General features: G+C 37.2%; 2 protein-coding genes and 2 long non-coding RNA genes across 4 annotated transcripts; 1 reads left to right on the top strand and 3 right to left on the bottom strand.

Moving 5' to 3' along the window:
* Positions 1 to 2,948: 2,948 nt before the first annotated feature.
* LOC144637991 (L-threonine ammonia-lyase-like) lies at positions 2,949 to 18,383 on the bottom strand. The gene is made up of 11 exons (XM_078497084.1): positions 17,931 to 18,383; positions 16,852 to 16,967; positions 15,990 to 16,175; positions 14,907 to 14,962; positions 13,883 to 14,045; positions 11,956 to 12,052; positions 6,183 to 6,258; positions 5,368 to 5,493; positions 4,170 to 4,337; positions 3,769 to 3,826; positions 2,949 to 3,300 (listed from the first exon to the last, which is right to left on the bottom strand). Exons 1-11 carry the CDS (start codon positions 18,343 to 18,345, stop codon positions 3,187 to 3,189), a joined length of 1,575 nt encoding a protein of 524 aa, XP_078353210.1. The 5' UTR covers positions 18,346 to 18,383; the 3' UTR covers positions 2,949 to 3,186.
* A 76-nt stretch (positions 18,384 to 18,459) lies between these two features.
* On the top strand, positions 18,460 to 30,658 carry LOC144637998 (L-threonine ammonia-lyase-like). Its single transcript, XM_078497095.1, has 12 exons — positions 18,460 to 18,750; positions 21,064 to 21,134; positions 21,220 to 21,265; positions 22,680 to 22,865; positions 23,569 to 23,624; positions 23,862 to 24,024; positions 25,318 to 25,414; positions 25,498 to 25,573; positions 26,500 to 26,625; positions 28,302 to 28,469; positions 29,467 to 29,524; positions 30,215 to 30,658. Exons 1-12 carry the CDS (start codon positions 18,523 to 18,525, stop codon positions 30,353 to 30,355), a joined length of 1,416 nt encoding a protein of 471 aa, XP_078353221.1. The 5' UTR covers positions 18,460 to 18,522; the 3' UTR covers positions 30,356 to 30,658.
* A 231-nt stretch (positions 30,659 to 30,889) lies between these two features.
* On the bottom strand, positions 30,890 to 34,323 carry LOC144638047 (uncharacterized). Its single transcript, XR_013567867.1, has 2 exons — positions 34,113 to 34,323; positions 30,890 to 31,237 (listed from the first exon to the last, which is right to left on the bottom strand). It is a non-coding gene; the product is annotated as an uncharacterized LOC144638047 (long non-coding RNA).
* Positions 34,324 to 38,041: 3,718 nt separating this feature from the next.
* Positions 38,042 to 40,317, bottom strand: LOC144638784 (uncharacterized). Its single transcript, XR_013568008.1, has 2 exons — positions 39,846 to 40,317; positions 38,042 to 38,269 (listed from the first exon to the last, which is right to left on the bottom strand). It is a non-coding gene; the product is annotated as an uncharacterized LOC144638784 (long non-coding RNA).
* Between the last annotated feature and the right edge of the window lie 18,784 nt (positions 40,318 to 59,101).

Raw genomic sequence — 59,101 nt, 5'->3', positions numbered from 1 at the left:
CATTCTTACATTCAAACACAATTTCAAGAGTTATAAATTGCAAGGGATGATTATAAAAAAGACTTGACTTACGAGAAAGATCGCAGTGATGGCTTAAAAGCAATAAGAAGTTCGTTGAGTGCAGCTCAGACTCCTTCGATGTCTCCCTGGATATTAAAATTTACTTATTATTAAACTACTTAAAAGTGTGCGCGAAAGCTCTATTTCTACCGTAGTTGCTGGAAGATGCGAGTGTTCGTCAAACTCAAACTCAAACCTCGGTGTGTTTATGAAATCAGTCTTGTTAAAACCGGGCAGCTAATAAAATAACGGATGTAAAAAAAATTTCGCCCAAAATGGCTGTTAGGTGACGATAAGTATACACGATAAACAAACAAGTGTCCATGAGAGTAGCTAAAGTTGCGCGAGAAATTACTTGTGTAATGTGTCCGTTTAAAATTATCTCACGTTTAATGTTTAATAATTGTAAGTTCAAAATATCAAACAAAGTTGATAACGAAAAGGAAGCACTTATTTTAAAATCTCATTCAGCGTAACAAAACACTTATTGAAACATTCAGTTTACACTTGAAGTAAATAACAAAAATAAGTCTTGTTACAACGCCTTCACAAGTTTCAAGTCATTTTCACGGAATTTCTGTTTGTTTAGAAGTTCAAGCACCACAAGTCTGAGATAAATATTGCACAAAATGTTCGGATTATCTAGTGATGTTCTTCGTCGCTTTACTGCGCCATTTTAATCGCTGTTTGTTCCTGTTTTGTCTTGACCATTCTTGCTTCCTTCCAGATAAATTCCATGACCCTGTTGGTCGTTGTTGAAGCAGTGCGAGTTCTCCATTTCATTCCTGTCTTTAATTTGAAATTCCTCCGATCCTTCTTCACTCACTGTACTCTTCAATTCACCTGGAAGAAAATGTTTTTCGTTTTCTGCCTCGCTGTCAATCGACGAAGCACATGAATAGTAAATAACTGATGTCAACAAGGAGCACGCGAGAACGAAATCGAAGCATTCAAGAATGAAAACCATTTTTATGCCAAACGCGAAGAAACCACTGCTATCAGCTAGGTAAAACGAAGTCGGAAAGCATCTGAGAAAACACCATGTGTCAACGTAGGAAACAATCAATCACGTCCCACGACAAAATAACAAAACAAGTATTTCTCGTAAATTCAAGCTTTTTTTACTTGGTTGCTACAAGAACGCATTTCACAGTAAATTAGGAACTCGTTTCACACTTATCAGGGTATAATTATGGAAGAACACCGCCCACTTAGTGAATCACGTTTCAGGAAAAGAAAAACAGTCATTTCACGTTTCACACTAAAAACTGAACCACGACTCACGAAAATATATATTATATAAAATATATACCCCCTTCTCCTCAACACTATGTAGGGACACGATTCCCTTTTTGGTATCCAACGATAGTATTAGAAGAAATTGTCTTCTACAACAGGCAAGCTACGCCTGTAGACCTACCTTGTCGAAGTCACGTTCACTTGCTCACTTTTAAATAATAAGCACGTGTTCCAGAGTAGTTAAATGTGCTTGTAAAATGACTAATCGCGTAGGCGAGTGAATTGTGACTGCGCGAATAAAGTGCTTTATAGCACATGCATGCAGATTTCTAAAACTTATTATCTGTACACTGAGCAAGATGGATACACAAATCATCTTTAAAATTTTATGACAATTTCTTCTGAAATTGTTTTCTTAAAGTGTGCGGACAAATTCTGTTTAAATTTTGTCGATGATTTGATGAGCGTTTTTTTTTTCATATTCACTCAAAAATTGCTTCTTTTGTTTTCCTGGTACCGTATGACGTCAAAGGTGAATTTTTTTAATCAAAGAAATTGCCCACCATTTCAGTTAACGGAGATACTATTGTCTCATTTTACGAGTCAAAACAAAACTGCATATGCACTTTTTCCACGAATGTGACTGAACATTTTCTTTGTGCCCCGGTATACGTATTGAACAGAGAACAGCTAGGTGTCGGCCTAATGGGCAGTTTAATTATGTTTACTTGTGTTTGTATTTATAGAATTTAAGATCTAGAATGCAGAAGAAAATTTATGAAAATCTTGAAGCCGAGCATTGTAAGCTGCTGAGCCGGGCACTCCAAGAACTTTCAATTCAGATAAACTACTTGTTTAATCTGTTATTCATTTGTTAAGCCATATTAACAAAGTGTATTTCGTGGCTTCTAAGACATGTAAGATGTTTCTTTTTGTATTGCAAAACGGAAGCAAATTTTATTGTCATTTAAATGATTTGCGTTATACGAGCTGTGCAGTGGAAGCATTGTATGTAAACGTTGAAACAGCTCTTGTGGGAAATCGCCTCTAACTTTTACGAATGAGTTGTCTGTCCTGAATCGGATAAAAATAATCCGTCGATTCATGCCCAGTGCGTTTTGTGTTTCATTGCCGGTTAAATTCGAATGTTTTCCAGCATTATCGCTCAAAATCAAAAATTGTTCGACAATGTTATGAGAATTATAACTGTTTCAATTAACTGGGTCTCACGAGGTTTTCTGTCTACAAAAATATATCATTAATCTCATTATAAACTTTAATCCAGGAATTGTAACTGGTAAAAGGACTGCTAAAAGCTGATTGATACGGTTAGGCGTGGTCCCCAAACGATTTCAAAACACCATTAGTTCAAATAACTTAATATTATTTCAACTGAGTCAGCCTGACGATCTTGCCAACTCCCAAGTAAGCGACCATCCAGAGAAGACGGTTCAAATTCATGATAGGATTTACTGTATATTAATTTAAAATTATGAACAGCCTCTAGTGTAACGTAAATAAAAGTGCTGTATTTAGACCCCTGTTCAAAATATTCCATATGAAACGATTAAAACTTGTTTATATGGATGTCTGAAGGAGAAAAGAAAGAGAAGAAAAGAAAAAAGAGTTAAGTATAGCAACCAACAATGTCATGTTTCGTTGTTTTATTACTGTTCAACAAAACCCATGTTTTAAGCACATCAGTTTCTATTTTCTTAACGTTTTTAAGCGGGTAAAATTAAACTAAAATGAAGGTTGTATTCGAGAACTCGTTTTGCACTCCACTTCTTTTTATACGTGACAATTTCACCGGTGACAAATCAGAAGCAGTTTGTCAGCCGTGAAATGGAGCTATATGTCGATATCACTGAATCATTTAGCGACCAATCATGCCATGTTGTTGGTTGCAGAACTCCAAAACGTAACGTGGAAACTCTTATCTAAAAGAGACTTCAACTGACGGGAGTGGTCGCGATCGCTCACTTCCACCATAACTTTTGCCTGTAAGAGAATAGAAAAAGGGCGATGAGAATGAATTGAAAAAATAAAAAACTGAATGAAAATGTGTAAAGGTTTTTAGCTTAAGAACCTCTTTAGGGACACTTTAAATGACTAATGAATTGTCAAAAAATCATCATGGTTTTTGAGGGTCCCATCGGGGTGATCCCATATTCTGAAGGGAATCCCTAAAAGGAACCAGAATGTCGTTTTTGGACTTGGATTGAATTCATTTTCATCCCCAACAGAAAACAATTCTAAAACAAAGTACAGAGAGGACAAATCGATTGTCACATGCAATTTAGATTCCTTCACTCTATGTGGTACCAAACCACGAATTTTTCCTCTGAAAGAGCGGTACATTAATCTCTTCAACTTTTTATGCACAACCCCCCCCCCCCCCCACCCCCTCTCACCCCATCCTTCCTTCCAAGGGATTTGTTTCCAAAACTTACAGAAAAGCGCTGATACCTGTAAACATAATACACTTGGATCATTCCACGCTGGCTCTTGACTGACTTCTTTGACACTGTCGATGCAAAAACGGCGAAATTGAATTCTTAGTATCTAGAACTTGAAGACAATTGACAACTTTCTTTCAATTAATCGGGGAATTCTCCGACGCGACGCTTCCCCTACGAGTGTCTGACTTCGTTACCGGTCGTTTTGGCGTGCTACATATGCTTATTTTGGATTTTTTTATGACTAGTTAGGAATATTGCTACTCTCTCCGGTGCCTTTAGGATGCTAGACCATCTCAGATTACCCCTCCCCCTGGAATTTTGTCAGATTGTCCCGACATTTGCCATTCACAGAAAATTACATCTTTCTTTAAATATATTTTAATTCCAAAACTGAACAGTTTTTCTTACACAGCTCCTGTTGACGTAATCAGCCGCAACAGCGTTGCCATGGTACCTAATCGATCATCGATACGGACCTCAAAACGCACTAGTCTTCCATCCATCGTGAGCCCGCGGGCAATTACCCGTGGAAGAAGCGCGGGTTCCATGTTTCCCTCGCTAAGAACAACTACCACCCTGAAAAAAGTAAAAAGGAGCAACGCATTAACGCCGTGCCGACATTTATGGGGTGAATTATGGGGTGTAACTTATTCTGTGGCAAATAGGAAGGAGGTGGTGTAATAATTAATAAGGATATTTTAACAGGTAGCCCACGTCATAAAAAGGGGTTTACAGTGTCCGGGGCCCTGCATTAAAAAAACAAAAACAAAAAACAGATATGATGAAAATGATTAAAAAGTAAAATATAAAAAAAAATGAAGACTGTAAAAAGTTAAAAATTAAAGAAGTGAACGTGAAAATAAAAACTCACTAAATACTCCTAATATGTCTTTTAAAAGTTAAAATGTCAAAAGTGCTTTTAGCTTCTGAAGTATTTCAGTCATAACAGCTTGATGAATGAATCGGTTTACTATGTAACTGTCACAATGTGGCGCGTCCGTCACAGCTTTTGGTTGCTTCTCGCCTGTTGCAGCTGAGTACCTTGTTTCTCATTTTCTCGCCTTTTGGTGTCACGTGCCTTTATGGCTTGTTATGGCAAGTGTTTGATGATGCGCTCTTGCTGATTGCGAGATGTTTGGTAAAAGTAACGATCAACATTAGAATATTGGGATACCAATTAATCAAAATAAAAGGTCTGTGAACTGAATTTTGGCTCTTACACTACATATTTCTCAGGCAATTTAGAATTATTAGGAAAAATAAGAATTTAAAAATATTTTTTCAGCCTTGATTCACTTTCGCTTCTAAGTCTATTTGCTTAATACTTTAACCTGTTTCAGTGTTATTATGGCACGAAAGAAATCTGATCCATGAGGTGAACAATAAAATAAAAAATATTACACCATAAAAACTATTTTGTACGATTTTCATTTACTCGTTCAGTGAGATGTATCAGAAAACTCAACTCGTGAATAAAATCGTACACGCGTAGTTATCGCGGTAAACCGAAACATTCACTGGAATGATAAAAAATCATTTCACTTGTGGGATATTCACTGTATCCCACGCCAAGAAAAAGCATTGCATATGCAGTATTTATATTTACCGTTTTCCCTTGAGTTCTGGAAGATATCCTCCAACAAGAGCCGCCAGACCAGCTGCCCCATCTGCTTCTAAAATTACTTTCTCGTATTCTAACAATCTGAGCACTGCTAATGCAACATGGTCTTCCCTGAAAAGACAAGACAATTCCAATTTGTTTAAAATAAAGGAGCTATGTCACGTCTCAGAACTGTTCTGAAATAAGTGGTAGGCAAGTTAACAATGGAAAACATAATCTTTAAACATTCAAAGAGAAAAACAATCTTATTTTGTGGATAGAATCAAACTCCGGCTAAAAATATCGATTTTTTTTTTTAAGACGCGTAGAAACAACTAGTACGGTTTAGCCTCAATTTTTCAATTTGCGATCCATTTCCATCCTAGCCATCTGCAGCCAAAGACGCTTGTTAACAGTTTCAGTACTCTAATATAGCAAATTCTCATAAAAATGTGCCATTGTTTTTAGGTTTTGTACGACACAAATGTAAATTTTGGCTTTTGATACATCTGTTAAAATCCGTGACAAAGCCTCTTCCTTAAAGTTACAGTAGAAAAAGAAGACAATGTTCACTGTCAATCTTTTACAGAGTAATTTTGCTAAATGTTTCGTAAACCCGAGCCAAGTCTCCTAGCCAGCTAAAGTGAATCTACGCGGTTGACCACCTATTTATTTGTTTGACCAAGAGGGCATTATCTAAGACCGTCCTCTTTTGGTTGTTTACACGAAACCTTTATTTAGCAAAAACCAAAACAGCGCTCACAAACTACCGACAAAGTAAGTTGAAGGCCGTGTGAAATATGCTGTTTTAGTGGACATACTTTACAGTGACACATTTGTCCATAAGGCTCTCGGCGAGTATCAATGGTGCGTCGCTAATCTCGCTGTATTCCAAATCTACAAGAGAAACAAGTGGACAGTTAGGTTAACGTTAATCGTTGGACTAACCTGTTAAACCGATACAATCCGGTCCAGCACGCACAGTTTTAAGAGTGAGTCCGCACGAGAACCATGCAGGCGAGTCTACAGCGCATCTCACCGATTTCCCTCAAATTTGGCACACTTGTGTAACTTCACTAGTACATTAACCATGTGCAATATTTTGGTTCAATTGTTTATTGTTTTGGAGAAATGTCAATCAAACTGTCAGACAGTGGAAAGTACTTAAATTTGACTTAAAAATATTCACCATGTTTGATCCCCTGCTACATGCTAAATATAAAAAGAAATGATACGAAACTTTTACATAAAACAAATCAAGTCCCGAACAATAGAAAAACGTTCAGTAAACTTGTGTTATTTGCTGCGTTTAGCTGAAAGCAACATTCCAAATCTCCTTATTCAATTCGTATCAAAAAAGTGGGGTTTCAAAAGTCGTTGTTTGTAGACATGCGGCGTTTCTTCAATCGAATTTGAAAGTATCAATAGATTGCCAAGGAAATGGTGTCTCTATTTGTCAAATAAAATCTCTGTTAAGTTTAAGAGGAATTACAGGTTCGCATCAATAAATGGTGTTAACTTCGTGACAATATGCAAATGAGCTCAACACGGAAATCGTGATAAGTTCAGAGTTTGTAAAATATAAACTTAATAGAATGTTGCTATAAGAAGTAAAACATCGTTATGAAGCTTTTTGCATAAAAATACTTTTAAATCGTTAGTAGTTTAAACCACTGGAAGTCGTTGGCTGGTAATAAGCAAATTAAACAAATTCAAACTAACACAAAGGTCATACCGACCTGCTGGTCGTACTGCACCAATTTGAAAGATATCCCCACAAGCAAGCATCATTGCATAAAAGTCATTTCCTTCAAGGGTTTTTGGCATCGCCCTCTTGGTGTGTAAGCTGCATTTTGCCGTATTTGCCAGCACCATAGTAATTTAAGAACAGATGTTATCAAAACAAGTTGGCGGCGATGCATCAAATATAATATCCCCCGATCATGAAAACCGACTTGTTTTAGAATTTGGTCGCGTGTTTTGTTCACATATAAAAAACATGTTTCCACTGCAAAGAAATTATGTAGTCATCGTTTTCATCCAGTAAGAATCTGCGGCACAATTGCAAGTGGTTTTTGGTGCTGTCGTTCTTCGAAGAACACCGACAATAGTTGATTGCGTGACAGACCGACATGTGAATTTTATCTCAAATTTCATGTCTCAAATTTCACTCTGACTCAGATCATATTGCGATTGTCATGGCTTCGTTTATGTGCTTTCAAGAAGGACGTGACATTCAGGGGCCATGGGATATGTATTGAGTCATCTATAAACGATCCAATACGCCACAAATCGCCATGGCTTTAATTTTCCACCTTTTTTAATTTTGAAAATCTGAAATCGAAAAATTAGCCTTTAATACTGACTTACCGTAAATAATCTTATAAACGCCAGGGCTTTTTAATTTAAGGGGTACATGCGGGAGTTTTAAATAAATATGAGGCGTTTAGTAGAAAAGGGGCATTCATTTCACCAGGAGCCCATGATTTCACTCTAACTGTAACGAAACAAATAGACAAACAAGTATGTAAATATGACGCGTAGTTTGCTCCCGGATAAAGATAGGAAACAGATTTCGTGAGTAGGAGACTACTCTAATCTTTTCTAATGCAAAGCCTAAAGATGTCGTTCACAGATTGTTCGATATCGATGTCTTCATCGTCATCGCATCGGGGTAAACCATGTTGGCTAGCTAGCTCCTTTGGTCCCTTCGATGTCCGAGTGAATCAATTAACTAACTAAAGAAAATTGCGTGTTTTTTACTCCATGAAACGTTTACGCGGGGGGGGGGGGGGGAGGGGTGACGGGGGGAACAGGGGTGTCTATTAGACACGGGACGTTTATTAGTAGAGGCCTCCAATACAAATTTTACACCTCAGGGGGAGGCGTTTATTTGAGAGTGGGGCGTTTATTAAATCATTTACAGTATTTCACTCATTAACATTTATTCTAAGGATTGCCTACAGGAAAGATGAAATAGAACAAAAGAGTATGATTATGAGTGTCATTGAAAACGAACTTCCAACAACCTGGTCAAGGCAAAGACGAATCATGAGTTGTAAAAAGGCACGCTGATCTACACTTATACAAACATTTAATTCCGTCGATACGTCGGTCCGTCATTCTAGCTTTAAATTAGGAAATCAGTAGGAGCACTATCAGAGATACAGGTGATTCCAAATTTGTTGAAAATGTTCTGGATCCTTGTTCCCAGGGACTTCGTTCCCCTAAACCAGCGGTTGATAAACGAGTTTAGATATTAAATTTCGTTCCAAGAACTTGCGCATTTTCCGTCAGCCTTGACCGAACTGGGCCGTCCTCTGCCCTCTGGGCCATTTATGGTTCCGGTTTAATTGTGCGCATGCACCGGAGACTTGAGATGGAATGATCCGTTCTCGCTCCCAGAGTCTACGGTCCTTCTGTTCTGCGCCAGGGATCGAGACCTCTGCCGTTAATGTCTGTTAAGGTACGCAACGAATTGAAGGCGGGGTTTGGCTGGGAATGAAAAGGAATGAGGCACCAGCGGAGTGGCCCCGAGGCGAAAGCGGAAACCCGACTGAGAGGTAAGTGCTTGGACGGTTGCTATAGAAAACGGCTCCACATCGAAGCCCTTTGAGTCACACTAGGGCTTTCCACAAGTTGCTCGGCAACTTTTGGCATTTTTTCATGTTTCGAGCAACTTTTTCCCCCTTGGAGCAACTTTTTTCCTCTCGAGCAACTTGTTGCATTTTGAGCAATTTCCAGACCGAAGATTTCCGAAGATTATACGAGTGCTGTTCTAAGGCAAAACGAACGTTTCCGAAGACTTACGACGTTTGCCGAAGATTTTCGAGGGACATCTGAAGACGTTTCAACATTCGGCTCATTCTGTATAAAACATTGCAAAACTCGTCAGCAAACATGACGTCATCAATATCTTCACGATTTTTCCCAGTTAAAGGAATCCTTGTTACTTAACAAATTTTCTCCTTAAGATGTTGTTTAGATACTTCTTTTGCTGTAAAATTGCATAAAACTGCTAACAAATCTTACCATCAAAGGGAAATTTGCATATATTTAGAGAAATTCTCTTGATTAGAAGCAGCGTTTTGAATTTTTTGGAGCAACTTTTGAGCAACTTTTATTATCAGAAGCAACTTTTTTGGATATTTGGAGCAACTTTTTGAGATGTTACGGGCAACTTTTTGGGAAATCTCGAGCAACTTGTGGAAAGCCCTAAGTCGCACTGTCCGAAGCCAGTGGAGAGCACGGATGAAAGAAAGAAGGATATAGTGAAGGCTAGAGCAACGAAAAAGAAACTACTTGCAGCAAGCGAGCAGAATGCAAATATACGCGTCAGCATGACGACATGTCGACAGCGCACGAAAGACATGATCCACGAGGGCGAGGCTGCACCAGACATGAACTAAAACCAGTTTAAATTCGTGCGACTGATCGCAGTGACAAAATGAGTGAAAGCAGCCTTGTCGCAGCGTGTGTGCACTTCTGCGACAAAATATAAACTAACCAATGAGAGAGCTTCATGTATTGAATTCAAAAACTAGTTTACATTCTCCCTCTTCCAAATTTGCTGCAGGTGCACCGAACAAACGCCTTGTTGCAGGGACTTTTTGAAGTAGTACACACGAAGCGATTTGTCGCAGAGAACCTCACTTAAGGTTTATTAGTACTTTATTAGTGTTTTCATTAATTTGAAAGTAATATTGTGTATAAGCTACTTTAAATTTTTCATATATCACATTGATCTGCAATATGGTACGAACAGGAGCTAGAGAGATGGTGGATATAACCCCAGTGTATAAAGATTGAGTAAAGTCCAATTGGGTATGTAATTATACGCGTTATTAACAAAATCGAACTGCGCGGTCGTTCGATTTTGTTAACAAGGCCATTGAAAGACCTTTCAATTGGCATTAATGGTTTTGACATCCACATTATAAATCAAACATTCAGTTAGGGAAGCAACATTATTTTTTGGAGGAGTGGCCAAGTGGGATCAAAAATCCTGAAAAAAAATTGTTTGCAATAGCAAAATGCCCACATAAATTGTTTGAAGACATCAAAAAACATTGTCTGCAGAAAGATGCAGCTGGAAAAATTGTTTGGACAGAGAGCGCCACGGAAAGAAATCGTCTGTACTGTACTATACTACGCTTCGAGTAAAACAATGGTCCATTCCAGCGTTTCGATCGAGCACTGAGGCAAGTCTTGAGAGACTGGGTACTAGTCCAAAACAACATGGCGCCCGGGTGAAAAGTAACTTACCAGGCTTATGAAAATGTGAAGTGCTGAGGCCATCGCTTACGAGAAAAGTGGAAACTAAATCCTTGCAGAATTGTTTGTGAACATTATAACTACCAGGTAGACAGGAGTGAGCGACGTTTTCTCTTTCCAATCTGCACGTGAAGATACGCTTGAATTCGATCGATGATGAACATGTCAAGTGGCTTGTTTACCTTTTCTCACGCTGTAAGTCTGTATTTATGGGCACTAAATAGCCGGATAATTAACATCACGAACCACTTTAGATGCTAAAAGGTTTATTGGATTTATGTAAGCGGTATTTCTCACGTCCTCAGCCGACCTATCCATCATGTTATGAAACTCGTTCTAAAACTTTCAGAACTTTGTTTTTGTTTTGCTCACATGTACCACATTTTTGTACGCTAAAATCATACGTGCCGATTGAACTTAACATACTTTTTTTGACTTTAATTTATTATTTAGTAAATGTTTTACAAAATAATGGCTAATGGAACCATCAGAATAACGCCGCATCGGCGATATTCAAACGTAATTTTACCCTAAAATCTCTATTGTCACGCATTGCCCGAAATACCTTATTTTTAAAATAGGTTTACTACTAAACGTGAGAGCGATGAAAAATCTTGATGATATCATTTAAATTGTACTAGGTGATACTAATTACAGTGGTATTTTTATATGAAAGGCTTCAATTCTTGCAGAGATATTTTGGTCGAAAGATGGGTCAAAATTTAGGTTTTTTTCGGCTCAAAACCGACCATGGGCACGTTGACCACGATATCTTCCACACGTTAAAGAATTTTGCGATAATATTTTACCTACAGCATTATCATCTCAATATGTAGCCCCATGCAAAATATAAAGGAAATCTGAGAGGGTCGATGTAGACTCAAATTTTAATATTGCATGGATTTCATATGGACCCTCTCTTAAAGCAATAAAAAACCCAAAAGGCGACAGCAATGAAAAAGATGCTAAAATACTTGTTAATTGTCTTGCGCAAGGTTTCTAAAAGCAGATTATTCAAACCAGAATTTGCATTAAATTCGAATTCATTTTTATGAGTTATAAAAAAATATTTCTGTACTTAATATTTTTTGCCTTCATTTTATACTTTCGCATCATCGGTACAATTTTCCGTGGAAGTACGAAAATAAGCACTGCATTAATGGACCACTTGCATGGTCTTTACAAGCAAGAATTTTCCGTGTTTTTTTATTGCAAGTGTTTCTAAATAGCACCCGCCTCATCAAAAGAAAAAAGAACAACAGGAAAGGAAAAAAAGAGAAAAAAAAAAACAAACAAGTCAAAGGCTTGTTTATAACTTACCATCCACTGTTGTCAAATCTTTGGATTCCGTTGTCGCCACTGTCTTTCCTTCGTGGATGGTAGCTCTATAATCAAGTTTCTTTTCGCTTCTAACTGCCTGAAAAATTACATTACTAATGGTCACCTCTTTTCTTTGTTTCGATAACTCATTGCTACCTCTATGCTCTTAAAAATTGGGCGCCTGCACCATTTTCATGGGTCTTCAGCATTGGCCAGAAACGATGCCCCTAGCCCTCATAACAATAGAGGGGAAGTTTAAACAAGAACAAATGAAATTAGAGCTTTTAAAATAGTGCAGGTTAACCGTTAAAAATCGGAATAGATATACAGTTTCGTTATCACATCTAAGGTTGCTTATTTATATAGAAGAATCCTGATTTCTCAAACCTGAATAACGATAACTCGAACCTTCAAGGGAGATCGAAAAAGGTTTGAGATATCGGCAGTTCGAGTTAGCGATGGTAATAACTGGAGGGGAATCGGAGAAGGTTCGAGTTTAGCAGGAGGTTTGAGTTATCTGTAATGAAATCGACAACATTATATAAAGTTTTGACTGGAGTCGAGTCTCCACTGCAACTCCGATCCAAGAATCGAAGGCTAAAGCGAATAAAACAAAAACAAATTTTAAGTCAAAAGCAAGCGAAAATTTGTTCGAGAAATCGGAGGTAAAAACTGTAGTGTTTCACTGAGTGGAGCAAATCCAAGGAAAACGACTTTTGGTTTGAGTAATCGGGAGGATCAAAAAAATCGAGGTTTCCAGAAAGCGGGAATCCACTGTATTATATGGGGTCGTAGTTTAGGGATGGACCATTAGAAAAGTGATAGGGTGGGTGGGGAAAATACAAAAAAAAAAATCATGCAAGGGAAAATGCCAAGAAAAAAAATTCGTGCAAAGGGGAAGGCAAAGAAAAAAACTGCAGAAAGAAAGTTCCTATTAATCATTTAAAACATCTGTCATTTTACACTACATACAGACTAGAGTCTCCAGCACTCAACTTCTAGTTTCATTCAAGCAAATTACGTAAAGCCTGGCCTTACGACAAGCAAAACTTTTCTTCCTATACGCCGGTGGTTACAGAAAATTCACTTTCAAGTCTTGCCTTCTGGCTATTGTATAAAAACTTTGACACCAGTAAGACATTCGATATAAATTGCTGTTGACAAGTGTATAGGGTAAAGAAAACAATCAGTATAACATGGCATTTAATAACAGTACGTGGCATTTGATTTTAGCCATTCTTAATATTTTAAAAAAATATATAATGATCAAAGATGGTCATTAAGAGACTGGTCAATAAGAGAGGGGGTAATGTAAGTTTGATCTGCACATAGGGGGTGGGACATCTTAATGATTTAAATTGTTATAGATACAAGAAAATCCACAGTGGTATTCATCAGTAAATTTCTTCACGCGAGCAGTTTTAGATATTTCTAGCGATTTCAGAAATATAAAAATTTCCAAATATAAAATATAAAAATTTCCCAGGGGAGCATGGACTCCCGGACCTCCCTAGATGGCTAGAGATCAATAACATCGGTTTTGGTGGACTCTCTCCAGCCGCCACTTTTTCAATTGCTCCGGCCCACCCCCCAGTACGTTTTGACCAGTCCATAAAGGATTAATTCAATGAATAACAACATTTTTTTGGAAATATTTAAACTATTTAGCAAATCGTAAACAGAGCAACATCTGCCAGAAAGCATGGTTTAAAGTAACAATACATGGTATCCGGTCTAAAAAAACTATTTGTCTAAAAACGAACATGACTAAAACAAAATTCGAGCAGAGGGTTACACCTGCAAAAAAAATTCCTGCACAAGCATTGGGCGTTAAAAAAAATTCATGGAAACGAAAATCCCCCAGCCCCCCAACCATAACTTTTCTAATGATCTATCCTTAAGAAAGTTGAAGTTGAACTGGGCTTACTATTATTTTTATTGAGGGGTATAGCGTTTTAACAGCTACACAAGTTCCAGCCAGCAGAGTCCCTCCCCCCACGGGCACAATTATAGCATCTACTTCTTCCAGCTGGTCTACAATCTCCAATCCCATGGTGCCTTGCCCGCAAACTATATCCGGCTTGTTTTTCCTGAAATTACAAAAAAAAATAATTCAGCATATGAGTTTATCAACAGTCTTATGCAGGATAATACAAGCTGTTGTCAAAAATTTCTCAAGCAGTACATAACAAGCTTATGGTTTTTATTGTTGTTGTTTTCCAGTTTTTTTAATTTTTTACTGGTTGGAGTTTGTTTGTTTTGAGCACTATCTAAGCTATCCACATGCATTCATAAGTGAGATTTGTTGTCTAGTTTCGTTAATACGAGAATGACATCAGGCAGTTTAACTATAAAACATTGCGATAAAATACAAGAAAATTTTGAAACCATCTTGGTTTAAAAAATTTTAAAGAATTTTTAAAAGCGACGACGTTTCGACGTTCGCTATAAACGTCATTATCAAGTCAAAATTAACATGAATAAAATAAGGTGCGACTATAAATGTATAAGAAAATTCCTAAGGGACCGATATAAAAAGTAAAAAGTAAAAAAATGTCACGATGATGTAATAGAGTGATTCGCACGCAGTCACGTAAAGAGTTTGGCGCGAATAGAGTTTTTCTGAGTATTTAGCTCAGGGTTCAATTCCCTAATGAACAACATCTCAAAAATTAAGCAATCAAACTTCGATCTGCACTTTTTCAAAACAGAGAATTGTTTTTCGTCCAAATCAGCCTTTGATAGACCATGTTCCTCCAGGTGCTTCCCGATTGCAGAATATTTGTGCTCGTTGATGCGTTGTGCTCGTTGATGCGCAGGCCGTATAAACTTTTCATTTAAACTTATCAAAAAATTTGCTTAGCCAACATAGAGTAAAGCAAACATAATAATCATGAGGGCGTGAAATGCAACTGTTTTACATAACAAGGAATAACGGAAAATACTCTTACTCATCTATGAATGCGAGTCCGCGTTCTTTCTCAATTTCTATAGCCATTTCCCTTAACTAGACAAATTTAAATACAAAAGAGTATTAAAAAATGACTGTTTAAGAGTAATTATAACATAGCTAGCAAAGACGCGCAATCATGATCCACTAGTGCACGCTGATAGCGTGAGTAAATTGCCTCGCCAGAATTTTTTTCTCACGTGCGTTTTTGGCACGGGTTTTGATGTACATTTAACCCACCCATAAATTTTTGCGCGCGCTCATTAGACAAAACGCATCACGTGGTACAAAATCGGACGACGGATATCAGCAATTATTGTTCAACAGATGCGTGCGCTGCCCATATATGGTCAAAATGTTAGCGTTATCTGTCATCCGTACATAACAGATATCCTGCGATATTCGTAGGTTGCTAAGATTCGTCCGAAATCTTGTAAAGCGCTGCATAGTTACTGTTTCGTTGACAATTTGTTGAATAATAAAACAATTATCCTGCTCAATCTTGCGGAATATCGTCTGATTTTAGCCAACGCGGCCTACGGCCTCGTCGGCTAAGTATCAGGCGATATTCCGCGCGGTTTCGCAGGATAACTGTTAAATATACCCTGTCCGATTTGATATCCGACGCCCGATTTTTTAGGCAAGCACGAAACAAACGAATGAAGTCACCTTCAAGCTGTTTAAAGAGCATGTCAAAACTTAATAATCGGCAATATTTTTAGCTCTTTACGTGTTATATAATAGGAGATATTAGCTTTCAAAACCTGCAAAATTTCTGGATGGCAAAAACGCTAATGAGCCCGTATATTCTTTGTAAAATATTGAGTTTCAAACCCGCGTCACAGAAAAAAAGTATTTAATACATAGGGCTCAAATTTATAGCAAAAGTTAATCGTCCCATGTTCTTTCAGTGTTCAGAATTGATATTTTTGTAGCTCGACCAGAAACTGAAGCGCTTACGCTTATGAGCCAAAATATTGTGAAAAAGGATTTCCCAATGACATACTGAGCTCAGTCAAAGAAGAAGATTTTTCAAATTTCTACTCAGAAAGCAACAAAGCAAGGATAAATGGTTTTTGTTTACCTCTCCTTCGTCCAGACCGCTGACCATGGTATCAGCATTATATTTTTCGCACATCCTGATCTTGACAGGACTCGTGTTCTCCGGTAGAAGAACAGAAACAGGAATCCCGAGGGAGCTCCCTTGGAAGGCCAGCGCTACAGCATAGTTCCCAGATGAAGTGGTGACTGCTCCAAGATTCTTTTGACTCTGTAAGTCAGGTGAAAAACAGTGTAACCTTTAGAGAACTATAACAGACGTGATCACAGGCGTGACGTATATATGGCCTTGTTGTTGAATTTGAATGGGCCCTTTGAAGCTCACGCTCACATGGTACAAAATCCGCCACGCCTGAGGGCAAGGTGTGCTCTGGGACATTCAGAACAATGGTTGAAGCCGCTTTGTTTTGAATGTCCCAACGCGTAGCTTGCCCTCCAGCGAGGTGTTATTTTGCACCATATGACCGTTAGCTTTTAAGGGCCCATTCAAGAACCAGTTTTACAAAAGTCGATTACGACTTATCCTGCTCTGTAGTTAAAAATGTTGGTAAAAAAAAATAAAAGAAATACTTTCTTATAACATACAAAATGTAATTTAAAATTGACATGCACTTATCCTAGATTAGTTTAATCTTACTTTAAACAACCACATCAAGAACTAACAACTTAGGATGTATAAAGAATTTGTTATATTTGGGATGCTGTCATTTTTGTTAGAACCTTAGGCTTGTCGAAGATTTTTTTGTGGCCAGGAATCCAGCCTGTTTTATTACCTGTCCAACGGCCGCTTTCATTCAGTCAAATCCCGCATAGGTTCCATCGTTTCCAGCTCATCGCAGCAGAATCCCTGATCTGAGTCATTTGTAATGAATAATGTATGCCCTTACCTGATGTAGTCGGAGTAACGCATAGCGAGCTCCTCTGTCGTGAAAACTTCCTGAAGGGTTTTGATACTCTCTTTTGAAATACACATCAATTTCGTCTATCTCGGGAATAGAGGACGCTCTCTAAGAACAGAAAATGTGTAATTTAAAACTAAAAGATTGATGGTTAGATTAATCGATTGTTGATTGATTTGATTGATTGATTGATTTGATTGATTGATTGATTGATTGATTGATTGATTGATTGATTGATTCATTCATTCATTCATTCATTCATTCATTCATTCATTCATTCATTAATTCATTCGTTCGTTGAGTGACAGTCTGTCTGACCCCAGCGCCGAAATTGGAATGCTTGGAATTCGGGCAAAAAGCCTAGAGAAAAATAGAAAATAAGCCGACAAATCTCAACATTACGCTCAAAACGAATTACATCAACAGAAAAAGTATTGGAAATACAGCTTTGTGGTTCAAAAGTCTAATTATAACTGATTTCTCATGCTTTTACATAACTTTCAAGTAAGGGAAAACAATGTAAATTGGCTGCCCAAAAATTCGTTAATTTTTGCTGAACTCAGGAATATATGAATAAATAAAATATTTCTGAAGAAATAGGATACAGGGCATTGACATCTTCGGGAAACACCACGAAATTAAGTAAACAACTATCGTTTCCTTAAAGCAAGCAGGCAAGTAAAGGTTTGTACATAACTATTTCAATGGACATTTTGTTGTCCATTTTATATGCCTCTTTATTCGGCTTTCAATATATGTCATTATTTTTTTCGGGCAATTGGGTCTACGCCCCCCCCCCCCTCTCCCCCCCCCCTCCCCCCCCAGGTCCGAAGGTGCCCGTACGCGTATGTGCATAACTACAGTTTATCCAAAAATTAGTATCGTTGATAATTTGTTGAATAACAAAGCAATCAATTTTCTCAAACATTCGAAATACCGTCGTGTGATAAAAATCAGCCTACAGCCTCACCTACTAAATATCGGGCTATACCTCACAAAATTTCTATCTAGTTTGTACTAGGGTCTAAGAATTTTACCACGAGGCTGGGAATATTTTGGTTATTTACTTGCCTCACACGCTGTTCTGGGAACACCTTCACGAATCCAAAACGCGGCGGTCACAATTTCTGAAAGCGATGTCACAGCATTCTTCTTCACTCGTTCAACATGACTGGCCCATAACTTATCCACCTTCCATTCCTTAACTCGTTCCTTTGCTTTTCTGTATTTCTCTCTTAGCTCGCTTAAATTTGGTTTTCTGAAAGCAGATCTATTGCCGCTTCCTAAGATAGAGTGTCGTTTCCCAGATGTATGCGGTTTAAAGCTAGTTTCGGAGCTAGTTTTGGATTGTTCTGTTGATTTCGGCGTTGAATTGTCCAAGATTGGATCCAGCGAAAAATGGAGAGTTTCGTCGAATGAAGCGCTTGGTTCATTATCTGTGTTTTTAACTTCCGACAATATTGCATCAATTTCTGGTTCCATGTTTTTGAAGCTATCACTTGGCTTATTTGAAAATCTTAGTTTTGACGTCATCGCTGACGAAACAATATAAAAGTGATTACGTCATAAATTAAATTAATTCTGATGTTTCGCGTCTTCGATTTTGAAGTAAGAAGACGACTTCTATGAGTATAATAAACGAAATATTTGATTTATAAGATGGAATCGCAATCGAAGATAGCCTGGAAAACGCGTGAGCCGTACGATGAATCTTTAAACCCATTCGCTGAACCGCGCACTTCAATCGCCTTCTCGGAGGAACTCAGAAATAAGTTGAAACAAATGGGCTTCGGTGGCGATACGAGCAAACCTGTTGGTATAGAGTTTGATGACATTGTAGCAGCCTCCTTTCGCATTCGGAAGGGAGTTGGGAAGACACCATGCGAGGTAATTTTAAATAAAATATAAAAATAGGAATTTTTACCTGTATATATTACGCAGCATCATAACATTCTTCAAGAACGCTTTTGTTTCAAAAGCTAAGCGTGCGCGCGCTAATTTTGGTTTTAGAAATCAAGTCATACTATCCGAAGGCGTACTTTCTAAAGATACGTAGACTTTTATTAAGCACTAGCCAAACGGTAACGCAAGTGGACACAAGTAGTAGCAAGTTGTCAAAAGAGCCATTTCAATGCTACTGCGCGCGCTGCAATTCAGTATTTGGGGTAAACAGCAAGACTTGCGTCGACTTGCGTTGGATGGCCAAACGGTGAAAAGCTTGCATCGACTTGCGTGAAAACGGTGAGGGTAAAAGGCGGAATGAGTTTGCGGAATGGCATGTGGCATGAGTTGCGGAATGGCATAATTATGCGAAATGTAATTTACGCGGAATGATTCATTGACATAAATTATATACTAAAAACTGCGCCAAATTTTAAAAGAGAAGCCGCCTTGTTAAATACTGCTGGCTCAAACAATCAAGGACTGAGCAGTATGGACGAGGAAACTTCCTTTATAGAACATCGTTGTAAAGATCATTTCACAGTTCAAATCACCAATTTACGCCGAACAGAAGGAGATAAATTATTTTCGCTATTTGCCGTGACGCTTCCGAGGACTTGAATTATCGACTAGATGGCGTTGGCTGAGTACAGTCTATTTGCCTCAAAACACAGAACGATATTCGTTCTAAAGGTGCGTACTTCAAGGCAAGACACACAACTGTCAAGTTCAACCCATTTGAAGAGAAGTTTTTAAAAAGACAACGCATTTAAATAAATGAAAGCAAGTGACGTGTTGTTAGTCGCCCGCGAAATAATGTGTGACCGTGTCACTGCCTTGTTCCAGGAATCGTTTCTTTCTAAATCAAAACTTGCTAGGGGTGGGAAAAAGCTAGTGGTTTCATTGGAGGCAACTACTTTTGGTATATTTCTAGCTTTTTATTACAGCGATGAAAAGATCGTGACACGGCTTCTCCGCTGGTGTGACACTATTTACACCGCAGTGGATTTTATCGATGCGCGTCTCGTGATCTTTGCGGTAAAATAAAATGTATGTTTAGCGAATGATTTTCTTTTCCTAAGAGAAAGCCAAGTATTCACAACAAGTAGGCAGTGATAATTACTCGCCGGATTCCTTATCTGCCTTATCGGTAAATCTGCAATGCGAGCTAGATTTGAAATACGATAGCTTGTTTTTACCGTGCAGTGACTATAGTCACCATATGGAAGTTTCGCTCTACTCGATCGGCTGCCGCTTTTTTAAGTTAATGTTCAAGTCTTCCACTGAGTTTATATAGTCTTCATAATGGGAGGCGAAAAGCTAGTCTCCTTCGCAGCCCGGCACTCGAGCCGAACCGGGAGCGTTGCGTCATTTCAGCCCGAGCGGCTGCGAAGGAGACTAACGAAAAGCAAGGCTAGTAGACTTTTAATGAAACAAATATGCCGTAGTGTTCGTAATCTCTCTGCTTTGTACCCTCTACTTACTGATCATGAGGCTGAGATGATATCCGCCAAAACTGGACTTTCTGTTTCGATGTTTTGTTTAACTTATACAGAATAAATAACCGCTACATGAATATTAATACAAAGATGTATCCGAGGCATTTTTCGGTTCGTATAAAGATCTACGGTCGCATGCTTTTCCGTCGCTGTTTTTATCTTTTGACTAAAAGCGATAAACCGTTCACAGAATGGGAAATCCTTAGCATTGGGGAAACACTGGCCGCCGAAATATTTTTCGTATCTTCAATCGATGTCATCATTAAGCCCGCAGTATTTAATAAAGCGGCTGCTCTTTAAAAATTGGCGCGCTCTTCAGTAAAATTTATGTCAATGAGTCATTCCGCGTAATTTACATTTCGCATAATTATGCCATTCCGCAAGTCATGCCACATGCCATTCCGCAAACTCATTCCGCCTTTTACCCTCACCGGCGTGAAAATTATAAGATTTCGTCCAAAGTGAACACATATGCCCTCTTTTCTACAAAGTAACGCGGCGATTGCAATACTGAAACTTCCTTTCGCTTACTAATCATTCGGTGTACCTAGAGCAGACTTTTATTGGTTTCTCTTTTTACAAGGTACTTTTCTCACTGGAACAAATGTATAGTTTCTTTATGATTTCTCAAAGTCTTGAATCATGATAATATTTATTTTAGTGGCAAATCGAGCTATTATTTTCAGTGAGCTCTGTCCATCTTTATTAGAGTGAAATAAAGTTTTGAAAATCGCCATAATACGTATATTTTTTACTACAGAAATGTGCTATTCCAGAATTGAGTACCATGGAGGTATTTTTCAAGAAAGAAAATTTGCATCCGTCAGGGAGGTAAGAAAATATTGATAAATGATAAACAAATCTTTTGTAACTTTTGTGAACTATTCAATTTACTAATTATCAATTTTATTTTCAGTTTTAAAGAAAGAGGGGCAATAAATTTCTTGTTACTCTTATCTGAAGTAAGTGAAACTTTAAAAAGGTTTATAGTTTTGTTTGCCTTGAATACCGATGTTACTGAGCTAGTCTAAAGGGGCTAGGTCACAGTATTTTAGGTAATTCTATTTATTTTCGTTAATTAAGAGCTGTAAACTTCAAATTGGCAGAGCAAAAGTCTTTAATTGGCAAAATCACGGCCACAACAACAAGGATGATATTCGAGCATTTTAAATGACACTTTCATACAAATTGAGATAAACTTGAAAATGTCGGGCCGACGTTTTTCAAGATTACCCGAACGCAATCCGTTTTAATCTTCTCCAATTTTGCCCATCCATGCTTCTTTTTGGCTTTTCTGTGTTTCTTTTGAGTTATTCTACAGTGTTAAGTCGTTTTTATGATATTTCAGTTAATTCTATGACCAGTTGGCCAGTGCCGAAGTTACGTAGAATTGCGTGACATAGCCCCTTTAATGCCTGATGAATATGGGGAAAATGACCGACATTCAAAATAGCGCCGTATACTACGCAGGAAATACAGCGTCATTGTTTCACAGCTGCATCAGTTATGTATAGCTAATCACATGATTTCGAGTGCAATTTGGGATAAATCAGCACGAGTAAATTTTTCAAAGGCTAACGAAATTGCAAGAGCTCGAAGGGCGACTGAATGTTTTTTTTGCCATGTAAATCGACGGTGATTTAAAACAAAATGGTCATGTGACAAAATCCAAAAGTATGATTGGGTAAATCGCTGCGTAACCGCAGACAGCCGGGAAAAAAATTGAACTCAGTTCAACTTTTTTAAAAACACTCGCGATCGCTTCGTGCGTATACGTCCCTCTAACGTACGTAAATACCAAGAATAAAACGTGGCATTGGAAATTGGACAACGTTAGTTCGACGCACGTAATCGCGCGTGTAAAATTTCATTTTTACGTACGTTTACAATTTTTACGTTCGTAAAAGTGCGTCAACAAAAACGCGACAGTGGAAATCCACCTTTAGAAATGGTCCGTAACCGTAACGCCAACTTTGTAGACATATCTTATGTTTGACAATGTCAGATACCATTTGATTTAATAAGGTAAAGCCAAAACAAGAAACAAAACAAAAATTAAAAAAATAATAAAATAAAATAAATAATAAGGTAAAGCCGCCACATCTTGAATACATTTACCGTATTATGCCGATTTTTTTGAACCTTCGATTTCTCAAACCCTCCGATATAACTCGAACCAAAAGTCGTTTCTTTTGGATTTGCTTCACTCTGACGAACATTGCATATTTACCCCAGATTTCTCAAACTCCCGATTTCTTACACGTAAGCCATTTTTTCGTTTCCCGCGGAGGTTCGAAAAATCGAGAGTTCACTGTATAAATGTTTTAATTTCCGCACTCTCTCAACCCCAACCCCACATTTTTTCCACCACTCTAGGATCAAAAGGACCGCGGAGTCATCACCGCAACACCAGGGAATCACGGTATAGCTCTCGCGTTTCACGGGCAAGCCCTAGGGATTCCTGTTCACGTGATCTTGCCAGAACATTCGCATTTGATCAAACAAACCATGTGCAAGAAATTTGGCGCCAAAGTCATCATCAAGGGCAGTAACCAATGGGAGGCAAGTAAAATTTAAAATCACTCGCTTTGTAGTGACTTGATAACGCAGGAATAAATTAAAAAAAAATAGTCTTCCACAAGTCGTGCTAAAATACGGTGACAAACCTGCCAATATTGGCAAAAATATATTCTATGTCGCACTAATTGACATTACATTTATTTTTTATTGTTGTTTCAGTACATCACCAAGTGTAAAAAACACCCAAATTTGGGGAAATAAGATTTGGTAAATTCCATGGAAAATAATGCAAAATTATTGGTTACTTCGAGCCATATACATTGATTTGACTACTAGCCCAAATGCTAATTAAATCCAATAGTTGTTAGTTGGTTTAATCAAATTTTTGGAGAAACCTCTAAAAGGTAGTAGAATCTCGTTTTGTGAGCGTGGCTAAAATTTATTCCACCCGGTCAGTTCAAAAAGAAAAGTTAACTAATGTAAGGACGATTACTTCGATTTCTGTGACAAATAGCTCCTGTAATATGCTTTTCCCACCTGTAAATCTAAGGTAACGGTGGTCATTTTAGACATAAAAATTCTAACCACGAATATCATGAAATCTCTAATTGGTCTGACAATCACCCCCGTCGTTGTTTTATGGGATCCCTTCCTCCCTCTTCCGGAAAGAACTGTTTAATTTGCTACACCTTTGGATTACAGTTAATCAATATGTTTCATAGAAAAATAATTTGTGATATTTCAGGCAAAGGAATTTGCTACCAGCATGGCAACAGAGAAGCGTCTTGCTTACATTGATGGGTTAGTATAAGCTGTCAATAAACCAATTTTCCTTACTGGTTCTGCTATAGTTCTTGTACTTCCAACTGGAAAATCTAGTATTATATTAGTTCTAGTGCACCTTTTTTTCGTTTGTGTCGGTTGACGTACTGACTGACTGACTTCTTGACTGACTGACCGACTGACCGACTGTCCGACATACTGACCATTTGAGCAAATTTTAATTGTAGTTTACTTGAAATGCGATTAAATCAACAGGTCGGATCATCCCCACGTGATCATTGGGCAAGGCACCATGGGATTAGAAATCATCGATCAAGTTCAGAATTTGGACGCAGTCATTCTTCCCGTGGGGGGAGGGGGTCTGCTGGCTGGAGTGGCTCTTGCTGTTAAGACAGTATATCCGAATATTCAAATCATTGTGAGTTTGTAGAATTTTCATACTCTCTATGCGTATAATAAAATACATTTACGCGTATTTTTAGACATAACTTACTGATTCGAGTAGATGTCGTATTTTTTAAGGAATTTGTAGTAGATAACACTGTTATAAAAAGAAAACTCGTAAAAGTGACCTTCAGGTAGTTTTGCAGATTTAGTTGCAATAGAGACCGAACGCTGTCACACAAAACCATGCAGTTATTTTTTTAAAATAAGCACTCGTTACATCATGATTAGCCATTTATAAGTTAAAAATTGAATTGTTAACTATACGTAATGACTTTTCCCCATGTGTTAAGAGTTTCTCTCCCCAGTTCTTCACAGCCCTTTTGTATGTCTAAAATTCCATACCAATCAGGAGGAGAATGGTCTAACCGAACTGGTTAGACCACCAAAACCAAACTTCGACCCAGATTTGGACTTCGATCACATTCGCTCTCTAACATCTGGACCCTGTTTCGTATTTGTGTTAAGGGATTTTGTCACGGATTTTTACAGATTTTGCAACAGCCAAAATGTATATTTATGTCGTAGGAAACCAAAAAAATAATGGTCCATTTTTATTAATAATTGCTATATTAGATCATTGAAACTGTTAACAAGTGTCTTTCGCTTAGGATGGCTAGGATGGAAATGAATAAAAACTTGAAAAATTAAGGCTGAGCTTTTCAAGTTGTTTCCGCGCGTCTTCCAAAAACTCGACATTTATAGCCACAGTTTGATTTCACTCCGCAAATAAGGGTTATACATTCCTTTAGGTGTACAAAGAGAATGTTTTCCATGGGTTAGGTTGCCTACAATTAATACCATTTTACCATTAATTATTACAACTAATTAAATTAAGACCAAAACTCCGCAAAATCCTACGTGTCGTTGTTCCTTTAAGTTGTATTAGATTACACTAACACTTGCATGTTTCAGTTTAAAAAAGTTACAAGAAAATTTTATGAGTACAATATACAAACAAATACCTAATATAAAAAACAATTTTATATATTAATATGTATATTTAATAATTAAAAAATATTACTCAAAAGCAAACGGTTTGGAACTATTAATTAAAAATTCAGAAACGTTAAAGGAAAGCTGCATAATTAAATGTGTATTTAGTCGAATAATACAAGTAATTTTGATATCGCTTCACTGTTTTAAAACTCATAAATAGCTTTTTTAAACCATCTGATACAAGAAGCCAAAATACACTAAAGAAACTGAAAATGACAGTAGGTTCACAATTGCGCATTGCAATGTTATTTTATGTTCTGTTTTTCAGGGAGTTGAATCTCAGACGTGTGCTAGTTTTCAGCCTGCAATGGACGCTGGGCAACCTACCAAGGTCAACGTTGACCACCGTACTACTCTAACAGATGGTAAGATGAACGGATTCTTCGTGTTTTTCCCAAGTAATTTCCAAAACTTCACACTGATCTTGTTTGGATTCTATTGTGTCTAGCGCTTAGCGTGCCGGAGGTTGGAAAGAACGCTTTTCATATCGCGAGAGGACTTGTAGACAAGTTAGTTGCTGTCAGGTAAAAAAAAATATATCTAGATACAATAAAAAAATAAGGCTTAACCGTGACGTGGGCTCAATTTTATATATAACCAAGTATTTGATTCACTAGTTTTGAGATCGTGTAAGTGTCTATAATAACTGAAATTTTCCCAAATAACTAGACAATAAGTATTAACCCTTAATATGCTTAAATTTCTCCAAAAAAACAGGGTTTTTTAACCGTTAATCGATTTTCTTGGCTCTACGGTCCTAAATTTCTCTACACTTTGCTAGAAATGCACTTTCTGACACTGCAGTAGGATTTTGACGCAATTTCCATGTAAAAATGTACAACATTTTACTTGACGCATGCGCATTAGCCAATTTTTTTTTTTTTTTTTTTGGCTGAACCGTTCCGATTTTTTTTCCTTGCTCCTTTCCTTTTCGTTTTTCTCTGCTTTCTTATTCTCTTTATCTTTTACTCTGTGCACCCCTTCTACTGGCCTGAAAAGTTTTGATCTTAATTAATGGAAAACCCTGGAAAGGAGACCATGATCAAGTACGTGTATATTGGGCTGTTTTAGCACCAATTTTACACCAAAAACTAATCACGTCTTTTTCGATTAACTCTGTCAGAATGCAGTCAATAGTCAAGACGGACAGTCCTGTGGAAAGATCTATCCAAACTCTATAAGTTGCACGTCACAAAAATCTGCTGACGTGTAAATTGGTGACGTCATAAGTGGTTGAATAGCCTTTCCTCCAAATCCCGGAATAATCCGTACTTAGCATGTTAAGGGTTAAAAGAAAGATATTATGAGCAATATGGAGAATTTGCAATAAAACGTTAAAACTAAAGCTAAGGAATTTCCAGTGAGTAAACTACGTCACAAGTCTTTACCAGCCCCCACCTTATGCGAATACATAGCGGCTAACAAAACAAAAAACTTTGTATTTCTGTAGCGAGGACCATATTGGTTTGGCCGTCTTGAAACTAGTTGAAAGTGAGCGAACCGTGGTTGAAGGATCTGGCGCAGCTGGTGTCGCTGCGTTGCTTGGAGGATATTTACCAGAGCTTCAAGGAAAACGGTGAGTGAGAGCTTCTTCATACAGAAAGAACAACAATACTCAGTGAAAACCTGTTAATAGAATCACCGTATAATTTGGTAATAATTACTGACCCTCCTAAAATCCCATTGCTCTCTCTCTGTTATACATCACCTTTTGCAGCCATGAACCAATACATCAGTGTGGAAGTGACTGAAATGGTCGATGTAATCATGAGAGCAAAAGATAGGGTTTTGGGAGGGTAAAACAAAACATTCCCAATAATTATAATAGATAATTACTTCGGCCCATAGCATTTTTAGGTATATTGCAGACATTATTGTACCCAGTGATGCTGTGAGCCGAAGTAATTATTTTTTTGTTAAATAATAACAGGAGTACCCGTGGACTCCTGTTTGCAATACAGAGAACACACTAACGCAATTATTGCAGCTTTCTCTATTTGCTTTTATTAATTATCTTATCGGGCATTTTGAATGAACTGGACCCAAATAGAGTTAGAACTCGGATTAACAAGATGGTCAGATTATATTAAAGGAATTTTCAGTTTTAAAAATTTTTAAGGTGGTGTCAATAATACAAGAAGTGTCGGTCAGTCAAGAATCAGTCAATCAATCAATCAATCAATCGATCGATCGATCAACCCATTATATCATTTTTAAATGATTAAAATCATTGATTTAATGACGACTCTTTACTTAACAATTATTCCATGAGCCCGCGTTGGTTACGAGGTGGTAAATAGCCAACGAGGCGCGAAGCGCCGAGTTGGCTATAACGACTAGTATCCAACAAGGGCGAATGGAATAATTGTTTTATTAAATTCTTCTCAAGTTTAAATCGACTGGAATTTCATTTTGATGTAAACGAAGTGATAGTATGAGAAGGCGCGAAAATTTCTGGCGCGGTGTTCACTTCTTGAGTTGAATGAAACATACGAGGAAAGCGAGCGAGAGAGTTTTCTTCCCAAGATTTTCCTCCAACAATCCCCTCTAAAGTCGTCTAAATATCCTGGAAATTGTGAGAACAGTTAAGATTTACGAGAAGATCCGAAGCAAAAAGCTTTTCTGGAAACTACAAGTCTTGTGCAAGTCGAACGAAGCAAGTGTTTACATTGCACTTCTTTACGGCTCCGCGGCTGTCATCAAGACTGCTATATTATTTGAAGCGAAACTGAACTCAAAGTGGAACAGGCTTATTGAAGTATAAAAGGACAAAACCAAGATTGAAAGGTAACAAACTTTACTGAAGTGCTGAGCCTAGTTTTATGACGTACACTGAATGAAACTGTGTCAGTTTGCCGTTCTCTAGTTTCGTAAATTATTTGCTGCTTTTTTACTTTAATCAATCGCTGTTGTTGTGCATTTAAAAGTATTATTAATTAAACTTTTCGCATCTATCCTTTTGTTTTGCATAGTTAAATTTACTATGGCATTTCTGTGGTTTTTGTAGGCACCGCTAGTTATTTCTTGTTCATAAAGCTCGCCAAATTTGCATATAAGATCAAACATAGGTATATGAGCTGATAACCGGGATTCAGTAAACCAATCAGAAAGCTAGAAATGCAATATCCGAGGTTGAGAATTTTTTTCGCTTTTTTTTCTGGGCAGACAGGGGAAAGGAGCGAATTTCAGTGCACTTTCTGGTATTGCACTTATAATATGTAATCCAGCGGTAACTTATCCCTCTATCTTTAGAGTTATCGTGCCTCTCTGTGGTGGAAACGTCGACCCATCAGTCCTGGGCTCTTGTATAGAAAAAGGTCTGGCGCTAGATGGGAGACTGGTACGATTTGTAATCACTGTTGATGAACAATCTGGAGGACTGGCGGGACTTATTGCTTTATTGGCTTCCGTAAGCGCACGGTAAGTTATTTCGGCTCCTTGTGGAGAAGTATTTTCCTTTCGCACTTCAGTTGAAGGAACGGATCTCTTTCTTAACATAGGGGGTGAGGAGGTTGACGCTTTACTCTCGCAGTGTCTTTCATTGAGTATAAATGGGTACTACCAGATTTGGAGGGATGGCAACCCATTGACAAATATGTTGGGCGGTCAGTTCCATGTAATAGAGTAACAACACTTCTAGTGAATTCATAATGCAGAAATTGCGATAGGCTTCGGCTGCGTGGGCCATTTGTTCCGTGAGTAGACTTCGCGCTTCTTTATCTATCGGACCCGAGTGTTAAACCACAGAACGGCCACACTGCATTCCCTACGAACTAAAATCACTTACAAACCTGATGGTGAGACAACGTAACATGTTGTCATTTTTGCTCTGTACCTGAAGAAGTTACTGTCAAACAATATTTCATTTGATAAGCGCTCATGTGGGTTAGTTCCCTGCCAGCATAGCGACTTAGGCTCTTTCAAAGACAAAATCGAGTAACATCAGAAAGCCGCTTTGCTAGCAGGGCAAGTTAGGGGGGGGGGGGGAATTTGGGCAAAATTAAAAAAAAAAAAAAAAAAATTCCCCCCCCCCCCAAAAAATAATGGTCCGTCCCAGGTGCAGTGGCACTTCAATCGCTGTTCCATGTTGACAGGTCTTATCCAGGTTTAGGTAGCATGAATCAACTACGAGTATTGCTACTCCCCAGGCCTAGATGCAAGTGAGTTACCCCAACGCCAGGTTCAGCCTCTCCTCATCCCCACCAGCCTCTATACTAATTGGCCATCTAGTTCACCAGTACCACCTTTTCTTGCCTGGGTGAAGATATGTAGGTACCCTCGTCTTGCTCAGAAACACAACACAGCTTTACCCCGAACAGGACTCTGTTTGGCCCAGAGTCCAACGCACAAACAGTTCCATTACAACACAGTAGCAGAGCTACAGGCCACTAAAATAATGTATGCTTGTTTTTGTTAGGATCCGAGACATGACTCAAGAACGTGTACTGCTCGACAACAGCATTTCCACTATGAAGGTAAATTTTACAATTATTTTGCCTTGTGTTTACAAACACTCTAGGCTAATCATGGATATCATGATTGTATTTTTTTGGGAAATGAATTGGTGACAGAAAAAGGGATTGATGCAGTCTTATCCTGAAATATGGAGTTTATTATTATCCATTAGCTTTTATCATGTTTATTTGTTTAAAGACTGTTCTAGAGAGGATACAAGTACTAATCAAAAGGGAAATTATCTTCAAGGAGAGAGGCGAGGATTGTCAAACAACTTTACGTTTCAAAATTAGGTTAGGCTTATCATTGCCTTTGAAAAAAGTGCCATGTGTATGTAACAAAACCAAGTGGTAAAATGCTCTTAACATAACGATATGATAAACAAAAACAAGCTCATCGTCATCAATATAAACATCGAAGTCTCTACACATACTTACTGCATCGAAATTAAGGGTAAGACAAGTACTACAGTACATTGGGGGAAGGGGTTAATATCAGAAACATTTTTTGCCAATCTAAAAATAATTTCAGTAGCGGATTAGGGTCTCTCTGAGGGATGGGGGGATTTTGGGAGGGAACCCTTATTTTAAAGGAAGAGGGGGCTTAGTTTAAGAATCTCATATTACCCTACATCTCGTTTCAACTCTACAAACTTTCTCTTTTCTTTCTGTCTAAGAATGATAAATGGCTTTTCTTGTTTTGTTACACAGTGTAATGTCTTGGTTGAAGTGAGGGATTTCAGACATGCTCAGACCGTAAAGTCGACGCTAGAGTGTGCCTACAATGATGTGATATGGAACGCGCGAACGACAGAAAATAGCATACATAACATTTGTGATGACCTTTCATAATCACTTCTGATTATGATAACAATTATATCAAATAAAGTCTTAGGCGTTTTAACATATACATTGCTAAGCAAGGCCTGTGGAATATGGCAAGGATACTGTTAGATCTAGAAATAATAATATCTAAATATGTTATCGTTTTGATTATAAGAAGACAGTTGGGTTTAAACGGAGAAAAAGAAGAAAGGTCATTTAGATTCTAAAGTCGATATTCTGGCTCGGTAAACGTTTATAGCTGGATAATAGAAGGATTTCATCCCTAAGAGCAGAAGTCTGTAAATATAGAGAATCGAAAACCAGTGACAATATTTTTTTTTTAATTTCAACAAAAATTCCTTTTGTGGATGATATGGGAATTATGATCACTCTTGGAAACCACGTTGGTTGAGGAAAGGGGAAAGACTAAATCCACATTACCTTTACCGTTAATGTTTCTTTAAGACTAAATTAATTTTAACATATTTGAAAGTCAAAAGGAAATTTAAGTTGGGCTAAGTGCGGATACTCTAAGGCTATTACAACAAAGCGCAAAAAGGCTCGAGTATACATACTTCATTTATTGAAGGTTTTTCTTCTTCAAATTTTATACATTTGCATCGCAAATAAATATTTAGAATTCACAATTAATTGTATTTTATACAGAAATCAAACTCTTCCCGTGGAAGCAAAACTATCCATTGTTCATTTTTTAAGTGGCTCATATATTCCGGGTTGTCTTGATCAAGTTTGAGTTCGCAGTTATATTCCTAGGAGTTTCTAAGGTCAGTTATTGATCCTAGCTTCCTGGGAATGCTCCACCGTCTTTGAACTTCGTACGTATTCCCTCGCGGCCTCCTGACAAATTGCTTCTGTTTGACGGCAAACACGGTCTAGGGAGTGGTACACCTGTAGAATAAGGAATCAAAATAAACCAACAGTAAACTCATAGACTATTATGCACCTTACCTCTTAGTCTAAAAGAACCAAACGAAGTTCAATGCTCATTGTAGAAAACCGTTCTAAAACTTACTAAAGTTGGACTGTTTTCTAATCAGTGATAATTTTCTGTATCATATACAGCTATTTCGAGAAAGGTTGTCGGAAAAAAAAAACATCAAAGTGCACGCGACAAGACCGAAAGGTGGTCTGGGTATTCACTGGAATTTTGCATATTGGCCTAGAGGAAATTTACAAGTCTGTATTTTTGCACGTGGAGAATTTGTTTTTCTTCTCAGGAGACCTATATCTGTAGCTTTACTTTTACTGTCGCATGTCTTGAGTGAGGAAAAATTCTTCTGAGCTTCAGAGGGTCTAAACGTTCCTTGTTTCTACATGTCTGAAAAGAAAGAAAACCTGAAAATTGCGCTTATTTTGTTGTTATATCTCATTAGTATTCAACACGTGCAGTGCTCAATACGTCTACCCATACTACCTTTAGGGATTGGCTTGTGCAGTTTTGTGCTTTTTTCCGACAACGTTTCTCGAAATAGCTGTATATACAATCCAAATCTGTTACATGTGCAAAACAGTATTCTGAGAAAGAGTATTGGACTACTGAAATCTTTTGTGTAGTGTCAGAACGACTAAGTTCTTTTTTCTTCGACCTGCACAAACAATGTAGAAGTAAAACGATGCAAGGTGGTAATCCGGGCTCAAAACGTACATTGTTAAAAAAAAGTAACTGTAAGCAGCAGAATGTGACAATTACTCAATACTATAAAACCTCGTTTCACAATTTTCCACGAGATAAAAAACGCTAAATTAAAGCGTTTTGGGGCCCCCCCCCCCACCCAATAAACTCTTTCTAAAAGGCCACAATAGTGAGCATTTCTTTAAAGCTATTGTTATTAATGGATTGTTAAAAAATTACAATATTAATGCACTGACGCTATCAGAGGGGTGTGATCTTGAATAATGTATGCACGAGGTTTTGATCTCAAAGTCAGCCGGGCAGACTATTTTAAATTTTGCCCTTCAGGTTTAGAAAAATCGCTTTAAAACTAATTGTTTTTCCCTCTCTCTTTAACAACAATTTATTTATTTAATATGTTTATCATTAATAATTGGTATTCCAGGTCCATTTCGTATATAAGCAAAAGCAGTTAGTGACAACAAGCATTGGCTTTGATGTGTTGTTAATTTTTGAACAAGTCTGGTTTCTCGTGATTAATGCATGGAAGCCTTTTAAGGGGCGAAAAATCCATTTTTTTTTTCCAGAAAAAGGGTTTTCGGAGAGTGGTTTCGGGTATAACTACGCCTTGACAATCAATAAAACCGTGTTGACATAAATAGTCGGTCGTTTTCAGTAGTTGAATTATTTTTAATTGTTTAAGAAAAGATGACAAGTGAAAACGACATGATTACGCGCGTGGCCGATTTCCCGATCGTCTGCTTCTTCGCCCCGCCAAAATAAGCCTTTATTAATATATATTTTCCGCTGATTACTCACGCAGAGTGGAAAATGTTTGGTCACAAATTTTATTCATTGTAGTGGAGGTAATGATGGCAATGATAAAGGTTATACCCAAAACCCAACACTTCTATATTCAAATTCGATCTGGAAACAGTGAATAAAGAGTCACTCTGTGGAAATGTCACTGCAAACTCCCACTTATTTAATATTCAGTTTTTTTCGATAAATTTAAATGCTGATCCATATCAATTCTCTTAAATGACCAGTTGTCACCCTTACATTAAGACATCAGGAGAAAAAAGTTATTGATCAGTCTTTAATAAAGAGTTTTGCAGTAAATTGGTCGGCCTCAAGATTCTGGTAATGATCTGGAAAATTAATACTGCGAGCAACGTAAAAATAAGTTTGAAATAGAACTGACGCGGAAACGATCGTTTTATAGATGCTTTTTAGAAAACCGACTGATATTGTCGCGCAATTATTTCAAAAAATTATAATAATCGCCAAACTAAGAACAATGACTTTATTTTACCATAAATTTCAGTTTCTTTTTCTGACAAATCACAGATTTCCATTTAAACAGCTACTTTGTATTAATACTTTTCATTGTAATTTTCGTGAATTTTACAGTTTTTATGGCATTCATCTTACGCCCTTAAGGTTTAGCCTGCCGTCAATTCTTTTCAACAGTTGTAAATGTGCAGGTGATACATGAATGCCATGAAGTTTCGAAATAAGTAAGTAAAGGCCATATATGCAAAATAGAACGGCTGAAATGCTGTTAGTCAATTCACAAAAACTGATCTTTTCTAACTTTTTTACCCTTAGCAAGTTTTCAAAATACAGTATATTCTTCACGTTTCAGCAAAGCAAACTGTATACGTTTTCATTTATTTCACGTTTAATTTTGTTTAGTAATTTTTAATTTACATTTAATAAGCTAGTCCCGCTATTTCACGAAAAGGCCTAAAATGAAATTATTCCGAAAATGTTCGTTCTAGCCGAAGATTATGTTTTAATTATAAAAATAACAGGTTAACGACTTGTTTAAAGGAAATAACAAATTTGAATTTTCAGCGAATTTCTACGGCGTCTCGATAAATAAATCAAAAAATGGTTAACTTCATTCATTTGCTAAAAAAATCGTAGACCACAAGCAATAAAAATCGGCTTCGAACGATGAAATTTAAACTTGAAGCATATTGCAAGCGTATTTCAAAATTAAAAAAAAAACCATGTCGAAAGAGAAGGAATAAGTTGACCAGATTTGCCTTTAAAGATTTTACTTTCAAAAAATATTTCATGTTTTCAAAATTTAAAACTTGTAAAACGGTAAGCGCCCAAAACTTATAAAAATCTGTAACTTACCTTGTTGAACTGTCTTTTTCCTCCTCCTACGTTTCCGATTCCAGCTGTGAAACACTCCGCAGTTTGTGAAAACAAAGCTACAGTGAGAAGCAGGCCAAGGAACATCATTGAAGTCTTCATTTTGCTTGCTAATGTGGATAAACTGCCGCGAGTTCTAGATGACTATTTCGACTCGAGCTGAGAAGGTTAAAGAATTGTGTAGTTTACCAAAGCTCGTCGGGCTTTTTTATAGCGACATATCAGGCAAATTGGAATTGCATTCAATAGAATAAAAACACTGTTTGCTCAGAATTAGTACTTTCTTGCTAAAGAAAGGAAGGACAAAACGCAATTGTCTTCATTAGCTTTGCTCATCTTTCGCATTTCCGTAAGCTTTCCTATTTCGGGAGGTAATTTGAATAGCACAAATAACTTCCGAAGATAATGGCGGCTCGTTTGATTGGCTATTGTGAAACAGAGATACATTATCCCAAAGCAATAATTACAAAATTGCAAAAAGAACCGCAAAAATTTGCGTGGAGCTTTGCAGTCGACGGAAATTGCGAAACCCTTAAATGATTCCACTGGCTTGTTAGTAAATGAAAATAATTGTAAAAGTAAACACTAGACAACTGGTTTTTGTCTTTCTCCGGAAAGCTCTTAAACTATTCTGGTAAAACCTTTTAGATGTGATATCTGCAGTCAAAATTTAATTGACAAAATCACTTCTGTGAGTCGTGTGTGTTATTTCCACATGTTTAACTTATTTTTAACGCAGTCTACTTACATTGGATGAATATTCCAAGAAATATCGGTGAATTTGCCGCCTTTCTTACATAAAACGCCTCTTCAAAGTTGTTTTGGCTTTTCATTGTTTTCAACTCTTTTTAAGCGCCAAAAGTACTTTCTATTAACTCCATAGTTCTACTGATATATTTACTAATTGCCTCGGCGCACAGTAGTTTCAGAGTCGCCCAGTTTTTTTTTCTAAAACCAGCAACGAAAGCATCAACCTAGCTTCAAAATTTTGATTTGTTTTACCTACTCTAGAAATTTAATCGAAGATTATTGAGTTAAAAACGCTTTTTTAAACGTTCCGTGCAGTGAAACACTCTTTCTCAAGTTCGCTTTGTCGCAAAGGGCGGAAAATCTTATTTATAAATTCAAGGAGCTAAAATTAAACAGTGCTGCCAAAGTTATCTTAAGGCGGCAAAATATAAAAATACATATTTGTCTCCGACCTTGCTTTATTCACTACTAGTTAAATGGGCTACTATATCTCATTATCATGAACAAAAACAAAACACGCATCAAAATAAGTGTTTTTTATCATTATTTATATTCCCGTTGAGCGTTTTTACCATTACTGATGTACTTCCACAATTGAATATATACACATTTTCAAAATCAAAAATAAATATTCGTTTAATTGACTAGATGTCTCAATTGGTGTAATAAAACTTACATTAGTTTTATAAGCCAAAAAGTGCCGGACTGATATTGAATTTTGCTCAACTCTTTATTTAACTCTAAAATTTATTCAATGCTTTTTAAACTCCTCGGAGAGTAAATTTGGTCATTTCATTATCTTTAAAATTTTGCCCTAGCTCAAAGGCTTATTTTTAAATTGTAGCTTTGTAATTTTAATTAATTGTTGCGTTGATCGGTTGAAAATAATTCAGTTGATCTTAGATGTTTTGCGTTAAAATGTTCAAAGATGCGGCTTGAAAGCATGGTATTATCATTTAATGTGCCTCAGAAACAGAGTTCAAATATAGATATGAAGTTATTTTTTATTACGAACTATTTCACTAATTTTTCCTTCATGCATGTTTTCAGTTTTGTTTTCCGAAATCCGTTCTTTTGCGAAAAAATATAATTTTTATTTCAAAATCATGCATCAACCAATATAAATGTTAATAAGGCCATGCAAATGACATATTAATGTATTACCTTTTTTTTACTTTCATATGCTGATATTCGTCGACCTAGCCTTGCTATTCTCATCTTTGACAAAAGCTACTTCTTGCGAATCTTGCAGCTGCTGCAAAGAGCGAAGTATAGTTTGCAAATATTGTACTTTGATATTAAATAAAACAATGCTTCAGAAACTACACAAATATATTATATGGTTCAAATATATTTTTACGAGCTTGCGACCCAAGCGTTGCAAAGTCTAGTTTTCTCATTTTCCTTTATCAAAAGCCAATTACTTGGCGAAATCGCTTGCTCATCACACAAAAAAAGTTATGACTTATCACAAGGTAAGATTGTCATTAAATTTAGTGTGCTAGTCTAGTTGAAAGCTTCAACACAAAATCACATTTTCTACAGTTTCAACTTGAAAAGCTTGAACCGTTACCGTAAACGGCCATCCGCCTATAAAACGACAACCATGATGTAATTTTATTATCTCCCAATATCCTCGATAAGGTTTTAGAGGAATCGACGATCAAAATAATAAATTCAGTTAATTAAAGCTTTCCAAGATAACACCTCCTCAATACATTTTGCTAATGAATTTATTAATGAGCAAGGGTCCTGCGCGACATTAAGAGGAAGTTCTACAAGGCCCAGAAGTTTATAACCTGGTTATCTGCACTTCTGGAGACTTATAAACATGCATGTGGATTGTTTGAGTGCACGAAGAACATTGTTTTTAGCTAAAAAGTATTCAGAGCTGTTTTACGTTTTAGCATTTTTCTTAGAGTTTGACGGAAAGTAAGTAAAAATGATTTTTGTTTGGTAAAACGAATTTTTATGACTAGTTTGCAGCCTCGGGCAGCATTTTCAAGACCTTGGTCACAGTTTTTTCACTATACGGACCGACCCTAAGACGGTAAACAACTTATTTATTTTTTCCTACTTTAATGTGTTTGGTTAAAAACCTTCAATGATTGCCTTGCAAAATGTGTTTGTATTATACGCGCATCCAATCTTGAGTTGATCGCTAAGCTACGGCAAGAGTGAAGAATGATCTGTTTGCTTAAAAAAGCTTATTGCCAAACAAAAAGTTATGATAGGTAACGGCCAAACATAAGAAATTCGCTAAAATGAACAGTACTCACGGAAAAGTTCATCACAAAAAAAAGAAGAGTATCTGAAATAATAAAAAAGCACAATGTAGCAGCGCAACAAAACAGAGCACAAAACGGACTGGAAAGCACTTACAACACATATATTTTTAGCTATTTACATTTGCATTTAACGATTCAATAACGTTAACCTCATTGTTGATTCCCACAGTATTTTATTTTGATAAAAAGTTTGCGAAAGCGAAACTGAATGAAGCTGAAATGTGTAGTTTGTTCGACAGCAGTATTCGGTTTTGGGGAAAAGTAACAGAGAAGCGAGGTGATGGAAAGAATAAATCGAGTATGTAAACCGGCGAATTGCAGTTAACAAAGCGCCGCTTTTCTCTCTTAGCCGGCTGAGCCTGGGGGCACGAGGAACAAGTGGCTCTGGGGACACATGATTCGATTGGTTAGATTTTTAATAAAGAGAATTTAAATATAGCCAATCAAATCAACCGTAATAAACTCTCTTACAACAAGGGAATTTTAAACGGTTGATTTGATTTGCCAAATTTTAATTTCCTTTGTTAAAGATTTAGCCAACCAAGTCATGTGTCCCCAGAGCCACTTGTTTCTCGTGCCCCAGGTTCTGCCGGCTAAGAGGGACAAGCGGCTCTTGGGACGAGAATGATGTTTGCTGAAGTGCGTCATGCTACTGTCCAAAAATCCCAATTTTTTTCTTTCGCACGAAGTATCGAAACCGCTGAAAACGAGTAAAACACATTTTCATACGAAACGTTTTGCACCAAGCATATTAATATATTCTGGTTTCGATGAAATAGAATAAGTGAAAATTAGTGTTATGGGAAAATTATTGAATAAGATTTTTTTTTTTTTTACCAAAACCCACATACCGTATTATATTACAGAAATGACATGAGTCAAAGATTTTTATTGTTATTATTTTACACAAGGTAGTTGTTAAAACATTTCTTAGTCATCGAAATTGTCCATTGTCCTGCTGTTAAGACAGCATTGCTTGTGACGTCATAGCCCGCAAATCTCTCGTACGTACAATGGCGTTTCATGTCTGCTTTCCCAAGACCTCTTGGAAGTCATAATACTTCGCACATAATGGCAAATCAGCTGAAGTTCTCTTCGAGTCTACAAAGAGAAAAGTACATTTATATGAGTAAGTTTAGGTCATGCATTTCTACGTTTACAAGCTGATTTATCAAACCACTAGGGATGATGGAAGAAAAAGAAAAATCTGACTCGTGATAAAAATGTTGAAATTGTTTTCATCAATTGTCAGACTTAATTCATTGTTTTGGCTAGCTGTAGGTTTTTAACAATTTTCATTTCCTATCTGGCTTTAATTCTTTATTCTCAAAAAGCAATTAAAATCTTATTTCACCTAACAGTGTGATTATACTTCAAGGAAACCATCAATCATGAGATTTAGACTTGATGTGCAAATTCTCAGGGCTAACATATGGGAAAGACGGGAACGCGTGTGACGATCACTTAGATGAAATGACATTTCGAAACTGGGACGAAGAGAACGAATGATTGTATTTGAGGCTTAGAAATCGTTTGAATTACTTAGTAACACAATTAGATAATACACAGATGGTTTTAATTGAGAAAATAATATTAAACTCAAATTTAGATTCAAAACGTAGAAAGCCTGCGAAAACATCATTATACGCCTTTGGGAAAAATTGTTTATTCATTAACCGCAGACCAAAACAGTGAAATAACAATCTGCCTTCCACCGTCAACAACTTTCTATTCTCTTTCAAATTCTCACAAACATAATTGTTTCCGCCTGTGTAACTACGACTATGACATGCTGGGAAGTCGTATTGTGCTTTATAAAATCCATGGGTTAAAACAAGCAAACTTAATTTAGTTTTCAAATTAATTTAGTCCTTTCCTAAGAAATTTTTACGAGGAAAGTTAATTATCAGCTACGTGGGAACTTTTGTTTTCTTTTTACCAAAGGGCCAATAGTTCAAATGTATAATTTTCGTGCAGTAATTTAGCAGCTGAAGTTCGAAGAGAAACATCAGGCTTACTTTTTTTATTTGAGTGACGTTCATACTTTTCGAAAAATGCTCTATCTACTTTTTACTCCTTCAGTTTTTCACCGCTCCAGATTGAAAACTTTGATAATCAATAATTTCAATTCTAAAAAAATGCTTAAGTGATTGTACACAACGTTGAACTCAAATCGAATTATTCTCGACTTAACTCGAGATTCAGAATTTTTATTCATTTTTATTGTAATAGAGTACAGTTATGGCATTAAAAACTTTCTTCTCACGCTTGTCAGAACTGAACACTTCTTGTAAGGGTTTTTTTTTCTCACCCTTGAGTAAATTTAAATCGATAACTGAGCTTGCTTAATTTTAGTTAATTCAAAATAGTTTGTATATCGTTTATTTTTCATCTTTCGTTCTTCTTCTTTTTTTTCTCAGAAACTCAGTCCATAAATTTTACAAACTTGATCGAAACTTAATCTTTTTTCTTGAGTGTACGATTATCTTAAACAATGCCATTTCATCTGTATTATAATCACATACCGGATTAGCAACCTTTATACATCGTCAAAAAGTGTCGCGAGCAAAATTGCCGAAACAGATAACAGCTTATATTTAATGGAATTTATAGCCTCGACATTTCGTGATGATTTAAAGTTTAGCGAGGTATGGTTTTCTTTTACAAGTTGACTTACCTTAACAGCAAGATCTCGTTTTCCATTGATTCCCATATTTCCAATCCCAGCCGTAAAAGCGCTTGATTCACGGACCAAGGCACATACTACAAGCAAGCCGAGTAGAACTATCGTTCGATTCATGGCTGATTGTTGTTGGTTGTCTGCTCCAACTTTCTGACTGATAAAAATTTTAGTGGCTACGTTTTCTAGTATACTGTGCTGAATACGTTGGTCCCATCTGGAAGAATTATTTCAGTGGGCGGAAATTAGGCCATTGTTTATCGATATCCTGTTCTTTCATGAAAATTTTTATTGTACAGTACCGCCAGCGCTTTTCTTTAACGCGTCGCTATAAAGAATGACTTACCAATTTTGTTTTTTTTTTAATGTTAGGAAAATATTTTACAAATATGCGCGGTATTTTTATCATAATCTTATACATTTGGTGTTGAAAATTATTTTAGTTAAGTTAATTTTCTTTGTTAAGGATTTTTTTTCTTCTCCGAAGAACAGCTTTCTTTGCGTGGTCCTCTAAAATGAAATTTTAAACATGGCGAGACGAGAGATAAACACTTATATCTGTTTTTAACTTAAGTGTAAGTTTAAATTTTTAATTTGCTTTCGTTGTAAAACAGTTGGAAGGATATAATTCTAGAACAGTTTTTAAAAGCCACTGAAGTTTTGCCATTGTCATATTGAGACAATAGCCTGTGGGTGATTTGAACTGGTGAAAAAAGTAAATAAAGCCAAAACAACTTAAGAATCTACTCCATTGTCTTCTTCATATCAAAAGCTGATACGTATTTATCTACTTTGCTTTGTTTCAACAGTCTAAAGGTATCGTAAAATATATATTTTTATATACTACTACTTGAAACACAAAGGGATAAATTCAGCCTCATGACCTTTGAATTATATCGATTTATAATCTTGTTACAAAGGAAAACATAAATGCATTAATTTCAATTTGACGCATCGCTTTTCATGTTTACTTTTGAATTACACACAGGCAGTAGTAAATGGGAAGGTCTTTTGTTTGGTTTTCTGAAACAAAAGATACAAAGAAGGCATATCTGAATTAACCAGCATTTTAAGGCGAAAGATAATTTTGCCGATGTAACAAAATCTTCGTTAAAGGAAGCTGCAGTCTTAGGCGTCAGTGATGCTTTTTGAGATAAAGTGGTTATGAATGACATGGTTAAAAGATACATGAGTTTTAGTCTGTCTCAGTGAAAGTTTGAAATATTAAATGATTTTTTTTTATTAGTTTTGCTTGTGATTTTAGTGATAACCTCAGCTTACTATTCGCGTAACTGTGTCATATTTATAAGAACTGTAACACACTGCAACTTTCAATATATATAAAAACAAAGGTTGTGTAGGACGACATATTTTGATGCAAACAGAAAACTTTTAACTGACACACGTGGTACGGTTTCACTGTGGAGATTCAGAAGCTAATGGACGGATTCAGTACGTCAAACAAATTAACAAATACATCCTTTCCACTTTTATTGAAAAACACACACTTCTAAATAGGATAACTTACACTGAATACGCAAAAGAATAAAACATCCTTTAAAAATTGATGCAAGATTTAGTTTAAATACGCCGTGTTTCATAACGTAGAGCGTTTGACGCTCACACCTGTACATAAACACTGGGGAAATTCAGAAACAATGGATATGTATATTTTGTGCTGTTGATATTATTACTAATAAAATAAGGACAAGAAAACCTACAGATTCTGGATAAGTTTCGTCTACGGAGCTATAAACAGAATGAAGAGAGTGAAACTGCTTAATTTCCGAACTCAAAAACAGATAAAATCCAACTTTAACTTGAATTAAATTAACTGCTGTTAAAGTATTCTAAAATTCAAATGAATTCTGCTGTTTAACAAACAAACGTTTGCTTTTGAGAGTGTATTTGTTGACGGTCTGGCTTGTGGGCACCTGGTAATTTTAAGAAGCGGCCTCGTTTGTTCTTTACCTGTTAACTTGAAAAAGGATATGGATCAAAGTTCATGGTATGAACTGACTTGTTTCCAAAAAAAAAATTAGACGCAAAAAAAGCGCATTTTGTTTCTCTGAGAGAAAACGGAGGGATATGTTTAAAAATGTTTTAGTGCCGGAGAACAGTCTTTAATGCCTTAACGCAAATTTCTGCACTGTTTTGGGGTCGTACTGAAACTAAGAGTTGGCTGAAAGAAATATTTAGACGGACCCAGCAAGTTTTTTTTCCTTTCCTTTCCTTTCCTTTTCAAGGTCACGCATCTGATTGGCTTGCCTTGGTGGGGAGGGGGTATGATTAGCTTACTACGGGTCAGCTGCCATCTGCCACTTGAAATTGCTTAGATGGGGCAGGGAGGATGGGGAAGAGGGATTTTTATTGCGTGCGTAATACGCCTTTATTATTAGTGTTTTTAACTAAACCGGCAAGAAATCCTCGTTTAGACCACAAAGCAAATTAAAAAGAACCAGACAGTTAGAAAGCACTGACTAGAACAAAATGTAAAAGAAAGAGAAAAATTATATTTCATGCGTTCTAGTATTAGAAAGAAAACAGACAACTCTGATATCCTAACATTCAAAGCCGTGTAAACAAACCAGCGTTTGACCTTACTGACGGCCCAGTATCGTATATCGTATATCGGATGTCACGCTTCAATATAACAGCAACCGAAAATACTAGGCACGTCTATAAAGCCATACGGCTTCTTGTTAAGTTAGTTTTACTGCTGAAATCTTCGAACAGAGAATATCTTAGTATTAGTATAATTCCAGAGGTGATTATAAGAATTGAAGCATTCTGATTGGTCGAGAAGCTCGGCTTATGAGGCTATATTCACCCCGCGCGAGGTGATTATAGCTTGGCGGGAGATTTCAAAATGGCTGCCTCGCGTTTCGCGAATATTACGGAGGAGGAAATCAACGAAATGAAAGAAAATGCCATTCCGAAGAACACTAAAGTAGCAACTAAGTTTGGTGTAACACTTTTCAGGGGTAAGTTTTAGAATTTGTGCCGATTAAATTAAATAAACCTGTCAAATTCTACCGTAAAGTGGTTGCTTATCTCGCGACAAATAATCAAAACAATCGTAACAACTAAAATATTTGCAACGCTTTTTTTATTTACAGAATGGTTTCAACAACAAGACGAATTCACAACGGAATTCGAAACAATGGAAATAAACGAGATGAACAAATGTTTATCGAAGTTCTACGTCTAGGTCAGGAGACAAGACGGAAGTTTTTACAAAAAAAAGCACGCTGTTGTCATTGCGAGCGGCTCTTGACCGCCATTTAAAGTCACCGCCACACAACAAAAAGTTTTCCATTTGCGATAATTACCAATTCAGTGAGGCAAACAAAACACTGAGTTCCTACCTTAAACAACTCGTCTCCGAAGGAAAAATAGCTGGCACAGTTCACAAAAATCCACTAACTGGAGAAACCATCGAGAAATTGTACGAAGAAGGAGAGTTAACTGATGCCGACACTCGCGATCCTCGCGCTTTACTTCAATCCGCCTGGTTCTTCATCTCTATCTACTTTGGTAAAAGAGGAAGAGAGAACCAGCATTTATTGAAGAAGTCGATGCTTCACGTCGTAAAAACGGCTGATGGAGAAGAGTTCTTTGAATTAAACAAGAGCGAGCCAGGAGCTGTGTTAACCAGCAAGAACCATACAGGAGGCCTCGACGGGTCGGAAGATCACTCTGACGGCAAAATCTTTCCTCTGGCCACTTCAAGGCGATGTCCAGTTAAAGTCCTGAAGCTGTATTTGAGCCATCTAAATCCAAAATCAGAAGCGCTGTTCCAAAGGCCAAAAGATCTCAACTCCGCGAAGTTCAATCCGATAACCGACAACATCTGGTACGACCAGCGACCACTCGGGCACAATCCCTTGGAAAATATGCTGCGAAAGATGACAGAAAGAGCTGGAATCGTCCCTTATCTGACAAACCACTCTTTGAGGGCTACAACAGTCACAGTCTTGTCGGCAAACAACATCGAAACGCGAAAAATCAAGGCCATCACTGGGCACAAAAGTGACACCAGTATTGAAAGTTACTGTGAGCGACCAACCCTCAAGCAGTACAAAGAAATGTCGTCGGCCATCAGTTCCTTCATCAACGGCGAAGAAAGTCCCCAAACATCTCTCGCAGTTTCATCCACATCCACGGCTTCAGTTCCTGGACAACACTCTTTAAGCGATCAAAGATTGCCGTTGGGACGACACGAGGAGAACTTTCTGGTGTCGTCGACAGGTTTGAATCCTGAATCAATTCTCCCTTCTGGCAATTTCCATAATTGCGCATTTACATTCAATATCAATGTAAACAAAGAGTTTACGAATTGAACTGGCCGGAATTGGCTTCTTTGTTGAACACTTTAAGCCTTTCTTTTTTCGATATTTTGAGACACTTTGCAAACGAACGCTGAACTTCATTCAGTTTTTTGCGTGTCGTGCAGTTGACAGATTGACCATGTGATTTACGCGCCAGACTCTGTGTCAATGTGCTTTGGTGCGTGACAAATTTGAAGGTTATTTGTAAAGAAATGAAATAAAAGTTTTCGTTTTTGAAGTTTTTGCTCTTATAATCACCTCTGAAATTATACTAAAACAATTATTCGCCTCAGGCTCAGTGATTATTGTTGAATAATCCCCTCGACTTCGTCTCGGGGATTATTCAACAATAATCACTTCGCCTTCGGCGAATAATTGTTAAATAGCATTATCAATATACACTTGAAGAAGACAAGAATGTTCTGACTTTAATCTAGAAAAGACGAATATTCAGGTGGTGAAAAGGATCAGTCTCGTGGAATGTGAATGTTTAATGATTTGAACATCCAACCTACAACACGTCTGCCTCAGTTATGTAACAACTCACCATTTTGAAAAAGAACCCGGAAGGAAAGTTGCTGGCACTGGCATAGTTGGTAGAGAGGACCCTCTACTACAGTATTTGAAGATAATGCGTGCGCTCTTGTTGGCCAATAGCTGTTGACTATTTTTCAGAGAACATTCGAAAAGCTTGTAAATCACTTGCGTTTCAGGGGGGCTGGTGAATCACAGTATTTTGTCCTGTTCAAGTTTCGCTACAGCCCGCGTGGTTATTTTAACTGATGAAACATAAAAATGTACAGCTTATTGTTGAAATAAAACATTTATAGCCAGCAGAGCGCTCACATTATCCAAGTGTATTACACAGGACAAGATTTCCATTGTTCAAAGTCACGTTTGGAAGCTGGTATGTTCAGATGCGTCCGTGAATCAGAATTGTACCGGCGAGATATTTCTCAATGCGAAAAATACAACCAATCAATGAAAATGGAAAGTGATACAGTTGAATCCCAATAACGTGATCCTTCAAAGGGAATCAGAAATATTCGATTAAGCGGGAGTTTCGAGTTATCAAGGGTATAAAATTAGTAAAGAAGTGACCTGCAGGGGAATCGAAATGGTTTGATTTAGCGGGAGGTTCAAGTTATCGAGGTTTCGAATACTAAAAACAGCTAAAAACAACTAAAAACAAAGTATACGTAGTCTGCGCTCAGGCCAATGAAGTCCAATATCCGGAGCATTTGGTTTTTATTGCATAAAGCGACGTAAGAGTACTACTCCCCACTGGATGGGATGCTAGTCCATCGCAGGTTACCCGAACCACCCCCCTCCCCCACCGCTTCTCCACTTCTCCACCCAGCATAGGCCAAGTACAACACAATGACACGGCCAGCGCTTGTAGTTGGACCGTTCGATACTTCATTCACAGTGGTCAAACGCAAAAATCCAATACTATGCCACTTCCGGTTTTTGCCGCTTCTAACTTTCCAAGAATTTGATGCGAAAGGGTGCAAGTCTTTTGTAGGAAAACGTTATAGAAAAGGTACTGTGAAAGAAATTTTATAGCTGGCGTTAACATTTGGCTCTAAAGCGAAAGATTTCGGAAATTTATAACTCCTTTGTATGGAACAGTTTTAGTGGGAACTGCGCACGCGCGCCGCGTTTGACCGCTGTGTGGCTCGATCCAGAGTCCAGTGCACTAACCAATAGGTCACCGGCCAACCCCAACTAGCGGCCACCCCTTTATCAAAGTCCCCAAATTATTTTCAGTTAAATACTATAAATAAAACCCCTATTAAGCGGCCACCTGTATTAAGCGACCGCGGCCACCTCTTGGTCGTCCCGAAGAGGGTCTTCTATTGGTTTTGACCCTTATTTAGCGGCCACCCAAAATTTAATACGCGTGGTTGGCTTTGTTAGTGCAGAATGCACTATTGTGATGGTTTGTTGCGGCTGTCGTCCGCTAAACCCCTAAACCTCTAACGCGCTAAGGCGCTATGGTGTAAACTTTAATAATCAATTAATTAATTAATATCAATTAATTAATTATTTCTGTGAAGGGGGTAGGGGGTAGGGAGCACCTGACCGTACCCCCAGGTAAAACCTGGAGCATATCTACGTTACTTTCATATGAAGATCTCAAAGGTATATATTTGTTTCAGAAAACCCTTTGCTCTCCTTGTAGTACTTCTCTTTTATAGGGCAAAGTACTTTGCACCAAACGCATGCGAAGTTTAGTCAACGTTTTTCTGGAACTCTCGTGAACGCTGCTTGTGTTGCGTGTTTGCGGTAGGATTCCTTCAGACTCTGTGGCACGAAGTGAAAACCGCAGTTTAATTAAATTAGATTTTGAGACTTTCGCAGCGCTTTCGTAATTAGGAAATGCAAAAACTTGCACCAGGACTTTGGGCTTGAAACTCCTGATAACCAGGAAACAAATATCCTAGCTGTACTACGTTTTGAAAAACCTCTCGAAAGAGATGTTTTTTTATTAGATTTGTTCCTCACTTCTTGAGAAACGTCTTTCGTGCAGTTTAAACCGTGAATTAATTAGATTAAGGTCGCGCAGGACCCTTGCTCATTAATATATTCATTAGTCAAATTTCTTGTTGGAGTGCTATCTTGTAAAGCTTTAATTCACTACATTTTGAATATCGATTCCTTTAGAATTTAATAAGGATACTCAGGGATGATGGAATTACATCATGATTGTCCTTTTACTGAGAGATGACCGTTGTCTGTGATGTTACAAGCCCTTGAAAGTTTAACTGAAAATAATGCGATTTTGTGTCCAAGTTTTCAGCGAGCACAGCAGACCAAATTAAATGATTATATAGCCTAGTGATAAATCGTAACTTCTTTTGTGCTCCCACTAGAACGAAATTTTCGATTTCAAAAGCTGCTACAAGTTAATGGCTTCTAAGAGAGTAAAAATGTGAAATCTAAACTTTGAAACATGCTATCTTCATTTTGAGAAGGAAATTTAAAAATTCGCTCTAGCCAGAGCACAATAGAGTACACCAAGTTTATGTTCCTCGCGAATCAACTCTTGAAATTCTATATCGGCGGAGAAAACTTGGACACAAAATTGCAGGTTTTGAGGCTTCCGAAGACCTTGTGATATATTCAAAGCTGTGAATCTAATTATGATAATTCCCTATGTTCCAGCGCATGTGGCACAAAGCTGAGAACAATTACTAGTAATTACTTGTACAAAAGAGTTTAAAAACAAACGTTCTCATGAATATTTCGTTTGTTGTCGGCTTCAGTCGTCCGGCAGTTCGTGCATCTCTTTAAATAAATACATACTAATGATCGCGAGGGTCCTGCGCGACCTTAAAATGAAATATTTGGCTTTATTAAAGAAAGGAAAACAAATGCTATGGATGTCGCCGTGGAGTGTAGCTAACTGTCGTGGGTCGTGGGTGGAAGTCGTGGGTCGTGGGTGTGGGTAAAAGTCGTGGGTAACAAAAAAGACTAAAATAAATTTAAAAGATTAAAATAAAGTAAAAATATTAAAGAAATAAGTATTATGAAATGGAGCATGATCAGTGCTTAGAAGTTTGCGATCAGATTAACCGCTCACAAGTGGACTCAAACTGAAGATCTCTGGTAATTGTGGTAATGTTAACGAAAAGTTCCGAAGCCGTCTGAAGTCCCAACATTTGCGAAGCCTCTTGTCAGAGAAAAGAACAGCGGAAGAAAAGAGTCATACAGCAAATACAACATTCACATGGCAATTAATATTAAATTCCATTTTAATCTGAGTTGCGATTAGCATTTCGCGCTCGCACACTCCCCCACCCCACAAGAACGGTGACTTTTAAATATTGCGTGACATTGTGCGTTGCAGACTGAGCGGCATTTTTTTCCGAGGGAAATTTTGATGGGCCCATTTGCGATTACAAAAGGCGCTTCTGGTTTGTTTACTATAATTAAACTGATGTAATGGCCTCGCTTGTTGGCCAAAGCGACAAGATGTGCGATTCGGACTCGGAAATGTTGCAGCCAACATTTTTACTACAATCTATTACACACTTGGAATTGCGAGAGCTTAGCGTGAGAGCTTTTGCGAAAGCTTTCTTATGAACAGTCACCCGACGCACTGCATATAATTTTGCGCCTACCTCTTCCAAATTATTGTGCTTATTTTTATAACGAGCACGTAGTATTACTATTATTTAAATTGATTAGTTAAATGGGTTAAAAATCACGGACTGAGGTGTAAAACGCGGGCTATTGGCTGCGGACTAGGTAAAAAATACGTACTGCATCTTGAGCGATGCTTTACGTAAGGGTTGCAGGGGTGTTTCGGGGTGTTCCTGGTTTGGGGAAATTGTGCAAAGACGAGATGCTAATCGCAGCTCGGAATAAAATGAAATTTAATATTAACTTCCATGTGAATATTGTATTTATGACTCCTTTCTTCCGCTGTTTTTTCTCAGAGAAGAGACCTTGTAAATGTTGGGACTTCAGACGACTTCGGAACTTTTCGTTAATATTATCGGCGAACTACAGTTTAGGTCCATTTGTGAGCGAACGATCTGATCGCAAACTTCTAATTAAGCACTGATCATGCTCCATTTCATAATATTTATTTAATACTTTAATAATACTTTATCTGCGCTTAAAGAAATCGGTGTTCCAGGTGTGTTTCGCGGTGTTCCTTATTTTACAGACAAGCCAATAAGTTTGTTAAGCAGAAACCCCTCTGAAGAGTCCCTTGGCCGGGACAAAACGTTTATCTCAGACTAGCCATGAAAGAACTATTTTGTCACAAACTTTAGTTTAGTATTTTTTATTTATTTTAGTCTTTTTTGCTACCCACGACTTTTACCCACACCCACGACTTTACCCACACCCACGACCCACGACTTCCACCCACGACCCACGACCCACGACAGTTAGCTACACTCGTCGCCGTGAAACAAAACAAAAACGAACAAATGTATCACGTTACGGCATTTTTAAGGAAAAAAAGTATCTTGGTACAAACGCACAAAAGTGTTGTGCTACGTTTCCAAAGATTAGCGTAAGAAAAACCAGGGAAGGAATACAAGTGGTGTTTCAACGTCTAGTTGAAAGTAAAATAAAGCAAAAAAAAAAACACGAACATAAAACATGATACTCTCAATTGTCAACTCCATTGCATTCTGCACTGCCCTTTGAGTCTCTGAGTTTTTGATGAGGTGATCACAAATAAGAGTCCGAAATTGAAAATGACGACTGAAATACATCTAAACACATGTTTATTTTTCTCTTAACGTTATGTACATGTTCACTTCGCAATGAAACCGACAGTAAAAAATACTTTAAATATAAATGCAATGTATAGTGCGCCACATAGAGGTCTCCTTAGACAGCAGCCCATTGTTCGTTTGAGCCATTAAAATTCAAATCTTTCTTTCTCAAGCTTCGATTCCAACAGTGGTCACAAACCTTAAGCATGCTTTATTTGAATAAATGGACGTTTCTACTAACTTTCAGGCCAATTCGTGACTGTACCTTTATACAATAAAATGATTTACTATAACTACTTTTTCTATAAATTGCACTACTTACCATCGGTAAGCATTACTTGCACTATTTATTTATATATTTATTTATTTTTTATTTATTTATTTATTCATTTATCTAGGGGCAACCGCACAAAACAAGATAAGTGCAATACCGTTTTTGTGATTTTCATTCGTGGTCGGTATTGACGTTTTTAAATATTGTTTCACTGTTATTGCTCTCTCCAAGACCATGCATTTAGTAAGAAAAATAACGTGCACGCCACATAAGTTCAATGGCAGACAAGAGCAGTACTGCATTTTCTGGAAGTAACAAACACGTTGGACCCTCGGCCTGCTTTCCACATGATTTGCATATAAGAGGCTACCCTAATACCAAACTGGGCACAAAGCCCAGTTATGGAGACATTACGGAGCAGAATATAGGAGTTGATATATGAGATGTGCACCAGTGTAAACGTTAGATTTGGAAGAGTGCACTTCTGTAAAAATGTACAGTGGTGGTCCTACACCACATACCATTTTTTAATCACAGCAAATGCCTCCTTCTCGTCATCAAAGGTGACGTAAATTATTATAAGAAAAATGAGCACAAGTTAAGTTTTAAAACATAAACGAGCTAGGTTTTGCTCCCTCAAGGCAAACAACTAAGATGCAATTAAAGCCAGGGTTTTTTTTTGCTGACTCTATGCAAACAAGAAAAGCAAGCGGGACTATTCCTCGCACTTACTCAAGGTCAATAAACAGGACTCTGGCCAACTAATATAAAGCTTAGAAAGTTTTGGGAATATGAAGAAGCAAGATGCTGCCTCTTGATATACAGCAAAGATAACAGTTAAACTTAACGTGACTTTGCTCGCATTCAAGTTTAACGTAAATAAGCAAGACTTTTGCTAAATAAGCGATACGTTTGCTCGCCCGTTAAACTTTTAGAGAACTTAGTAAGCGAGACTTTTGCAAGCGCATTAAACTTTTAGACAATTAATTAAACGAGACTTTTGCTCGTGCGTTTGAACTTTTAGACAACTAAGTAAGCGAGAATTTTTATTGAAGTTTAGCTACTCTTTTGAACATTAACGAATGCCCTGGGATTAGGTATTTGAACAGAAAGTCTCAGCTAAGTTCACATGCCCGGCCTATGCCCGGCTTTCCCTCCCCCCCCCCCCCCCATACCCTAGCGGTAAACCGTATTTAGTACTATAAAATACGATTATAGTTTTTTAAGTGAAAGCTATTGGCATGCTTACGCCAAAATATAGAAGTGAAATTACTAGATCGCTGGTGAGTAACATGATCTCCGTATGATCTCAACGATCTCAACGACCCTGCGATTGACGAGATAGAACTACAACGATCCCTGCGACAACGATCGCTATTATGATCGCTACGATCACTCAAATCTTTCTTTCAGTGAACCTAGCAATCGCAGAGATCGAAAGTATCACATGGAAACCAGCTTTACGGAATCAATCTTTAACAATGAACTTCATGATATGAAAGCTCTGCCTTCGCACAGAACAAAAAATCTGATAGCAGGTACTTACCAAGAAATATTAGTCCTTGAGTATCCGAAACTAAATCCAAGCCGTTGCATTGCACCAGAAGCATCTTGGCGTGATTTTTATTTTGCATTTAAGCGCTATATTTCATTGAACAAAGCAGTTAATTAGCGAAATTTGTTTTTTTGCAAACCATTTTTCGGAATGGCTGACGAGATTTTTTGTCTTGTTTCCTTTTGTTGTGTGTTAATCATTCAAAAGCCTTAATTTTTCAGCAACGAAAAATGTGACTAGGAACACACACTATTGTTTTTTTTTCTTTTCATTTTTCGCAAGGGCTTGCGAGCCTAGGCAGTCTAGAGTCCGGTTTTAACGGCAAAAACATTTCAAAAAATTAGTTTTACTTGGGACACAACAAGCAGGAGGGCATTTTGCGGGCGCATGCGTGCAACCGCTGTACAAAGACTGCGTGATCTTGGGAATAAAAATGGCGCGGAAGATTCAAACTTTGTTTTTTGTACTGTTTAGCGTCACATAATTTAATATAGACGTAAATTTCGCTAAGAAAAAGTGTTTTGTGTGTGGCAAGGCTCTTATAAAGCAGATTTTCTGGCCTGCTTCGGGATCGTTGTTGCAAATAATGGGAAAATATGTGGGACAGGTAGGAAAGCCTTCACCGACAAAAATCAAACAGGCCGTAAAAAGAGGAAAACATTTATTCGTGTGCTGGAGTGTGATATATTAGGATCAAAACTTCACATCAAATCAATTGCTGTAATACAGGCAGAGTGCGAGCAATGTTATAGCTTGTCCGGAGATTTTTTGCCTAAAAGGACGGCCACTAAAGAAAAGGGTTTTCCCTGAGGGGAAAGACATGTTTGGGTGTTCTGCACATGATAATGCAGCTCACTGATGACTCTAAAGCACAGCCAACTTGTCCTCGACTGGCAAACAGGGTTTCCTGGAACAAGAACAGCAGTTCTTTAAAACACATTTAGGCGACACAGAAGGAAAACAGTCGTTATAACAGAACGAACATCAATCTTAAAGAAACAAACGTTGAATGAAAATTTGAAAATAACATTGTTTATAATTAAAAATTATTTCTTAAGACATTTTATGCAGCAGTTATTAGAACGTTTCTGAAAAATATATATATCGCTTGTTCGTTTCATGCTATTTTTTGACTGGTGATCAAGGCTAGATTTTGATAAAGGAGCCAAAAATGTACTAATTAACATAGTAAAATGTAAACAAATAGTCTACCAGCAAAGAATTACCATAACACTTTAAAATTAAGACCGATCTCAGTAATTCTTTTCTTGTTCAACGGAATAATTGTGGTACATTGAAATGTGAAGTTATTTTGACCAATGCTCAAGTTTAAGGAGATAATCACAAACGATAGTTTCTCTGTTAGAATAAACCAGCGAGAACGTACGTTAAAGAAAGCTAAAAATTACCACAATAGACTATTTTTTAACGCTACCTTCACAGCATTAGACGATAGTTCAAGTACTTCAGGCTCCATATATCATCGGTAGACGCTGGAGATCAAGGTTAGATTTTGAGATTTTTACATCGTGAGAACGATGAAATTGCAGTTTTATGAAAAATCTGAACAAAATCATGACCACTCGCTCAAACCGGGGATACTTGATTATAACATCGTATAGTTAAAACTGCTGTTTTATATTTTAGTACTAAGTAGCCGTAGCGCTTTGTCCGTTTAGATCTCCCAGCTATTAAAAATATGGGCAAGGTATTTAGGTTCTCGACATTCGGTCGCCATTTTGTCCACGCGCAATGTTTAATACACATAGCCAAAGTCGATCAGATAAACGGCACGCCGACACCAAAGTATGCTTGTTGTTGTCAGAAGATAAAGCAAGGACTCTTAGTATCGTATACAGCAAATAAAACTTAAAACACCTTTTATTTTGAGCTGAAAATTAGGCCATAAATTGTGAAAAATATGTAAACAATCGATAGCAGAACTTCTCTGTCGTGCGCACTAGCCCATATCGACGCATGCGCACGCAAAATGCCCTCCTGCTGACACAACATAGCTGTTTAGCAGTACGTATGGTCGATCCGATGTAGCCATTGATTTCTCGGTGGAGCTTTTTGCTACACTTCAAGAGTTCTTGTTCCATTGACTTCAGCGGTTGAAGTCTCACCGGCTGAAATAGCGGGCGTTCGATCTTAAGAGGCTCCGACTGAGAATATGAAGAATCGTTGGACAGGCTGGGGAAATCGAAAATCTTGAAACTTTGCCTGAATAACACCTTTGGGGAACTATGTTCGAAAATATTATTCTCATCTTCTAGGAATTTATGGTTTTCGAGAAATTAAGAAAAAACGAAAATAACGGTTTTTGGCTCATTAAATATGCAAAAAATATGCGTAAAAATGGCAAAGTTCTCGATATTCCTATAAGAGCAATTTTCAATGCTTTAAATCGAAATAAACTTAGAATAATAGCTTGACCTTTCTTCTTTCAGGCAACATAAACTTTCATTTTTTTCCGGCTATTTTGAGGTTTCCTTCGCCTTTTAAAATATTGCTTTATCAAGCACTTCGGGAAAGGGCAAAAATTGAGAAACTTTGGAGGCCAAAAAAGCACCTTGATATGTCCGATATGGAGTCGAAATAAACACTGTGCAAAAGCTCAATGTCTCTTCTGTTATAATATTAAATAAAAAATCTGGGTACTCAAGATTCACACAAATGAGAAACGAAAGTTTACGACCTCCTCGTGCCTAATTTGCATAAAGCTAATTTTTGAATTCGTCCTCCGCTAAGTGATCTGGTCCGCTAAATTTACATTTGGAAGCTATGATTTGCACAAAGAAAGCAAGTTTAAACTGTATTTGATTTTGTTGACGTCTTATGCCTATCAACAGGTTATATAGACGCAAAGAAAGAAGAAAAAATAGTAAAATCATCGACTGAGCTCATTGCGTGACCTGCGTCACGTTATGAATTTTCTTGTCAATAATTGAATTAAAAAGATCGGAGGAAAGATTTGTTTGTTAGGACTCTTACATTTCAAATTTAAAATTCAAGATTAAGATAATATCATTCACTTTAATACCTGAAATTGGGAATGACTTGTATATTTTATTTACTCGCGTAACTTACGTCAAAAATATAAATCGTGTAGTTATTATTAATTTGGAAGTTTACTTTTTACGAACATAAACGTACATAATTATTAAAACTATGATGGAAATATATCGCTGTTAGCTTCCGTTCAGTTGTCATTAATGGAAATAAAATACGAAAAGTTTCTCATCTTGTTTTAAAACAACTATATAAAAGGTTTCGATCGTGCAAAATCCATTCATTCATTCAGATGTACATCACAAAATTAGATTAAAGAGACCGAACATGTACACAGCGACAGGACCCGGCGCCAGGACATTTAACACAAAGCACGAAATTATTCGGCTGAAATTTAAAAATAGAATAACCCTTTACAGTTGTGCCTCTCTTGTTGGTGGGGCTTGGAGTCCAAGCCCAGAAAATCCAGAATTTGTCCAGTTTGTAAATTACCATGCAAAAGCACACTTCAAATTTTGTTACAGCTTGTCTGACAGAAACTGAAAGCATCGATAGCGAAGGAAAATTGTTAGTTGCCCGTGCAGGTAAGTTAAATTTTTTTTTTTCTTTGAACCACTTTTATGTACAGTATGTTGCCCTATTACCGGACACTTTTTGCACTAACCAAAATATCTAACCTCAAAACAGCACTTACGAGCTGAAACTTACCCACAATGTAGCTTCCACTGCTGGTAAGTAGGTCGTGGAGTTTTAACTTCTAAATCTCTTTGGCTTCTTTGTAATCATGGAAAGAGTTGGTCAAATTCGGTGCCCTAATTCCGGACGAGTTGCCCTAATTCCGGACGATCGTTACGAGGAAAATACTCCCTTTCTCTCGGAAATATTATTCCCGATCATGGCAAAATATAAGTCATTAGGGCTGAATAAATGATTATTCTTTTGAAAAATTGTCTTTCAGGCAAAATTTAAAGCATTTTTCTTTCAATTTTAGCGAGGAAATCATCAGGCCATTGACATAAACAATGTTCAGCGAATGTTTCGGCCACTTGAAACGAAGTTCGCCAAGGAAGATTAATCAATACCAAAACAGGTATCGAAGCTTTAATACAGCACAGACAGTTACAAAAATGCTTGTTTTTCAAGACCTATTCCATAAAATTGTTTTCAAATAGGTAAACAAGTTTGCTGTAGGTATGCGTCCGGAATTAGGCACACCTCATCAAAAATTCAACTTAACTCTTTGGTGACCGTGCTCGGGAATTAAGAGCGAAAACTGAAAATTTATTATATGCTGATAAACCTAGTCCTTTTACCTTTACTTTAATATATAAATAAATATAATATATCGCGCACTTTGCGAGAGCAGAGCGCTTTATTGAAACGATGTAGTTTGACGCGCTGTAAAACCGGATTTACGAAGAAAAATTTTTTTACCTACCTCCACGAAAACTTGAATTTTCCCCTCTAAACGGAGCGCAGCTCGGCCGAAAAAGAGCAAATGAAAGCAGACTAATCGCTAAGTCTTCTGAACTTTTTGTTTAACTTAATTTTACTGTTACGACGATATACGAAATTTTTAAGTCGAAGTGTCCGGAAATAGGGGTGTCCGGGAAATAGGGCAACATACTGTATGGGTATCTGAATTAATACAAGCTTAACTATCCAATACCTTAGGATTTTTGTAGCGCAAGAATGCCAAGAACATATGACAGTTTGCCATAAATACAAGAACACGCTCTTTCGCTGGCGGACTGGAGAGCAAGATGTTCTATAGCAATGGAAATTGCGAGCCATAAGCCTTCTTTTACTCAGGGACGATCGCGGAACTGCAAGCAACCCTACTCTGTTTTACAAGAGACGGGTATGCTTTTTTGAGCTAGATCACATAAGCATTAACTTTCTGTTACTTAATTTTGTTTTAAGCCCACAGTAACAACTTCCAAGTAAAAATTTAATGAATAATAGCTTACATGACTACTATAGTATTTCCTAGACTTTTAAGTTAAAACACTTTCTTTAATATTGTGAAAATCGCTTTTGGTTTTAAGTAATAAAATGACAGTTGACCTTACCCTACTAGCCTTCAGAACAAGCGGTGTTGCTCAAGGGATAGAAAGCGTATGTAAACGTGCGAGCAGGCGAGTGCAAACACAAGAGCGCGCACGCGATTGCTAAGTGGTACAGTTGTTTATCCGCTTGATCCTTCGCGCCGCGCTAAACCACTCGTTCTGTAGACTGACACTTTTGAGAAGGCATTAAGTGACAGACGTTGGTTTTCAGCCAGTGATGCCTGATATTCGTTTTGGCAGTTATATACCAAATATTTTACCTTACCTGCACGGGCAACTAACAATTTTCCTTCGCTATCGATGCTTTCAGTTTCTGTCAGACAAGCTGTAACAAAATTTGAAGTGTGCTTTTGCATGGTAATTTACAAACTGGACAAATTCTGGATTTTCTGGGCTTGGACTCCAAGCCCCACCAACAAGAGAGGCACAACTGTAAAGGGTTATTCTATTTTTAAATTTCAGCCGAATAATTTCGTGCTTTGTGTTAAATGTCCTGGCGCCGGGTCCTGTCGCTGTGTACATGTTCGGTCTCTTTAATCTAATTTTGTGATGTACATCTGAATGAATGAATGGATTTTGCACGATCGAAACCTTTTATATAGTTGTTTTAAAACAAGATGAGAAACTTTTCGTATTTTATTTCCATTAATGACAACTGAACGGAAGCTAACAGCGATATATTTCCATCATAGTTTTAATAATTATGTACGTTTATGTTCGTAAAAAGTAAACTTCCAAATTAATAATAACTACACGATTTATATTTTTGACGTAAGTTACGCGAGTAAATAAAATATACAAGTCATTCCCAATTTCAGGTATTAAAGTGAATGATATTATCTTAATCTTGAATTTTAAATTTGAAATGTAAGAGTCCTAACAAACAAATCTTTCCTCCGATCTTTTTAATTCAATTATTGACAAGAAAATTCATAACGTGACGCAGGTCACGCAATGAGCTCAGTCGATGATTTTACTATTTTTTCTTCTTTCTTTGCGTCTATATAACCTGTTGATAGGCATAAGACGTCAACAAAATCAAATACAGTTTAAACTTGCTTTCTTTGTGCAAATCATAGCTTCCAAATGTAAATTTAGCGGACCAGATCACTTAGCGGAGGACGAATTCAAAAATAGGTCACCAAGGGTGACATGAGTCTAATGCCGTATGGCATAGTGATACAGATTGCGCGGTTTTCGTAAGCCGGTTAAAATTGGTTAGAGGTTTGTGTTCGGGAGTTTAATTTAAAATGCTTATAGCAAGCTAGGGGCATCGTGGATGATTATGGATGAAAACGAAACAGTCATAAATGTTATATGCTTCACAAAATTTAAAGTATGAACAGGAGTTGATGTTACTTCTTCCGTATTGTCCGTAAAAGCAGAAACGATTAAACATTTGGACAAGATTGCGTGACGATTTACAAAAAGCATGTTCATTACAACAAGGGTTGAAGAACTTCACATCGTTTTCTTTCAGATTTTTCACCATTTTGATGATGACTCTTGAAACAGATTTTGCAATAAAAGCACTTGAAATAGTGACTGTTACTCCATTGTACTGTAAGCACTTAGTGACAGATTTTCCTAAAAACGGGTGTAAATGCTCACGTCAATTATAATGATGACCTTTTGAACGCTGGAAACTAGGCAATTATTATCGAGCTACCATACACAGGAGTATGGCGGCCTTTTACGGACTAAATAACGAATGACTATACATCAATGATATGTTGCATACATCGATGTTGTGTGAACTAAAAGATGTTCGATACAACTAAAAGATGTTCGATACAACTAAAAGATACAAAGTATTTGATACAACTAAAAGATGTTTGTTACAACTAAATTTTAAAAGATATTCGATCCAACTAAAAGATGTTTGTTTCAAATAAAAGATGAGGAAGCGGAAATGTAATTTGAAAATAGAAAGTGACATTTTACCCAGGTTTCCTGCGATCCAACGCACATACAAAATGGCTTTTGGTGGAGCTGCGATATGGCTGCCAGATACAGAACGGTTTTTTCCATTTTATTTTAACAGGCTAATAACAAGTGCACAGCAACAACGAAACACCAAAGCCACTTAATTCGATTCTTCGACGTTCTTCATTCGTAGACTGGACATACGCACAGGAGATATACATCCTAGGCGAGCTATGAAGTCACTTTGAGAGAATCGCCGAAGTCGGTTACTTACATGTAGTGTTTCCAACTGCTATTGGATGGTCTTTACACTTCACCGTTCCTTTTTACCAATACAATAGACTGACTAAGTAACCGACTCTTCGAATGGATCAAGATTCCTTTTGGATTCTTCGGCGATTCTCTCGAAGTGACTTCAGTCGTAGCTCGCCTAGGATACCTAGTAGTTGGTGTAAGTACCCGATTAAGCAAGTTTCCTGTGCGTATGACTTTTCTATTCTTACAGTTAGAACATTTAAAGTTCTTTCCTATTCGTCCAGTCTACGAATGAAGAACTTCGAAGAATCGAATTGAGTGGCTGCACTTGTTATTGGCCTGCAGTAAATCCAAAAAAACTCTTTCTGTATCTAGTGAATCTGGCAGCCATTTCGCAGCTCCACCAGAAGCCATTTTGTATGTGCGTTGGATCGCTTGGAACCTGGGTAAAATGTCACTTCCTGTTTTCAAAATTCATTTCCGCTTCCTCACCTTTTATTTGAAACAAACATCTTTTACTTTTATCTTTTAGTTGTAACGAACATCTTTTAGTTGTATCAAATATCTTTTAGTTGTATCGAACATCTTTTA

This window comes from Oculina patagonica, chromosome 14, assembly GCF_052425735.1.
Source record: "Oculina patagonica isolate OP01 chromosome 14, crgOcupat, whole genome shotgun sequence".
Classification (NCBI taxonomy): domain Eukaryota; kingdom Metazoa; phylum Cnidaria; class Anthozoa; order Scleractinia; family Oculinidae; genus Oculina; species Oculina patagonica.
This window is presented reverse-complemented; position numbering and strand designations above follow the sequence as displayed.

Bases quoted from the DNA above. Each gene is read 5' to 3' on its own strand.
- LOC144637991 (XM_078497084.1), bottom strand. From the start codon at position 18,345: ATGGAACCAGAAATTGATGCAATATTGTCGGAAGTTAAAAACACAGAT. The intron at 14,963-15,989 runs GTAAACAAAAAC...AAATTTGTCTAG, and splicing joins GCGGTCTGGACGAAGGAGAG to TTAAGGGAAATGGCTATAGA. The intron at 6,259-11,955 runs GTAAGTTATAAA...TTTCTCTTGTAG, and splicing joins AGATTTGACAACAGTGGATG to ATTTGGAATACAGCGAGATT.
- LOC144637998 (XM_078497095.1), top strand. From the start codon at position 18,523: ATGGAATCGCAATCGAAGATAGCCTGGAAAACGCGTGAGCCGTACGAT. The intron at 21,266-22,679 runs GTAAGTGAAACT...CCACCACTCTAG, and splicing joins TCTTGTTACTCTTATCTGAA to GATCAAAAGGACCGCGGAGT. The intron at 26,626-28,301 runs GTGAGTGAGAGC...CTCTATCTTTAG, and splicing joins CCAGAGCTTCAAGGAAAACG to AGTTATCGTGCCTCTCTGTG.